At 40.0% G+C, this 72,089-nt stretch overlaps 1 protein-coding gene, 1 non-coding gene and 1 pseudogene across 2 annotated transcripts; 1 reads left to right on the forward strand and 2 right to left on the reverse strand.

Moving 5' to 3' along the window:
- Positions 1-22,424: 22,424 nt before the first annotated feature.
- Positions 22,425-32,015, reverse strand: LOC130747893 (UDP-D-apiose/UDP-D-xylose synthase 2-like; annotated as a pseudogene).
- On the forward strand, positions 29,410-29,516 carry LOC130734812 (small nucleolar RNA R71). Its single transcript, XR_009018153.1, has one exon. It is a non-coding gene; the product is annotated as a small nucleolar RNA R71 (small nucleolar RNA).
- A 31,856-nt stretch (positions 32,016-63,871) lies between the features above and the next one.
- On the reverse strand, positions 63,872-69,027 carry LOC130747902 (uncharacterized). The gene is made up of 3 exons (XM_057600960.1): positions 67,884-69,027; positions 66,447-67,726; positions 63,872-66,355 (listed from the first exon to the last, which is right to left on the reverse strand). Exons 1-3 carry the CDS (start codon positions 69,025-69,027, stop codon positions 63,872-63,874), a joined length of 4,908 nt encoding a protein of 1,635 aa, XP_057456943.1.
- Positions 69,028-72,089: the final 3,062 nt, after the last annotated feature.

The raw sequence follows: 72,089 nt of genomic DNA on the forward strand, positions 1-72,089 counted from the left end.
GAGCTACAGATATCGGATTTACACGAAACCACATCGAGAATTTTCTTAACTTAAAGGGCTACAACTCTCATGAAGGAAGTTTTCCCAAAGAAGTCGTTAAGACCCTCTAAAAATTCGCACAAGTTGACAGTTCTAATCTGCCAGTTATCAAACATTAGCTAAAACTTCAATTTTATTCAAACTTCCATAAAATTGTTCCAAATTGAACTTAGGGCCTTACACATAGTTTTATAGGGACCTTTCATGCATTTTGAGTAAGTTTAGGACTTGCATATCTTTTCTACTTGAATTGAGGGTCTTTTGTGCTAATAAACTCTTGGAAATCCTAGATATTTTCCTTGCTTTGTTCTCAAGCAGCTAGGTCTGAAAAATGATGAAGAAAGAAGGTCAAAAGGCTTGGAAAATTGAAGGTAGGCTTAAAGGGGAGTTAAGAAGAAAGTCAAGAGGCTTTCTAGCATGTAGAGAGCGCTCAGGCGCTCGTGTTGAGCGCTTGAGCGCCAATTGATTCGATGTTTACATGATGCTAGAAAGGAATTGGCGCCTGAGCGCTCCTGATTGAGCGCCTGAGCGCCAATTACCTCCAGAGAGCTTGTTTTGGCTTGGAATTGGCGCTCAGGCGTGCTTAATTGGCGCCTGAGCGCCCAGACTCGACCTGTTTGCCTATAAATAGGCTTTATGTCATTTCTTTTGTAACTTTTGTCATTTCTATACATTCCTAAATAAGTTAGAAGTAGGGTTAGGCTCTGGAGCTTGAGGAGAAGCATTCTCCAAGTCCATGTTCCAGGTTTTATCCTTCTTTTCTTGTATGGATTCTATAGCCATGCTTGGCTAAAACCCCTTTTGTTTTGGGTTCTTTGTAAGACTTTGGATGTTTTAGCTTTCATTCCTTTTCTATTCATGTTGTTCTGAGTAAACCCTTGAATCTCACTCCTATGCTTTATCTCTCAAGCTTGAATGCATGCTAGCTTTTTACTTTTCTATAATCATAACGATAGTTTGTTATAGAATTGGGACTTGTTGTGAGATTACCTCTTCTATACATGCTGCTAGGAATAGAGGAAGGGTTGAGGTTTGTTGGCCTGAATTGCATGCTTAGTGCTTCTAACAAATGTTTAGGTTATCAAGGAATTGAGTCTATCTTTTGATTAGAAAGGGTTTTCTTTACGAGGCATCGATAGATGACTATCTAGGCTAGAACATCAAGGAGAGACTCAGGATTAATTGAATAGGAAGGTTTGCTAAAACTGAATTTGTTGAGCAAGAACCCAAGGCAATCTCATTTCTGAATTTCAATCGCTTTATTACTTGACCACTTGTCTTTTTACAAACTCAAGAAACAACCAATCATTAAAACTGAATTTTACTCGCTTTCTTACCGTGAACTCAAGGCTTAAACTGAATTCACATTCCAATTCCCTGTGGTTCGATAAATTAAAACCGGGTAGATTCTGTACACTTGCAGAAGAACCAACAAACAACGATACGGGAGACTCTACATGGGAATTGGAAGACAAGATCAAGGAACTGTATCCCGGACTTTTCGCAGAACTCTGAGTTTCGAGGACGAAACTTTCTTTTTGGAGGGGAGTATTGTAAGACCTGAATTTACAGAACAAGTTTAATTTCCGACTCACGCGTAGAATCAGTGTAAGCGTGATAGGAGTTCGCTGTTCGAGAAAGTTTAATGAAGAAGAAAGTTCAGGAATTGCTTGAGGAATGTTTCATAGTTGTTTTAGGAGTTAGTGCGAGTCGTCTGCACACTTGCCTTATGGCGAGAGTGTCCAGAATAGGCTAATTTCTCTTTTAAAGCAACGTTTAAGTGAGATTTCAAATCCTTGGGAAAATAAAAAGTTCTCTTTATTTTTCCTTCGACCAGTGTTTCATTTCGGAACCCTGGACTGTACGCACGATAGTATTCACTTCTCGGAAGTCCGACGACGCTAATTTCTTTGCTTCGACTTTTTCTATTCGGAGCTTTTAACGAAATTTCCGTCCGTGCTGCCAGATTTGTTTCGATGTTTCCAATCTTTCTTCAGAACGAAGTTTTGTCGTCTGACCTTCACAGCAAAAAGTAGTTTTTCGGGACAGATTAACTTACACCGCTTTTGGGATTTTAGGGATCGTTTTTCCCAAATGTTAGAGATTTGTTTCGAGTTCTGGAAGTCTGTCGCCAGAATCTCTCTTAGAATTCATCGATGAACGTGCTGCAAAAATCGGAATTGCAAAATTTTCATTTTCCCGCGATTTCACCTTCCTATAAATAGTTGAAAAATTCAAAAATATCTGACAAAACCCACCAAGAGGCCGCGAGTTGAGGAGAGAAAGGAGGAGAGGAGATTTTCGCCGAAACTCGACCGATCTTCGAGCTGTTCGTTCCTACTTCAAGGTATCGAGCTAACTAGCTTAATTCTTACCTCTGATCATCGTTTCTACTGCGTTTCTTTAGCTGTTTCTGTGCTCAAAGTTTCGAGCTTTTTGTAAAACTACTATCCGTTTTTCTTGATTTTTCGCTTGGGATATCTTCTATACTTGCCCAAGAGCCTAGAACACTCGCCGATATTCGCCGATTTTGATCGAGTTGTCAAGGATCTGAAAAACTGATTCAAAACCCTTTTTGCGCACATTTCGAAACTTTAATGTTGAAAAGTCGCAATCTGACTTCATGCCTTTAGGATTAGTTGTTACAAATGTCGTTAGGAACATCGCTGTCAAATTTGTTTTTCGAAGTTTTAACTTTGAGGTTTTGAGCTTTTATTTTGGACCAAAACGCCCCTGAATAGCCGTAATTCGATCCGATCGTCCGAAAATTTTTCCGACAGTTTCTTTGCCTTAGTTTTACCCTAAAACAACCTTGTAATCAGATTAGATCGAAGAAAAAGAGCCGGAGCTCTTTTCCCCGTTTGGCCGAGAGCATGTTAGTGTGGGGGGGGGGAGTTTTTCGTTTTCGAAAACTTGTCTTTTCGTACCCGATTGTTGTATTCTGAAGCTTCGATGCTTTGTCTATCGTTAATGAGTTGTATTGTGATCGAGCTAATCGATTTTGTTTGGATTTCTGCTTTTTTTCTCCGAGGTTCGGTTGAAGGAACTTTGGGTTTCTCAGAGAAATTGTGTGAAGGAAACTTAGACCACGAGGCTGGAGCAACTCGAGGTTAGGGCAACTTACCTATTAGCTAAGACTGCATGATAGGCGTCGATAAATTCGACTTATGCTTTACTTTGATATTGATTATGATGATGAATTAATGTTTTGATGTTTTCCATAACTTATGATATAGAGATATTCTTGAATTGTGCGTTTTGACGCGACTTCGGAGTGGAGAATCATTGAACAGGTTATCTTCGATATTTCGGGTTGGGGAAACAACCCTAGGCAAGTTCAAACGTGGGGTTTGAGACTTAGCCATTTGTTGTATACTTAGACTTTCCCCGAGATTTACATTTGGTGGGTTTTTTTGGAAAAGGTAGAAAGGAAATAGAATTTCGAAAACTAGAGACTTTGGGAAACTTAGACTTCGAGAAATAAACTCATAACTTGACTAATTCGATTCGGAACATTTTTATTAACGAATAAAACATAGGAAAACTAAAGGGGAAAAATAATTGCGAAAGACGGGGAAAAGTCGACTTTTGTTGTGGGTTCTGGAGAATTGCTGGACACTAGGGGGGTGAGCCACGGTGATGATTGAAAGTCACCGAGTACTTTAGTACTCTTGTTGTTGGAGTTGTGTTGTATTGACCGAAACTAAACTCTGGGTTTGAGATTGGGTTTTGAGCTAAACACTTGCGTTGGGAGGACGATTCGATGTTTGGCTAACCATATTGCATCATGCATCATTCGGGGTTGTACGATCGAAAGATTGGGCCTCGGTGAAGAACGGGAATGCTTCACGAATGGTGAAGAACGGGAATGCTTCACGAATGGTGAAGAACGGGAATGCTTCACGAAGGTTGGGGATTGCCTTCAACGAAGAACACCTGGGTGTATCTTCGGCATAGCGGGCAGAGTGGCACGACCTAGGGTGGTTGGGGCTGATCCGACTATGCTTGGGTTTGTAAGTGACACCCGAGCGGAAATGGTTAAACACTAGGCCGGTGTTTGGACTGACTCGATGGTGCCCATCCCACTTGAACTATCCGGATCATATTGAATTGCATTTCACGCATACATTCACTCTGACTGGAATTGTATGCTATTTGAGTTACTGAAGCATTGTTAGAGCCAATAACATGCTAGGATTATTTATATATATATATATATATATATCAACATATATATCTATACCCCAATCACATGTTGAGTGTATAATTACTTTATTCCGTGAGTTGACCCTAGCGCTTTGGCTTTGATTTCATGTTTGTGTTTGGGCGGTCGGCCTGCTGCGAGATGTCGATGGCGGACTGGTTTTCGATGGTCTCTCCCTCGGGGGGGATCAGGTATGAGTTGGTGGACCGTCATGCCCCCACCGCTTGGGTGATCGATGTTGCGGGCCACCGAGCGACGTACCGGGGAAGGGTCATGGAGGACCGGACAGACGAGCGTGGACGTTTGACGAGGGGAGTGCTACGACGTATGGAGCTGAGCTTTGACTTGCCGCCTTCAGTTCGCTGTGGACCAGGTTGAAGGTGCGAAAAACACTAGAAAGGGGGGGTTTGAATAGAGTTTTTGTATCTCGGGTAAACTTTTGGCCTTTTTCAAAACTCAAAGATAAAAACTAAGTGCTGAATGATAGGAAGTAAAGCACACGAGTATTTTATCCTGGTTCACTTGAGATAAAAGCTCAAGCTAATCCAGTCCACCTGTGAAGGTGATTTCTTCCTTCTTCTGATGAAGGCAATCCACTAAAATCAATGAGTGTTACAACTGCACTTTGCAACCTGCTAAGTGACTAACAGTACACTGATTTTCTCACTAGTATCCTCTTAAGAAGCTGATCTACCGATCCTCTTAAGACTAGCTAAATACTGAATCAGCCTTGATTCAGTCCTCTCAAGATCCGACCAACCTTGGTTTCTTGATGAACTTTACAATATGATGTAAACGGTTTCGGGTTTACAATGAGTGCTTCTAACAAGCGAATAGTAAACTCAGATGTTTAAGAACAGTGAAGAAATAATGCTAAGAGAATGGTTCGTATATGTTGAATATTTTCAGCACGGTTTCTTCTTCTCTTTCTTCTTCCTTCAGCCTTTATATACTCCAAGGCTTGTGATGTAGCCGTTGCTAGGGTTTTATCCGTTGGAGTGGCAATTCTGTAATATCAGACTGCTAGGCTGTACAAGGTAGGTGGCGGACAGACTGAGACTTGTACGACGTTGTACTGTGATAGCGACCTGTCCTTTCACCAGTTGACTTGAGATGAAGGAGCTTCAGATGAACGTTGATGAAGCTTCTGATCATCGTCAGATAGAAGCTTGGATTCTTCTGACCTTGCAACTTCTGCTACTGAACGAGTTCCTCAGAACTTCTGATCGTCAGAGCTAGAATAGCTTGGGCCTTCAGAACCAACTTCTTGTAAATCTTCAGAACTTGAGTCTTCTGCTTCTGGACCGTTCCACTGGAACATCTGGTCTTCAGAACTTCTGACTTGAGTTCTTCAGATCTTCTTGAGAGCTTCCATCTTCAGAGCTTCTGAGGTATTTGCCACTGTTCAGAACGAACATGGTAGGTTAATGAGCTCTCTTTTTAGTAGCCCTTGGTTCTTCTTCTTCTGAACGAATAGGCTTGGGTCAGATTCAGAACCTGTTTGTCACAACTTAAAAAGACAAACGTTAGGGTACCACAATTGTTCATCATCACAAACCTTAATTGTAATCATCAAAACATAGAGATGCAACCACTGATCAAACCTTGATCTTACAATCTCCCCCTTTTTGATGATGACAAAACAAGTATTTTGATGAACAATTTTTACACAATAAACTGAATACACAGGAAAGGAAGGATCAGAGATTAAACTTATCCTTGTGTAACGGTTTGCAATGCTCTTTCTGAATCTGAGTTAACACCGTATTCTGAGCAAGGGTCTCCCCCTGACTCCCCCTGAATCTATGACTTGATGAATTTGTGAGGAATCTAGATTCGGAGTCTGGTTATATGATCCGAATTTACGCTTGAATGGATGTATACTCATCAGAAGTGATGGTTCAGAACTTAGCGTATATCACATAATAACATAGAGTTGTCTAGATATAATTGGAATAAGACGTCAGAAGCAAGATTAGTTCAAAATGTATTCCTTATCTGAGACGCTTGACAATATCTATGTGCTATAAGTATTGATACTTGTTCTCCTCTACTGGTTTTAGGTAATATAAAAATTTTTCAAAAACCAATTTACGTACTCCCCCTTTTTGTCATAATCAAAAAGAGTGAAAAACGCAAACAACAATAACAATAACAGAGAAGTGATGCAAATAAGATAGGTTATTATTATTGAATGGAGAAGAAGTACCAGGGATCGAGAGGAAGGAAGAAGACTAAGCCTAGACAAACAGGAAAGCTCGAGAATTCTTCATGGAGAGAAGTTGAAGGTGGAGAGGACGAATGTCCTTATCAATTGAGGCTAACTGAGTAGCCAGGTCCTCCTTGAGGGCAACATTCTCCTGGACTGTAACACCCCGATTTCGGTGGCGTCACTTTAGTAACCAAAATAAACTTAATGCGGAAAAACGTGAATATTTTTTTTTTTGATAATAACTAAGACAAGACTGAATTAAATAAAACTCAAAAGCTAAAAGGTAATAAAACTAATATACCATATATAAACAGCCCCCGCTGTAAGTAACAACCTCGTCACGAGTAACCTCCAGTGACGGAAAGAAAAGTGCAACGCCCGTAGGCAATATATACAAACCAAATGAAAAGGGTGAAGTGCCCGCAACACCATCCCTCAAAACTGAGAATCAGCTGACCCAATGGCATGAAAATAAGACCTCCTAAGTCCAACCAACTCTCTGTGATTCCCGTAAGGAAACCACACAAAAAGCTATAGGCGGATCTACCCTGTCCCCTAAGTAACAAATGAAGCAAGACTGTCAGAGCTAAAACTCTACTCCTACACTAATCCTAACTTGAGGAGCTCATACCAACACTCAAGACTATGTGCTAGCATGATCGTCGTCTGAATCAGAATCCAGAACGACCAAGTCTACTAACCCTATCCGTCCTCCCCTCGCAACCGCAGTACGCTCCGATGCTGGACTCACGGGCTTAGGGCCCGAATCCTGATCATCTATGATCGCAACAGAGGGTGCACTAGACCCTGCCGAAGGCACTCCCACTGGAATCTCCTCTGAGGGATCCTCCTCCTCTGAAGATGACGGTGGCGGCGGTGGTCCTCCGAATCCTGGTCCGCAGTGAACGCCCGGTGGCAAGTTGAAGCTGATAGAGCATCGCCTCAACACTCCTGACCTCAAGAGTCCTCCACTGTCCACGTGGTCCTCCATGATGCGCCCCGAATACGTCGCTCGATGGCTCGCGGGGTCAACCACCCACGACCCAGGGTCGTCCTGATCGATCATCTCATACCTAATCCCCCCCGAAGGGTGGACCATGGTGAACCAATCCGCAATATTCATCTGACAAAAGGCGTTGTCCGCCAAAACACACACAGAAGACGCGAGGGTCAACTCTAAAGAACTATGTAGATAATAAACCCAATAGGTACAAATAATAATTAGCCACTTAGGCTTATAACTAGAGATGTCATTCCTAGGGTTGCATGTTCCATATCGAACGTAAATGACAACAATAACAAATAGCATGTTCCAAATAGGATTGACAAATAACAATCACACTCGACAACTAAATTAGTATGTATGTTGCATGATATGCAATGCAGGTTAACCCAGTCAACCAATATGCATTCCGGAACGGATGGACATCATCGGATCAGCCCTTCACCAGCCACGGTGGTGCCATTTCGGCCCGTGATGCCTCTTACTCCAACATCATCATGTAGTCAGATCAGCATAAAACCCGAAGGCCTGCCATTTCGGTCTGCTACTAAGAGTCACCTAGTAGCGCTCTTACGCGGAAATCCTGGTCTTATAACCAATTTTGGAATCCGCCGTGGTCCGGTATCTCGCCGTGTTTAAACCACTTAATGAGTGCATGCAATGCAGTGATTAGCCAAACAACGTCTCCGACCTCACTCGACACGTCGCCACGTGTTCTAGCTAAATTAATGTCTCTAAAAGCTTACCCTAAGGTAAAGTCGATTCTGCGACAAAATACAATAATCATTAAACGAGTGCAACCACTCATGATGACTCTTCGGGTCATCAATACTCTCACGAAGTCTCACGCTTCAGTGAAGTTTCATGCTCTCACAAGGTCTCACGCCTCAGTGGAGTTCCATGCTTTCCACAAGGTCTCACGCCTCAGTGGAGTATCCCGCATTCACAAGGTCTCACGCCTCAGTGAAGCTTCTCGGCTCATCCCTTGGATGGCTAACAAACTGCTCAACGAGCGAAGGAGTACCAACATACTCAGAACTTACCAAACTCCTCAACACTTGGATCCGACGACACTCCTCGTTTTCCCAAAACTATGATTTGACTTCCAATGCCTTCCATCGAGGTTGTTATCATTACTTAAAGATTTTGAGGTTATTTAAGGTCTTATGAATTTTCTTTATAAAATAGATTCCATTTTGTCTTATCGCAAGTCTTATACATTTGCAGGATCTCCCAATCCCAAGTCGCTTCCAGAGGATGTCTCGATCCACTAAACAAAATTAAGGCCCGAACCTCGTTCGTCCTATCAAACTTTCTCAAAACTCTCAAAATAAAATCGGCATGACCTGCCCGCTATTCTCACCATTCAGAATCTCAGATTCCAGTACAGAGCATATTTAAATCATCACAATCAACAACATGTCATATATCAATAAATCGCATCATAAACACTTAGCACTTAGCATATAAAGCATGCACCACACATCCTAGATTACCCACATAGCACATAGCATGTAAGACAATCTCAAAAACATTCAGTAGATGAATCATCTACATTGTCAGCCGAAGCCTCAGAAAACATTTTCCAATCACACACAATTCCAGTGCATAAACAGTAAACAATGTCGAAACATCGACCCTAAGCATTAACTAGAGATTCAGTGAGAAGCCCTCACCTGAAGGTTTTCCAGAATGATCGTCTAACGCTTCCTCACCAACAAAGCCTTGTTCCTCAGGGATTTCCTCAAAATCACCTTTAGAGCAAAACCACAGAAATACTATCAGAATCTATCGGAAACTAAACTATCAATACTTACTAAGGTTACTCGAAGTAATCTGTACTCTAAGGTACGATAATCTAGCACGAAAGACAAGTTTTCGGAAAAGGAAATTTTCCTCCTCCTCCCCTATAGGGCTCGGCCACTTTTGGTAATTGTGGGGCTCGATTTTTCTTCGATCAAACTTGGTTCCTATGCTTTCATAAGCCGTAACTAAGGGTATTCTGAACTCGGAAAAATTATCGGATCAAAAACTGTCGCAGGGGTATTTTGGTCATGATTTTTAACTTAGAATTTTCAAAACTGAAATCCCAAAAATAAAATTTTGCAGGGACGTCACCAACGACTTTTATGACAACTAATCCTACTAGCACTAAGCTAAAGGTTGAAGCTTTACACCAAAAACTCCAAAAATGGGTATTTTAGGTTCAAATTGATTCCGACGGAATTCCGGCGACATAACGGAAAATCTAACCCGGCAGAAGTGATCTTGGGCACATATAGAAGAGGTTTAGAATCAGAAATGAAAGATTCAGGATAGTTTTGCAAAAACCCATAAACTATCCGCTCAGAAAACTCTACAGAAAAGCTATGGAAAAAGCGATCGGAGGTAAGGATTAGCGACTATACCTCGAAGCCTTGAAGTAGCAACTGATTGATCGACGATCAAGCAAGGATTGAACAAAATCTCTTCTCCTCCTCTCCTTAGCAAACTCGCGGCCTCCTTGGGAAGAAATGGGTAAGATATTTGTTTTTTCTCATTTTTTTGCTATATATAGAAGGTGGAAATTCGCGGGAAAATGAAAGTTTCGCGAATCTGATTTTTCCGGCGTCATTCTCCGTGAATTAATAGATATGTTTTGGCAAAAGAATTCCAAAACTATAAAGAGGTCTCTTTGTATATTTGGCAACTAAAGCATAGTCGGTATAAAACTATTTTACCCGATAAGTTGTTTTTTGCATCGAATGTCAGAATGGAAAACTTCCTTCGGAAGAAAGATTGAAATCATCAAGAGAAATGGGTGTACGCGTGTAGAATATTCATTTGAAGCTCTGAATAGAAAAAGTCTTCATTGTCGAGAAATTCTAGGGTTTTGAAATACCAGGGATTCGGTTTCGGCAAACTTCCGATGATTGGAATCGGACGTTCGTAGATCCTAGAGTTTCGCCTCGAAATGATGGTGATATATGGAAAAAGAGAAGTTCTAACATTTCTCTGAAGATTTTTGGAATTAACTGCCAGCGTGCCTAAAAGTGAAAATTAGCTATATACTAGGGTTTCTGACCTAGGTTTAAGCGTAAAACGTTCGTGCTATAACTTTTATCGATCCTAATGCAATCCTTGAACTTTTCCTGAACTTTCTCCTTCATAAATATATTTCATTTAATAAACTTTCGTTCAGGTTTCCCTTCACATTACATCAACCCTAATCGTGAATAAGAAGTTTATTCACTTAGCATAAACTTAAAAACTCGGGCCTTACATGGACAGCCTCTTGATCCGCTTCATGGTGATCTTCCTCGTATTCCAGAAGCATGCAAATGCCCTGGAGCTGAGCTTCGATGTCCTCCTGACGATTGGTCAGGCAGAGAAGATCATTCAGAACTTCTTGAAGGTTCTGAAGACAGTGAGTCTGATGAGAAGTGAGCCAACAGGTCAGAAGATGCTCAATCTTCTCAAGAGCTTGAGAGATCTGAGAGGAAGAGAGATTAACACTCCATGGAAAGACTTGGTCAAATACCAAAGTCTTGAGTTCAGAAATTAAGTCGACAGAAGTCATTCTTGAACAAGAAGGAATGAAACAGAGAGAAGAGGAAGTGAATTGCGTTGTGATGGAGAAGAAGGATTGCGGAGATTATAAGGAGAAAAGGTAACAGAAAATCATGCATAAAACTTATCAAATCATAAAGACATGTGAGTTACTAAATGGACGGTGCATTGAATCAGATAAGAATAATTAGGCATAGTCAGCATAAAATAAATGCAGTCATAACAATTAAATGTATGCATGATAGAGATGAGGGATTCAAGGCTTGGAGGTGGAAGGAAGATTGTCCATAAGATACTTCATGATGGCTTCCATTTTGCTTGAGGACTCTGCAATCTGCTTGCTTTGCTCAGTCTGAACTTGTCCTTGTTTCTCAACCATCTGAAACAATCTCTGCTGATCATTCTGAATTCTGTCAATTCGAGCAGCAAGAACTTCAACTTCTGGAGCTGGATCAGATGTAGGAACTTCTGGAGCTGGATCCGATGTAGGAACTTCTGGAGCCTGAACATGAAGAGCATCTTCAGCCTCGGATGACATTGCAATGTCGACTTGAATTGGCCCTTGCTGCTGAACTTCATCAGCACCTGCATCTTCCAGAATGACTATACCATCAGTGCTTTCTTCTTCTTCCTCTGCTGAGAGCATCACAGCATCTTCTGAGGTACATTCGGAGACAACACATGGTCTTTCAGCCATTGCTTTTCTCAAAGATTCACAAACCTTGTGTAGCACTCTCTGCCTCTGCTCATAGGCCCTTTCGGATGCATCATGAACTCTTAGTCTTTTCTCCCTGCTAAGTTGCTTCTGAAGTTCATGACCTTTGCCTTCTGACCATTTCTCAAATGCAGACCATAGACTATCAACAAGGGAAGCATCAAGCTGATCATCAGTTAACTGATACAGCCAGTTCACCCTTCTGATTGCTTCTGCAGAAAACTCCTGAATCACATTCTGGATGATCTCATGGTCATCCTGCTCATCTTCCTCTTCCTCAAGAATAATTTTGCGTCTCTTAGCCAGAGGCCTGTCTTCATCTTCAGTCTCCTCACTTAAGGAATCTTCCCATGTGTCTTCTGAGCTTTCAGAATCAGACATTTGTTGTTGTTGAGTTGAGGTTCTCTTCAGAGACCTTTCAGAAGATGGTTCCCTGATGATCACATTCTTGGAAGCAGCCTTCTTCTTTGCAGGTTCCTCTATCAGAATTCCTTTGCCCTTAGGATCTGAGGGCTTGCTGCTTGTTGCTCTCCTGGATTTCCTGGTAGCCAGATTAGGAGGACTTTCAGGAAGAGTGTTAACAAATTCTGTAAGGGTGATAGGATCTCCTTGTCTTCTGAGCATCCTTACATATTCCAGAATGCATGCTGGATTGTCCTTCTTGGACCAAATGGGGAAGTCATCAATGGGGTAATTCCTCCGACGAACTTCATCAGAAGTGTCTTCTTTGGGAGTAACTTTGATCTTCTCAATGATCTGCATTTTCTTCAACTTTGTGCCATTGAGGGTATCACCAACTGTCATGGCCAGATCTTCGTGAAGTTCAAGATCTGATAGAGTCTTAACAAGCTTGTTTTGGACGAAGATGTCTGACAGTAGCCTTCCATACGGAATGTAGGAGATGAATCTCTTGTTCTCACAACCAGTTGTGGTCCTTGATTTCTCAACACACTCCTTCAGATAATTGAAAAGAAGGAATGGCAGACATATAAGCTCACCAGTTGAAATGTAGTACATGATTACCTTCTGAGTTGCATTCAGGTAATCAGTTCCTCCAGTTCTAGGGTGAATGCAGTGCATGAAGATCTTTTGCCAAATCTTTATCTCAGACTTCAAGTCCTTAAAGCTGTACTTGGTTTTCTCGTAAGACCAGTTATCATAGAGCGCCTTGTTGACAACGATCCTCATTCCAGTAACATTTGCTTCAACATTCTTGATCCTTTTTCCCTCCTGGAACTTCATACCTAGCAGCTTTGCAATAGATTCTTCAGAGATCACAATTTTCTTGCCCAGTACATGGGAGACGACGTAGTAGTCATTGCAAACTGCATTCTTCCAGAACTCGACAACCAATTTGTGATAGATTGGACCAACGAGCCTGTTGAAATACCCAGACCATCCTTGCAACTTGACTTGGTTCCTGATATCAAACCCATGTTGAGCAAGATTATCAAAATCAACTCTCGCTTCGCAGCACACATTCAGTTCTTCCACTTTCTTTGCACAGGTGACTACATTTGGTGCATTCAGAATCTTCTGAGCTTCCTCGAATCTTTGCTTCTCCTGATCTTTGGCAGTTTGTGTGGTAGAAGTAGACACATTCGCCTTAGGTTTCCTCGATTTGCCCATGATATTCAGAGGATGAGGTTTTAGGGTTCAGAGAGAAAGGGGAAATGTTGGAGGGAGAAGTATGAATGAATGCAATGCACACGGGTAGTTTCAAAACCGCAAGTGTAAGTGAGTGGGAGATCGTGTGTGACAGTGCATATAGTGGGTTTAATGGTAACCGTTGACAGTTTTTCTAAGAAATTAAAGGCAAAATCAACGGTTATAAAGTATATAGTCTAAAAATAGCATAGTAGAGGAGAGTAGACATCATCATTATAGCAGATATACCACGCGACACAAGGAACTATGTCACAAATGAAGTGACATGTGTATTGTTGTCTACCACAGAAGTTTAACCAGTGGGTTAAGTGCTTCTGATCGAGTAACTTCTGAAAGAGGTAACATCTGATGACTTCAGAGGTACCATGGTCAGAAGTTCTGAAGAAAACCTTACTCTGGACAAAAATCCATGTTCAGGTTTTCAAGAATAAATAAAAACCTATCTTCTGCTAAGGGCTTAGTGAAAATATCTGCCCACTGATGGTCAGTATCAACATACTCTAGTGATAGAGTGCCCTTCTGAACATGATCACGAATATAATGATATTTTACCTCTATATGCTTTGCTCTTGAGTGTAGAATGGGGTTCTTGCTGAGTGAGATAGCAGCTGTGTTGTCGCAATAAATAGGAATCTTCTTCAGAGACAACCCATAATCTTCTAGATGATTCTTCATCCATATGGTTTGTGTACATCATGTGGCAGCTGAGACATATTCTGCTTCAGCAGTTGATAGAGCAATTGTGTTCTGTCTTTTGCTTGACCACGTGACAAGATTAGATCCAAGGAAATGGCAGCTTCCAGAAGTGCTTTTCCTTTCCACTCTATCTCCAGCAAAGTCAGCATCACAAAAACCTGAAAGTGTATACTCTGATGTTTTTCTATACATCAAGCCAAGGTTAGTGGTTCCTTTCAGATATTTGAGGATCCTCTTAACAGCAGTTAAGTGAGTCTCTCTAGGATCTGATTGGAATCTAGCACAGAGATGCACACTAAACAATATATCAGGTCTAGATGCAGTTAAGTAAAGAAGAGAGCCTATCATTCCACGATAGAGCTTCTGACAAACCTTAGAGGAAACTTCCTCTTTCTTCAGAAGTTCCAGGGTGTATTTCTTCTAATGGATATAGGTGACTCCTGGTCTTTGATCTATTTGAATTCCCAGGAAGTATTTAAGTTCTCCCATCATGCTCATTTCAAATTCAGCCTGCATTAACTTAGAAAATTCCTTGCACAAGGAGGGATTAGCAGAACCAAAAATGATATCATCAACATAAATCTGAACTATAAGAATGTCATTCTTATAGGTTCTGCAGAAGAGAGTATTGTCACCTTTACCCCTTACAAACTCATTCTGTAGAAGAAAGGAGCTGAGCCTTTCGTACCACGCTCTGGGAGCTTGTTTCAATCCATAGAGTGACTTCTTAAGCTTGTAGACATGCTCTGGGTGTTTGTCATCTTCAAATCCAGGAGGTTGCTTGACATACACTTCTTCTGAAATGTAGCCATTGAGGAAGGCACTCTTGACGTCCATCTGGTGAAGAATGATGTTGTGATTTACTGAGAAGGAAATCAGTAGCCTTATAGCTTCAAGCCTTGCTACTGGAGCAAAGGTCTCAGTGTAATCAATTCCCTCTTGTTGACTGTAGCCTTGAGCCACCAGTCTTGCCTTGTTTCTTGTTACTTCTCCTCTTTCATTTAGCTTGTTTCTGAACACCCACTTGGTTCCTATGACATGGAAACCTTTAGGTTTAGGCATTAAGGTCCATACATCGTTCTTGGTGAACTGATCTAGCTCTTCTTGCATTGCTTGAATCCAGCCTTTGTCTTCAAGAGCTTCATCAACTGATTTTGGCTCAATGAGAGACACAAATCCCTTCAGACTCAGAAGAGTCTCTTCTGAAGGTTTGAACATAGACCTGGTTCTGAAGGGAGCATCTTTGTTGCCAATGATCAGTTCTTCTGGATGAGAAGCAACTATTCTTTTCTTCTTTTGAAGTTGATCAGAAGTTGTTGGAACATCTTCAGATGCTTCTGCCTCTGAAGCAACATCCTCTGGGCTTTTCATTTGTTGATTTGCTTCTGAACAATCAATGCTTAATTCTGCAAATCTTTCAAACAGCTTTGACTTTTCTGAACCAAGCTTATCATCAAATCTAATTTGAATAGATTCCTCAACAGTTTGATGAATAATATTATAAATTCTAAAACCTTTAGATCTTTCAGAATAACCAAGAAAATAACATTTTAAAGCTTTAGAATCGAATTTACCCAAATGCTCCTTGGTGTTGAGCATGTAGCAGCAGGTTCCAAAAGGATGGAAGTAAGAAATATCCGGTTGCCTTCCTTTGCATAGTTCATAAGGAGTTTTCTCCAGAATTGGTCTAATGGATATTCTGTTCTGGATGTAGCATGCAGTGTTGATTGCTTCTGCCCAGAAGTGCTTGGCCATACTTGATTCTTGCATCATGGTGCGAGCCATCTCCTGAAGAGTTCTATTCTTTCTTTCAACTACTCTATTTTGTTGAGGAGTGCGAGGACAAGAGAAGTTGTGAGAGATTCCTTGAGAATTGAATAAATCTTCAAAAGCTTTGTTCTCAAATTCTCCACCATGGTCACTTCTGACAGTGATCACGGAAGATTGAAACTCCTTCTGAACTTGGGTAATGAAGTTGGTAAACACAGTATGTGTTTCATCTTTGTGCCTTAGGAACTTTACCCATGTCCACCTGCTATAATCATCTACAATGACTAACCCATACTTCTTTCCTCCAATGGATTCAGTTTTCACTGGTCCAAAGAGATCAATGTGAAGTAGCTCAAGGGGCCTTGTTGTAGATACTACATTCTTTGCTTTAAAAGGCTTCTTGGTGAATTTTCCCTTCTGACAAGCTTCACACAGAGCCTCTGATGAGTACTTCAGATGAGGCAATCCTCTGACGAGATTTAGCTTGCTAAGTTGAGAGATTTTTCTGAGACTTGCATGTCCTAGACGTCTGTGCCAGATCCATTGCTCTTCATTAACTGACATGAGACACTTGACCTTCTGAGATAGCAGGTCAGAGGATCTGATTTTGTAAATATCATTTTTCCTCTTCCCAGAGAACAAAACAGATCCATCTGTTTGACTAACAGCTTTGCATCCAGTTTGATTGAAGATCACATCGTAACCTTTGTCAGCAATTTGGCTTATGGAGAGCAAGTTGTGAAATAATCCTTCCACCAGAAGTACATCATTGATAACTGGAGTTTTTCCATCTCCTATGGAACCTTTTCCAATAATTTTTCCCTTCTGGTTTCCTCCAAAGCCAACGTCTCCTCCTAACTTAAGCGGTGTCAGTTCTTGGAATATAGACCTTGTGCCCGTCATGTGTCGCGAGCATCCACTGTCCAGGTACCATGACAGGTGTCTTAACTGAGCTGCATAAGATGTCTGCAACAGGAATAATTTTTGTTTTAGGTACCCATATCTTGGGTCCTTTCTTGTTAGTTTTCCCAGAAGTTCTTGGAACTTTGGGTGCAACAGGAGGATAATGCATAGGAACCTGAGTATAGTATCTAGACATGTCAAGTTTGAACTTTCCCTTTGGTTTCACCATCTTTGGTTTAACCTTCTCTGGAATGACCGTGCCAGCGGGAACGAAATGCTTATGCAATGGTTCGCGTTTGGGCTCAGATGACTTATCTTCCATGGATTGAAAGTAGCCAAGGCCATTGTTCCCATTTCTGCTCATGCCATAGATCATTGAAGCCATAAGACTTCTGTCTATGCCCTTTGCAAGGAACTTTTGAAACGCTTTCTCATATTTTGTCTCATACTTAACATCAGATGATGCAAGTTGATCTTCTAGCACATCATTTTTAGCACGAAGAACAGCATTGTCATTAACAAGAATATAGTTTTCATCCATGAGTTCAGAGACTGACTTCTCATGAACTTCTATAGAACTGGTTTTAGCAGCATATTTCTTTGTGAGTTCTTTATGCTTATTTAGCAGAATATCATGTTTCTTCATTATTTCAGATAAGGCAGTTCTTAGCTCAGATAGAGAAAAGTTAGAGAATACCTCATCATCATCCTCAGAGTCTGAATCATCTTCTGAAGCTCCAGCACCTTTGCTAGTGGTAGCCATTAGAGCCTCCACAGCTTCATCTTCTTCTGACTCAGCTTCATCAGAATCAGTTGCATCAAAGGTTATGAGAGCTTTCTTCTTGAAGACTTTTCTTGGTCTGTTATCCTTCTTGAGCTTGGGACAGTCACTCTTGTAGTGCCCAGATTCCTTGCACTCGAAGCAAGTGACTTCCTTTCCAGATGACTTCTTATGACCTGATGAAGATTCATATCTTCCTGAACTTTTCTTTGGTCCTTTTCCCTTGATATTTCTGTTCTTCCAGAGTTTGCTTAACCTCTTTGTGAAAAGAGACAGCTCTTCATCATCAGACACATCTGATAGCTCTTCAGATGAATTTTCCTCTTCTGCCTGATAGGCTTTTGCTTTGTCAGACTTTGACTTAAGAGCAATGGACTTGTCTTTCTTCTGAGGCTTGTCTCCTTTGAGTTCAATCTCATGGCTGCTGAGATGACTCACGAGCTCTTCTAACTTCAGAGAGTTCAAATTTCTGGAGAGTTTCAGTGCAGTGACAAAAGCTCTCCACTCCTTAGGCAAACTTCTGATAATCTTCTTGACATGATCACCAGTAGAGTAGCCCTTGTTTAGCACTCTGATTCCAGCAATCAGAGTTTGAAATCTTGAGTACATCTCCTCAACGGTTTCACCAGATTCCATCTTAAACTGCTCATATTGTTGTATGAGAGCAAGAGCCTTGGTTTCCTTGACCTCTTCATTTTCTTCATGCGTCATGACCAAGGAGTCAAAGATGGATTTAGCAGTTTCTTTGTCAGAGATCTTCTCATACTCAATATATGATATTGAGCTGAATAGCATGGACTTCGCCTTGTGATGATCCTTGAAACGCTTCTTCTGAGCGTCAGTCATTTCAGAACGAGGGATCTTCACACCTGAAGCATCTACTGGATCAGTATAGCCTTCAATGACCATATCTCAGAGATCTGGGTCAGTACCAAGGAAATAACATTCTATTCTATCTTTCCAGTACTCAAACTTTTCACCATCAAAGATTGGTGCTCTGAGTTGATTGTTGTTGTTGTTGTTGTTGTCAGCGGAAGTATTGGCTTGGGCCATTGTTTGTTTTTCACACAAGGTTCTGGATCACTGAACACTGTTAGGTGTTAAAATCAGAATCGGAGCTCTGATGCCAATTGAAGGTGCGAAAAACACTAGAAAGGGGGGGTTTGAATAGAGTTTTTGTATCTCGGGTAAACTTTTGGCCTTTTTCAAAACTCAAAGATAAAAACTAAGTGCTGAATGATAGGAAGTAAAGCACACGAGTATTTTATCCTGGTTCACTTGAGATAAAAGCTCAAGCTAATCCAGTCCACCTGTGAAGGTGATTTCTTCCTTCTTCTGATGAAGGCAATCCACTAAAATCAATGAGTGTTACAACTGCACTTTGCAACCTGCTAAGTGACTAACAGTACACTGATTTTCTCACTAGTATCCTCTTAAGAAGCTGATCTACCGATCCTCTTAAGACTAGCTAAATACTGAATCGGCCTTGATTCAGTCCTCTCAAGATCCGACCAACCTTGGTTTCTTGATGAACTTTACAATATGATGTAAACGGTTTCGGGTTTACAATGAGTGCTTCTAACAAGCGAATAGTAAACTCAGATGTTTAAGAACAGTGAAGAAATAATGCTAAGAGAATGGTTCGTATATGTTGAATATTTTCAGCACGGTTTCTTCTTCTCTTTCTTGTTCCTTCAGCCTTTATATACTCCAAGGCTTGTGATGTAGCCGTTGCTAGGGTTTTATCCGTTGGAGTGGCAATTCTGTAATATCAGACTGCTAGGCTGTACCAGGTAGGTGGCGGACAGACTGAGACTTGTACGACGTTGTACTGTGATAGCGACCTGTCCTTTCACCAGTTGACTTGAGATGAAGGAGCTTCAGATGAACGTTGATGAAGCTTCTGATCATCGTCAGATAGAAGCTTGGATTCTTCTGACCTTGCAACTTCTGCTACTGAACGAGTTCCTCAGAACTTCTGATCGTCAGAGCTAGAATAGCTTGGGCCTTCAGAACCAACTTCTTGTAAATCTTCAGAACTTGAGTCTTCTGCTTCTGGACCGTTCCACTGGAACATCTGGTCTTCAGAACTTCTGACTTGAGTTCTTCAGATCTTCTTGAGAGCTTCCATCTTCAGAGCTTCTGAGGTATTTGCCACTGTTCAGAACGAACATGGTAGGTTAATGAGCTCTCTTTTTAGTAGCCCTTGGTTCTTCTTCTTCTGAACGAATAGGCTTGGGTCAGATTCAGAACCTGTTTGTCACAACTTAAAAAGACAAACGTTAGGGTACCACAATTGTTCATCATCACAAACCTTAATTGTAATCATCAAAACATAGAGATGCAACCACTGATCAAACCTTGATCTTACACAGGTACTGGTCGAGGACCACCTGCACCACCTCCGACTTCATCTTCTTCCGATGACGAGGACCCAGCTGAGATCGAGGTTGATGTTACTACACCTGTTGCGCCACCTCCTGCTACTGCCATCGATCCTACCGACGTGGCGTCGTCCTCGAGGCTCGTGGAGCCGAAGAGGGAGTCTGTTGTTCCATTTGCCTCACGTCGCTTTCCTTTTACTCCACCGCGCGGCTACCGTGTGGATCCCCTGGTTCGGGTGGTGGAGGAGGATGTTCTTACTTGAGAGGTGGATGTTAAGACGGGCTTGACTAGGACGGTGCGCAAGACAGTTATGAGGGAGGTCGTGGATTTGGACACCGAGATGATCACGGTGGATTCCAACTCGGACTTCGACAGCAGTGGGGACAGTTACTCGCCGAGCGACAAGGGAGAGGAGGAGGAGCTATGAGCAGTGCTGGGAGGGTAGGTTAGGCAGCGTCATTTTTTGTGTAGAGCTTTGATTCGTCTTACTTTTGGAACAGGGTAGGTTCCCGATGCTTGGCTTTTCTTGTGGTTCTTTTGATGAGGAATCACAGAGAGTCTGTCGGATTATAGGGGTCTGTTGTTTAGGCCATTTTGGAGCCGACTTTCTCTTGGATGACTGTACTTATGATCTTTTACTGACACTACTGGTTGTGTACATATTTGCCTACGGGCATACTACTTTGGGATCACTGCGAGTGCGCGTGACGTTGACGTGCAGCTGAGGCTGTACATGTATATATGTTTGTACATCGGTTAGTTTAGTTGCTGGGTTATGTCTTTATTTTCTATCGCTTTAATTAAAAGGAATCGAACGAAAAAAAAATACCTGTTTTCCGCGTAAAGTTTATTTTTAGTTACTAAAGTGACACCTGGAAATCGGGGTGTTACAGTATATAAAAGGATAAAGACCAAAAGCTTGAAGATGACTGAAGCTAGTAGAGAGAGATCAAGTGTTTTAGGGTTGTTCATTGTTCTTTGTCCTTGATTCTTGTGAACAAACTTTGCTCCCTGTTTCTATCAAGCAAAGTTGTGTTCTGTGTTCTTTGATTCTTCAAACTCTGATTATTGATTTTTTGTCACCAATCACTTTGGCTGTGATTGAGAGAAAGAAAGAGGGGCTCTCATACTTAGGTTGAGATACTAAGGATAAATACACTGGGTAGATTAGGAAGTGAACTATGAACTGTGGTGTTCATGAGTGTCTGTAATTCCTGAATCTTGAGATAGTGGATTTCCTTTCTTTGAGTGCAAACCCTCCAGACGTAGGTGAAAGTTTTTCACTGAACTGGGTTACCAATCCTCTGTGTTCTTCTTTATTATTTTTCTGGTTTTGTTACTGTTAGTCAGTTGTCGAACCGGTTGTCCCAGCATCGCCTAGAACATCTGTCCTGTGCGAGAACCGTAATTACAATCTTTAATCTATTGTGTCCTTTGTTTCTTAGAATGTCTTTAAGTCGTGGGAGTGCACCGACGTTCAGAACATGCTGCAAAGAAAACTATGGAAGTACCAAATTTCATCATTCATATATACATTGTACCATCACAAAATATACTGAAGTCAACAAGCACTTTGTTCTAATACAATTGCTGATGCTAGATAGGTTATGTCTAGCAACAAAGTCAACTAAACATCATTAGGTTGAGAGGTCATTCTAGGGATGAAAAATATTTTTCAACTAGTATGGATGTTGGGCCTTTACTTCTCTGTGTCAACTCCTTCTTTTCAATTATCAATACATTAATTCGTCAGGTCAAGAAGAAAATTAAACAGTTCAATTCAACATGAATGAACCCAACATATTTTCTATAAAACATGATTTGAGGGCATGATTTTTGGATCCCCCAAATGCAACTAGAAAGTCCTTATCTTGGTGCTGTGTAAGTACTAGCTAAGCTGAAACTCCGGTAATTCATTAGATCTTATGAACACGATTTTATATCATCGAGAATAAATCATGGTCATGCATATCAAATATGTTTCATCTAGAAATAATTATAATTTTTTCTTTACATCGGGATTGATCCTTAGACCTTCCCACCCAATCCAAATGTCTCCTAGTTCTTACCACTTGAGCTATCATTCGAGTAAAAAAATAATTTTAGTTAGGTGCTCTTAATAATTAATTAATTTTAAAAACCCAAAGTTTGAAATGCCCAACTAAGCATCTTCAATGCTAGTTCATAGAGCATCTCCAATGCTAGTTCTTAGAGGTGAGTTCTTAAGTTAAGAATTAAGAACCAGGTTCTTAAGCATTGGAGATGTCTAACGTGGAGTTCTTAGTTCTTTTTTTGAGAGTCTAATTAAATTTTCAAGATGTATAATATTCAAAAAAGTCAAACTATCATGCTACACATGAAAATCAACCAAAGTTTAATAGCAGAAAAAGAAACAAAATTTGTGTGTTTGAAAGTTAAATACTTAAAGCACATCGAACATAAATTATTTGCAACATCTTGAGTGTGAGAAAATCACTCATTTTGCCCCGCTATGACCTCCTAGGAACAGTTTATCAGTATGTCATGGTAATGATGCATCAATATGGTCTCCAGCATCTGGTAGACGGGTGTCTTAGGGCTCCAACAAAGCAGTCCATGAATATTGGTAATGTCAGGAAGTCCTTTGTCACAATCATCATATCCCTTACTGTAAATTGTTTCAAAGCTCACAACGATTGTAGGAACCTCCAAAACTTCTTCTTGACTAATGTAAGAATAAACCTGAATCATCAGTTGAACAAGTTGCCGAATTGTAACCTCAGTTCTTGGGTTACCAACATTAAAAATATGACCATTAGCCCTGACAAGATTGTCAGTCATCAACAAGATAGCTTCAATGGCATCTGTTGGTCGATTCGCAAGTGTACGAATACCTCCGGTTTTAAAATATCGAACCACAGGGATTGTGAGTGAGAATTGTTGATTTAAGCCTAAAGTTTGCAAGTTCTTAAAACAAGAAATTTCAAAGATTGGTTTTGGTTGATTGTGACAAAAGTTTTGCAAAAGAGCAATGATGAATAAGTTGTGAAAAACAAATGATGGAAAATTGCCTTGGGTTTTTGATCATCTAATCCATTTTAGTCCACCTATCCTATGCATGTGAAACCTTGATTCAACTCTTGTTGTAAAAGCCTATGTACTTACTAGTTGATTCCCACAAAAGTAATTCTCTCAAATTGAAAGTTAAGCCCAATTCCTTGTGTACTTAAACATTCATAAGAGGTATAATATCATGTATAATCAGGCCAACAAAACCCTACCCTCACTCTATTCCTAGAAGCAAGTATAGAAGGACCTATTCCAATTCATGTCCCTAAATCATAACAAATTTCCTTTTGATTATAATCTAGCCTATAGCAAAGGTGCACCAAAGCTAAACATGCAATAAGGAATTGAAATACAAGATTGAATCAAGACTCATGCATAGAGATAGGATTTAACAAACTAAAATTTCATAGAATCTCTTAACCCAAAGCAAAAAGAGAACTAGCCACTCATGGCTAGTGAATTCATGAAGAAAATGTAAATAAAACCTGAGAAAAAGTACAAGTTGGAAGCCTCCCTTGACCTCAAAGTTCTCCTCAGCTCTCAAACTTGATCAAAAATGAGTAAAATGTCAAAATTGTATCAAAGAAATTGGCCTAAGCCTTATTTATAGGCAAATTACACGAAGTTGGGCGCTCAGGCGCCAATTCAGAGTGCTTAAGCGCCAATTGCATGTTGAAAAACATGCCTCTGGACCCTATTGGCGCCTAGGCGCCCACTCCCAGCGCCTAGGCGCTTAAGCACGCCTGAAAAGGACTTTTTGGCTTCTGAAACTCCTCTTTTCAATCCTCTTTAAGTTCTTCATCAATTCCATGCTTCTTGGCCTTCTTTCTCCTTCAGTTTCTGCACTCCGAACCTAACCAACAAGACAAGGAAGATTCTAGAAGCTCCAAGAGCTCATTAGCACAAGAAGTCCTTCATAAAACACAACAAAACCATGCAAGTCCTAAACTTTACTTAAAATGCAAGAAAACTACCTATAAAACTACTAAATTACCAAAACAAAATAAAGACTAAGGAAAAGAATAAAAATGCATGAGAATGCATGAAACACTACATGAGACTCAACAAAAAGACTCAAAACAAACAAAGAAATGACCCTAAAAACACTACTAAAACAGGGTCATCACACCACTATACTCAACGACAGCTCGCCTTCGAGCGTAAATAACACTCGCTTGCCCTCAAGCGCAAGAAATGCTCCCACACAAGTGCTCTCAACAAGGAATACTTCACAAAAACAGGGGGACAAAGTAATCACAACTAGTTCCAAGAGAAAGACCCAACAACCTACTTCATGCATCTTTTGAAAAGAGAAGAGTGTAGAGTCCGTTCATGAGAAGCATTTAGATCTACAAATCCTAGGATGAGATGTTCATTTAGTGCACTGAGCACACAAGCAAGTTCATAGGTCCTGAATGTCATTCACTCAATAGCAACAAAGATTAAGCATGCAAATATTCAAAGAGACTTTTAAAAGGGTTGAAACATTGGCTTGGCGAAACATGATGGTGGTTGGTCCCTAAGGGAATTCTAGGCTTTCAAGCACATTGAGTGTGGTCCTCTTCTAATAACCCCGGAGCTTGCAACACACTTTTTTTACAAGTCTCTTGCACCCATCTTTTCAAACTTTTTTCCTTTTTTCCAACTCCAACTTTTGGTTAGGAGTTCTTTTTCTTTCCCTTTTTTGTCACTGATTTTTCTTTTTGGGGCAAGAGACTATTTCTCATTTTTCCAGCTCCATACAACACAACAAGGACCATCACTCCCCACTATTCCAACCAAACATCCGTCCCAAAAACTTGGCTACAACAAATTCTCCAATAAGGCTCAAATGGGACAACTAAGGACAATGTTCAAACAACAAATTCAGAATCTCAAGAAATCCTACAAGTCTCAAGAATAAAGCAAGAATCACTAAGCATGCTATGAGTGAAATCAACGCAGAACCAAGAATTGCAAGTGAGTCAGGATCCTCCAGAGAATTTTTATGGTGAAGGGTCAAAGATAGACCCTTAATGGACTCACACTGACTCCTTTCTCAAGAGACACTCGGAAGACCGAAGTCTCCTCCTCTCTTCCCCAACATGTAATCACTCATCCCCAAAAACAACAACAAGTATTCACAAAAGCATTTTCAAAAACAGCACAAGTAGGGAAGCAAATCTTTAGCTAAAAGCATGTGAGTATAGGGAAGTAAAGACCCAAAAATAAAAACAAAACCAGCTAAAACAATGCATGATCAAAAGAAAACAAAATCTACAAATTGAAAATATGCTAAAAATGCATGACCTAAACTAAGAGTAGAGATACCTCAACATAGTCACTCCATGGGGTCATGGTCACCCCTTCCATCGCCATAATCCGGATGAACACCGGCATCATGCATCAAGCTCAAGTCTATCATCCCCTGCTCCAAGGTATTAAAATCCAAGGGCCCATTGTACCTGGGGTCTGATGTGCTACCTCCCCTCCAATGGAGGTCAAGATCCCTGTGTAGGCGATCTTGCCTCAAAAACATCCGCCCGAAAGCGGCCTCCATCCAAGCAGGAGAAGGGTCAGCACGTGGTGGAGTAACCACCTCATTCACCACCTCAACATTTTCTTCTTCCTCCTCTTCTTCTTCCTCTTCTTCATCTTCTTCCGCTGGCTCCTCAGGATCCTCTTCCTCTTCATCCTCTTGAGGCATCCTCGCCGTCCATTCTTTATAAAGCTGAGCGATCCTCTCCTTACTGAGCAGAGGTGCCACTGGCAACCTCTTCTCAATAACATGGACTGGCCTCCTAGCTCTGTCCCTCACCGCATGAATCAAAGAGCAAATCAAGTGAGGAAAGATAGGTCGATGCTTGTCTTTACTCCTGTTGTAGAGAGAATAAATCCGACCAGCAATGATGGTGGCCACGTCCATAGGATGACCTCTCACGATGCAGTAGATGGCAACCAATGTAACCTCTCTAACTTCAGATTTGTTAGAGCTAGGAATGAGGGAATCCTGCAAAAATTCAGCCCAAACTCTAGCCAGCGGTGTCATATCCTTCATTCTCACAAAAATGATCTCATCTTCAACTGCTTCCCAGTCCCGCCCAGGCCTAACAATCACTGCCTTCATGTCCTCCAAGATCTCCGGTGACTTCTCCTCTAAGAGCTCATGATAAGTGGCCTTCTCAGGGAAAAGCTCCTTCTCTTGGTCCTCCGTGAGGAGACCAAGATGCCTGCGAATGACTACTGGATTGTAATCAATCACATCTCCCCTGAACCAAGATGAGTTCACCGGTGGCCTGGACCTGTCCTCTTGATTGTCACAGTAGGTGTTCGCGTAGAACTCCCTAACCATGACCTCACAAGCAAACGGAATGGGGTTGACCCAATTCTTCCACCTCCTAATTTCCATGGCTTCCTGCATGCCCAAGAGGTCTCTCCTTCCCTCCCGATACAAAACTCCCCGCTCCTTCACACACTCCTTGTGTGCTAGGTGAGCTCGGTAAAACTCCTCCTTAATCGCTGATAGGAAGCGGGAGCGGTCAAAACTCCAGGAGGTGGAGGAAGAAGCTGCAGCTCTTGTGTTGGTTCTTGCTCTTTTTACAGGCATCTGCAAAATTGTTAGCCCATACACAAGCCACAAATGTTAGAAATGTTAGTTCGAAAAAAAAAAGAAAAAAAAAAGAAGAAACTTTGTACAAAAACAAAAATAGAACAACCTAAGAGCACCCAACAAGTTCCTTAGTGATTTTGGCAAAGAGAGAAAAACTACCACAAGCACTTGCCAAAAATCGACTAAGAGAACCCATTGAGGCATTCTATGAAACACCTTATAAGCAAAAGCTAAACCAAACTAATCCACAAAATCCTAACTACCCATTCCTCACAAATTCACTACCCCTTTCTAATTAAGCACAAAATCAACCCATAATGAACATATGCAACCCAAACCCAACTTGCACTAACACAAAATCACTCACCCTTACCCAAAAGAAGCATGCATTGCAAAACTCATGAACCATGATGAAGGGAAGTGGAAAATGGAACTTACCTTGACTTGAGAGTGAGTGGGTGCAAGTGGAATAGACTTGATGCAATGCAGAACTTTGAAGCAAAAGGAAGAGATAATGTGTGTGCAAGTGAGAAATGAGAAGTAGCAATGAGGTATGAAGAGAGTGGGGTGCGTTTTTATGAGAGAAGTGAGAGTTAAGAGTGGGAAAATGAAAGGTTGGGGTTTTAAAACCCAAAATCTGGCAGAAAAAACGTATAAGAGCGCTCGAGCGCTCATAGGGAACGCTCAGGCGCTCATGCCAGATACAGAGGCAGTGCCTCTGCCACTAATTGGCTGGGCGCCTAGGCGCTCAACCCAGTTTTTTCACAAAAAAATTTCTCTTTTTTTTTTTTTGAAATTAAATACTAAAATGCTACAAAATTAAAAGATAGAAAATAATAAAATAAAAAGAATGGGTTGTCTCCCATTTAGCCCTAGGTTATAGTCCTAGGTGGACTCTCCTTCCGATGGTGTTAGGAAGGAAATTCCTTTCCATTGATTAACTTACCACAAGTGCAAGGAAGAAACCTTGCACAAAACCTCTGGAGTAAATCCTCCCATGAGGCTATGTCCTCTTGCTCATCAAACCAAGCTCTAGCCTCCCTCGTCAAAGAATGAGGGAAGAGTTTAATCTTCACTTCATCACTTGAAACACCCTCAATCTTAGCAAGGGTGCTAGCTTGGGTAAACTTCACCATATGAGCATGCAAGTTCTCGTACTTGGACCCCCCATACTTGTTACCATTAACAAGCTTGATGAGAGCCGGATGGAACTCATCAATTTGGGCATTAACTTTGGGGATCTCTTCCGAAACCTTCGACCTGCTTCTAATCACATCACAGACAAAGTCATCGTCATGGTTAGTCTCAATCATAGGATTAAAAACAGAAAACCGTACCTTTTCCTTACCAACACGGAGAATGAGGTGACCCTTGTCAACATCAATCTTAGCTCTCCCAGTAGCTAAGAAAGGTCGACCAAGAATGAGAGGAATCTTCTCATCCTCCTCCATATCCAGCACAACAAAGTCTACGGGGAACACATACTTGTCCACCCGCACCATTACATCCTCCACAATCCCATATGGAGTCTTAAGGGATCGATCCGCCATTTGCAAGGAGAGCATGGTTGGGGTAACCTCTCCTAGGTTAAGCCTCTCAAACATGGTGAGCGGCATCAAATTGATACTCGCTCCAAGGTCACACAAGGCCTCCACATCCGCCATGCCTTCAATTTCCACCGGAATAGTGAAACTTCCGGGGTCCCTTCTCTTCTTTGGCATCTTCCGCTGCAAAATGGCACTACATTCCTCCGTCATCAACACCGTCTCATCTACTCCCTTCAATCTTCTTCTCTTATGCAGAATATCCTTCATAAACTTAGCATATATAGGCATTTGTTCCAAAGCATCGGCAAAAGGAATACTAATATGGAGCTTTTTGAAAACTTCAACAAATTTTGAAAACTTTTTATCTAAGCTCTTCTTAGCCAATGCTTTAGGGAACGGAACCTTGCTAGTTTCAGGAGTAAGATCAACTTCCTCTCTCACCTTAATAGGCACAACTACTTCTCCTTCCCCTCTATCCTCTCTCTTTTCTCCCTCTGTTTTTTTCTTCAATTCATTCATCACTCTCCCACTTCTAGTGGCTACAACAGAGGCATTTTCTTGCTTAGGATTGGGGATAGTGTCGGAAGGAAATTTACCTTGAGGTCTCTCGGCTATTTGCTTGGCCAGCTGGCCAAATTGATTCTCAAGATTCTTGATAGCCGCCTCTTGATTCTTGTAATTATTCTCTGTCCGGTTGATGAAAGTTTCCACCAACTCTTCTAAGCTCTTCTTGGAACCACTACCTTCACCTTCTCCTCGCTCTTGAGGTTGTCTTGAGCTTTGGCCTTGGAATCCTTGGCTAGGAAATTGTCTTTGAAAACCATTTCCTTGCCCACTACCACCTTGCCTCCAAGAAAAATTAGGGTGATTCCTCCATCCTAGATTGTAAGTATTTGAAAATGGGTCATTCCGAGCTTGACCCATAGCCTTCACTTCCTCCTCCGGTCTAGTCTCTGTGCATTCTTCGCTGTCATGTGGCCCTCCACAAGTCACACACTCCACTTTGGCAACTCGACCACCAATCTTGGTAGTCTTCATTTGATTTTGAATCTCATTCATTTGCTTGGAAAGTTGCTTGTTGGAGGCCATAAGTTGATCATAAGCTTCAACCTCAAGGACTCCTCTTCGGGCTTGGCGATCATTACTAGAGTTCATGGCTCTTATAGCCATTTTTTCAATCAACTCATACCCCACTTGTGGAAGTAAGGCATCGAACTCTCCACTTGAAGCCGCATCCAAACCAAACCTCGAAGAATATTGGAGACCATCATAGAACTTTGCTACTTGTTCAGCTTGAGTAAGGTTATGTTGAGGACACCTCCTCAAGAGCTTCTTGAACCTCTCCCAAGCTTCATAGAGATTCTCATCGGTGGATTGAGCAAAAGTCATGATGTCATTCTTGAGCTTCCTCAAGAGGGCTCTCGGAACAAACCTTGTGGTGAACTTCTCAGCCAAGTCTTCCCAAGATGTAATGCTACCTTGGGGCTGTGAATTCAACCACTCTTCAGCAGTATCCCTCAATGAAAAAGGGAATAAACTCAAGCGGATGGTGTCCGCTGAAACATTCTGAACTCTGTAGGTGTTGCAATTGCGGATAAACCGCTCCATGTGTGCATGAGGATCTTCAAGAGCACCTCCACCATACTGATTTTGGTTCACCAAGTTGATGAATGCCGGCCTCAGCTCAAAGTTTCCCGTGCCATCGGGGGAAACTATGCTGCCCGGATAATCGTAGCTCATAGCAGCCGAGGTGAGGTCTCTAAGAGAACAATTAGCATTCTCCAATTCTTGCTCTTGAAGTCTTTGAGCAAGAGCCTCATTCACTCTTTCTTCAATGTGGGCATGCATCTCCTCCTCCGTCATATGGGCAGCCATGGCGGCTAACTCAGCAGCTCTTTGTTGAGCTCGTCGACGATGGAGGGTGCGTTCTGGCTCCGGATCAAACAGCAGTGGATCCGTGCCAAGACTACCGTGCATAAACTGAAATCACAAAACAGAGAAAAGGTTAGTAGCACCTATTCAATGCAATGCTTAGTAACACAAACAAACAAACTCTTTAACTTAAATCGAAAACCACAAACAATCCCCGGCAACGGCGCCAAAAACTTGTTGGTCGATTCGCAAGTGTACGAATACCTCCGGGTTTTAAAATATCGAACCACAGGGATTGTGAGTGAGAATTGTTGATTTAAGCCTAAGGTTTGCAAGTTCTTAAAACAGTAAATTTCAAAGATTGGTTTTGGTTGATTGTGACAAAAGTTTTGCAAAAGAGAAATGATGAATAAGTTGTGAAAAACAAATGATGGAAAATTGCCTTGGGTTTTTGATCATCTAATCCATTTTAGTCCACATATCCTATGCATGTGAAACCTTGATTCAACTCTTGTTGTAAAAGCCTATGTACTTACTAGTTGATTCCTCACAAAAGTAATTCTCTCAAATTGAAAGTTAAGCCCAATTCCTTGTGTACTTAAACATTCATAAGAGGTTTAATATCATGTATAATCAGGCCAACAAAACCCTACCCTCACTCTATTCCTAGAAGCAAGTATAGAAGGACCTATTCCAATTCATGTCCCTAAATCATAACAAATTTCCATTTGATTATAATCTAGCCTATTGCAAAGGTGCACCAAAGCTAAACATGCAATAAGGAATTGAAATACAAGATTGAATCAAGACTCATGCATAGAGATAGGATTTAACAAACTAAAATTTCATAGAATCTCTTAACCCAAAGCAAAAAGAGAACTAGCCACTCATGGCTAGTGAATTCATGAAGAAAATGTAAATAAAACCTGAGAAAAAGTACAAGTTGGAAGCCTCCCTTGGCCCCAAAGTTCTCCTCAGCTCTCAAACTTGATCAAAAATGAGTAAAATGTCAAAATTGTATCAAAGAAATTGGCCTAAGCCTTATTTATAGGCAAATTACACGAAGTTGGGCGCTCAGGCGCCAATTCAGAGCGCCTGAGCGCCAATTGCATGTTGAAAAACATGCCTCTGGACCCTATTGGCGCCTAGGCGCCCACTCCCAGCGCCTAGGCACTTAAGCTCGCCTGAAAAGGACTTTTTGGCTTCTGAAACTCCTCTTTTCAATCCTCTTTAAGTTCTTCATCTTTTCCATGCTTCTTGGCCTTCTTTCTCCTTCTGTTTCGGCACTCCAAACCTAACCAACAAGACAAGGAAGATTCTAGAAGCTCCAAGAGCTCATTAGCACAAGAGGTCCTTCATAAAACACAACAAAACCATGCAAGTCCTAAACTTTACTTAAAATGCAAGAAAACTACCTATAAAACTACTAAATTACCAAAACAAAATAAAGACTAAGGAAAAGAATAGAAATGCATGAGAATGCATGAAACACTACATGAGACTCAACAAAAAGACTCAAAACAAACAAAGAAATGACCCTAAAAATACTACTAAAACAGGGTCATCAGCATCCTCAATAAAAGTGAAAGTTCCATGCGAGTGGCCGCCATCCACAAGTTTTAAGGGCTCTCGGCGGAGGAGGCTAATGGTAAAACTTGATAAGACCCTCGGAACAACATGAGTTGGACCGTCAATTTCAGGATTCAAATCCATTTTAGGTCCAATCCAGTTAAAAGGTCTCACGATGGAGAATTCCAAGCCATTTTCTGCACCCTCAACATGAATCAACCTCTCAATCAACTGTTTGGCACAAGAATAAGACCATCTTTACTTTTCAATAGAACCAACAACACAAGGGGACACATCCTCGTTTAGAACATAATATGCAGCATGCTGACGAAGAGGGTTGTCCTCATGGAGAAAACTTCCAATAGTCTTTCCATCCAATTCACTGCTAGAAAAATGGATCAAACGCGTCTTGCACGAGCTTAAATGAAATTGACGGTTGCCAGCAAATAAAGTGGATGGATTCATTCTGCGTGATTCATTTATGGTTTCATTCTTTTATCGAAAAAAATAAATTACACCCGTCAAAGATTGATTTCTTGACCTCTCCTTCTCAACTCATATATCATCCAGCTCTTACCACTTGAGTTATTATACAGGGACAAATCGTTCGAAATACTTACCAAATGTTACAAATCATATATTTTTGAAATTAAAACATTACTTTTTTTTAATGAAACATTAGTTATTTATGCGTTAATTTTATCCCATTTTCAATGTTAGTTATATCATTTAAATCATTGTTTTATGATAATTTATTTGCGTTTATGATAAATTGATTTTTTATATTTCTTTTTATCAAGAATCATTGTTCCATTGAAGAGTAATAGATACATGAGGCAAGTTAGACCGGTCACGAACGGGTCGGCCCGAACCGAAACCGGCCCAAACCGACGTTTTTTTGTCCACTCGGTCAGGCCAGGTCGGTTCTCGGGTGTAAAAAACGGTCCTAGATTGTTTGGTTCGTTCGAGTTCGGTTTAGGCACTGGTCCGACCGAACCAGAGATATAAATACAAAAAATTAACCCTGCCATTATTTTCTCTTTTTTTCCAACCCTTCACCTCTGTGCCTCCATCACCTTTGCGCCTCCTCCTTCTTCTTCTTGCACTTCCAACCTTCTTCATGCGCTTCCACCCTCACCCACCTCCTTCTTCTTCACTCGATGCAGCCCTCGCCTCTCCTACCGCCCAATCTTCATCCGAAGCCGCCATCGTTGAAGAAGGAAGCGCACGAAGCGCGCTTGCTTGGAGCAGATGATGGATTGTGTTTGGTTGCAACGACGCGCATGTTCTAGGAGGCGACGGAGGGGTTACGTCGCCACCATACAACGCCATCTCACCACCAACTTCAGGTCTTAGCTCACTGGCTCTACCTCACTAGATCAGGTCTCTCTCACACGATCTGGCTCGATCTCCAGAAGATGGTGAAGAGAATACCGTTCATGGCCTCTCTTAATCTAGTTCATTTGATGATGGTTTAATTTTAGTGTAAAAATTAGGTCTTCTTCCTTCTTCTCTCTTTTTTCTGTGACAAAATTTTGATTTTTGGGTTTTATTATGTCCAAAGTTTGGATTTATGTAATATGTATTATGGGAATTGATTGCATTATTTAGGAAATTTTCTATCTTTGCTTTGAGGATTGGGGTTTCTGTCTTGGATCTTCTTCTGTTTTTGGGATTGTTTTATCAAGAACCGACAACACCGACTTATTCGGCTGTAATCCGACAAACCCGATGCTACTAGACAGTCGGCGGCGGGCCTGATGGTTGAGTGGTTTTCACCCGCCGTAACCGACGTCGTCGGCCCGAATCCGACCGTACCCGACCTATGGACAGCCCTAAGGCAAGTCAATAACAAGTTGTGATTCAATGTGTGCTTGAGACTTGTGGTCTATCTCTGAAAAAATATTTCCAACAATTACATATGAGAATAACATTGCATGTATTGCTAAACACAGAAAGGATGCGTCAAAAGGATAAAACATAACACATATCACCAAAACTCTTCTTTTAGAGCATCTTCAATGCTAGTTCTTATTTCTTAGTTCTTAGCACTATTCATGTGCGCTCGTATTGCCACATGTGTTTAAGCAACTCTAAAGCAATTTTGCTCCAACCATGAGTTCTTAGTTCTTAGTTCTTACCACTATTCATTTGGTCCCATCAGCCACATTATTTATACTTTTTATTTTCATAAAGTAATAAAACAAAACTCATAAAGTAATAAAGTAATTTGGATGAGAGAGAAATAATTAATATTTTAAGCTAAGAACTCAAAAAGCAAAACTTTTAATATAAGAACTGAGTTCTTATTTTTAAGAATTAAGGAGTCCATGTCAGCACCTCCAATGGTAAAGTTCTTAGTTCTTAGTTCTTATAAAATAAGAACTAAGAACCTTGCATTGGAGATGCTCTTAGTGTACACATATCTTGGTTGTAACTTTTCTATTGTTGTTTTTGTTGTTGTTTTTTTCTTTTCATCTTTTTGTACTCGGTTGAAGTACCCCTTGTACTTTTGGATCAATACTATTTCGCTTATCCAAAAAAAAACCAAAACTATTCTTCCTCATGTCTTACAAAAGAAAGGTGACATTAACCTTCAACAAATTTATTTAAGTGATAATTCGGCGGAAGTATTTTCCAAAGTCTTTTAGCTACATTATTGAAAAACTTATTGAATATCGGATTATTCTGCCTCAAATATCTCAACTAAATTGCATTGTACTTAGTTGTTTTCTTACCCATCCCATTGAGTTTTTTTACTTAATGATTTTATCGCATTAATTAATTAATAATAACCCATAAAGTCGTAAAATTGAATTCAATGAATTGATTGCACGCATTAATTTTTATTTTGAATTTAATTGACTAATTACCACATTAATATTTATTTAAAGAATTACCTCATTAATATCGTAAAAAGTTATTTGTTTCTTAACAAAGTGGTAAAAACAATCTTATCCAAGGTATCACAACAGCTGGTAGGAGTAAGACTAATACATTGCCTCATCATCAGTGAACTAAGCAGTAGACGCTGACAAATGAGTGAGAAAGAGAGAGAGAGAGAGAGAGAGTGAAAGGGAGAGGGAGAGAGAGAATGACAGTGAGAGAGAGAGAGAGATAGAGAAAGAGAGAGGGAGGGAGGGAGTGAGTGAGAATGAGAGTGAGAGTGAGACTCTAAGAGAGTGTGAGAGAGAGAGAGAGAAATAAATGGACATTGTCGCATTAATTAATTAATAATAACCCATATAGTCGTAGAATTGAATTCAATGAATTGGTTGCACGCATTAATTTTTATTTTGAATTGAATTGACTAATTACCACATTAATATTTATTTAAAGAAATACCTCATTAATATGGTAAGGCGTTATTTTTTTAACAAAATGCTAAAAACAATCTTATCCAAGGTATCACTACGGTTGGTAGGTGTAAGACTAATACATTGCCTCATCATTAGTGAACTAAGCAGTAGAGCCTGACAAATGAGAGAGAGAGAGAGAGATAGAGAGAGAGAGAGAATGAGAGTGAGAGTTAGAGAGAGAGAATTAAATGGACATTATCGCATTAATTAATTAATTAATTAATTAATTATAACCCATAAATTCGTAGATTTGAATTCAATGAATTGATTGCACGCATTAATTTTTATGGGTTAATACATCAGAAGGCCCCTGTAATTGTAAAGGGAATCAAATCCAGGGCCTAGAAAATTTTTGCATCAAATTGGGTCCCTAGAAATTTTTTTTTAATTCAATTAAGGCCAAAGTGTGTCAGCCTTCAATTTTATACCAGTCATCAATTCCATGTGTCATTTTGATTTTTTTTAATTGAAAAAATTGAATACTTAATTTTTTTTAATTCCAAGTCATAAATTAAAAACAAAAACTTAATAAAATCTTAATACAAAATCTAAACTAATCACTAATAATCTCTAATCTAATCTAAAAACCTAATCTAACCTATTCAGCTGTGATACAACCAGTACCCATCACAACCTAGTAGTGAAGGAAAATAATCCCAACAAATCTTCAAGATGAACATTACAGCCCCAATTACAAGTAAATTAACCAAACAATATAATAAACAAATTTGGTTGTTCACCATCAGCAAGATACCCAACGTTGATTTAACAAAGGGACCATTCACCACCATCAACAATATAACAGAGTAATAGACTGATGGGTCTTCCAAGTGCAGAGAAGAACGAGTAAAAAATGAAGAGAAACATGTGAAAGAACCCAGACCGGAGAAGCAGAGAAGCATGAGAGAAACCCAAATCAAGAGAAAAATTAAAATCCCTAACCTAATGAAAAAAACCCAAGATCTGTAACCAAAAGAAGAAAAAAAAAACCCTCATCTGATTCATCATCTTCTTCCGCTTCCATCAACACCAACTTTCCCGCTCCCAAAATCTCACCTCCATGCCTGAGCCCTCAGTAAAGCAGACGCTCGATTCGAAGATTGAGTTTGCAGAAGACGTCGACATCGTCGAAGGCCGCAACAGCGATTGGGAGATCGTGGAGCTCGATGTGGAGGAAGGCGACACTGGTGGAGGAAGGCGGCACTAGTGGAGGTTGGGCCTTAGACAGAAGAGGTTGGCTATGCTTTCCACCAGTCAAGAAGAAGGAAGATTAGGTTAGGTTTATTTTCTGGTTAGGTTTATTTTCAGATTAGGTTAGATTTTTTTTTTAGATTAGATTAGGTTTTTTTTAAATAGTATGAGTTGGTTTTTTATTAAGTTTTTAATTTTTTTTCTGATTAAATTATTGAGTTGGAATTAAAAATAATTTTTTATTATTTTTTAAATTAAAAAAAGCCACGTGGAATTGATGACTGGAATAAAATTGAGAGCTGGCACACTTTGGCCTTAATTGAATTAAAAAAAAATTTCTAGGGACCCAATTTGATGCAAAAATTTTCTAGGCCTTGGATTTGATTCCCTTTACAATTACAGGGGTCTTCTGATGTATTAAGCCAATTTTTATTTTGAATTGAATTGACTAACTAGTCATTTTCACCCGCGCGTTGCACGACGATTACGTTTATTGTGTAGATATATTTGTAGAATATCAAATAACAAAGAATATGTTCAAACATGTATGTGAATAGACCAACTTAAAAATGTTAAATAGAATTCGTTGTATGACCTACCGAAGTCAACGCATGAACAATATTATAAATCCATGTTTTTACGGAATGCGTTGCAAAAACAAACAAATTAAAAAATCACAAAAATGTCAATAGCATGATCGCTTAGTAGAACTTGTTGTCCATGTTCAGTGATAATGACTTTAGACTTGAAGTTGAATTTTGCTACCAATTCAATATTTGAGCAACATAACCTACAGTGGAAAAAGTAGATATCAGAGTAATAATTAGTAAGCAATACAAAGATGAACTTGATATATCATTTGAAAATTAAAAACAAACTTTATAGCAACGGAATTATCCTTCAAGTTAGATGACCAATAAGCTGCTTGACATTTATTTATACCGTCAACAATTAAAACAAAGGCATATCAGATTTGGTATTTAAAAAAATATAAACCCAATAAAATTGTAGTAAAAAAAAACACATACATATCAAATATTTTCAAAGACTTCTTGATAGACAACGTTGCGGGTAGTGTTAGAAACTACTCCTTGGTCATCTAGGATTAGTATCTTCAAACATTTTCTAGATTTAACTCTTGATAGTGCAACATATAATTGCACATGAGTAAAGACAGACCTTGACAAATACAGTCCAACATGAGTTGAAGATTGTTTCTGACTTTTATTTATAGTCATTGCAAAACATAAAATAACAGGGAATTATCTGCGCTAGAATTTGAATGGAATGTCAGCATTAGATGGAGTTAAGCTCATCCTTGGAATAAAGGTTGTTTCTCTCATCGTGTTTCCGTTTAGAACAGTAGCAACAATTATATATTTAGTCAAAGCGCTGACTATCATTCGAGTGCCATTACACAACCCTGCAGCTTGGTCAATATTTCGAATGAGCATGATAGGGACACCGACTTTTAGTTTAATTTGATGGTTTGGAATTCTGGAGCATTTGTAATCATTTAAGAATTCAGATGTAAACCATTCCGCATTGACACCCGAATCTTCATCGGACTTGCATGGAGTATCACAACTCAAATACTCTGTTTCCTCACCAAGAATCATAGCTAACATAAAGTTGTTGATTTCCTCTACACTTTCAACTGTTGGTGCAAGGATTGCTCTTTCCTGGAAGAATGAATTTTTTTCCAAATTAAACAAAAGTTTCGGATATGAAAAATTTACTATTTCAAGTAAGGGATCCTTACACGGTTCAATAAGAAGATTTGGAGAAATCTCAATGAGTGATTCGGCTTCATCAATGGTTGTAATTGTTCCGTCTCCCACTTGAAGCAACCAATCAGCAAACTCTTTTCTTTCTACTGATGAAGAAGATGAGTTACCATTTTGCAATCTCATATTAACAGTCAATTTCATTACCTTGCAATGCTTCCATAGATATGAAGAATTGATAGCAGAATCCACAATCTCCGAACGGCTTCCTTTGGAAATAACTGGGAGTATTTGTCTAAAGTCGCCTCCTAGTACCACAACTTTCCCTACGAATGGAATGTCATAACCATAAGTAGATCTAGTCTTCATAATGTCATTTAGAGATTTGTCCAAAGCTTCAAAGCAATGTTTGTTCAACATAGGTGCCTCAAAGAAAAAATGTGTCTTTTATAAGTACCCATGTTCCTGAATAGTTCACTAATAGGAATGTCCTCACGAAATCCATCTTCTCCATAAGGAAAAAGTAAAGGGTACTGCAGTGGGATGAATGCAGTATGCGTCTCGTGGATTTTTGTCAAGAAACCATCTCTCAATTTAACAACAACATCCCTACCAAATTACATATCATCAAAGTCACCAACGATCAAAGCTGCAACCCCATCAGCCGTAGGCATATTATAGGTTCTGGGATCCTTTCCCCTTGCTCGAAAAAGCCGCACAGAAAGTTGAGAAGTATCATCAGAAGATAGATGATCACGAACCTGCCGAAAAACTCTAGCTAGCACATTGGTCTGGTCAATCAAGTTTTTTCAATCAAATAATTACAAATAAAGATATACATGGCGTAATATCTAATGACAATACGTATAATATTAAACTTTTGTGTTACCTAAGAATTTTCATCCGATTTTTTGTTTCGTTCTATGTATCGTATATATACAATTGAGGAAATTTTGGGGGTTGACCTACTTGCGGAATTAAGCTTCCTATTCGATGATAGTTTTGACCGCATAGGACAAATTGTGGAGGCCCGCCTCCGTCATTAATAGAAGTTTGAACCTTACCACCCATAGAGGTAAATGCGAACATGCTGTTATATGCTCTGATATTTTCCTTAAAATTCTTAGCTCTAGGATCTTTGTCTGTCCATAAATCCAGTAATAAAGATGGCGGGTTGCGTAGATAAGGAAGGGTAACTTTTCCTTTTAAACAACACAATGAAAATGCAGCTTGTCCGGAGGATTTTATTTTCCCAGTTTTCTCATCATGCCACATTAGAGCATTACAATAGAAACAAATAGACGTAGGATCACCCAAGTCAAGTATTTCTGCAAATTTTTTAAAATGTGTTTTTAATAAATTATAAATACAATTATATATTAAAACCTTTTTCAAATAAATTAATTTAAATAAATGAAATAGTGAACCTGTATCTTCAGCCTTTTTAAGCAAAACAATAATGTTTGGAGGGATCTTTGGGATGGGCTCTTCTATTGGGTCATTGTCTTCAGATTCAGCGTTTTCTGCATCTGCATTTTTTGTCATGCAACCAAAGGTTAAATATAAGAGTTATAATGGTATATAAACCAAAATAATAACCATGGTAGATATTGGGAAAAATATGGAATGCTAAAGGAAAAGATATTTAAAATAACCTGACATATCATCATCGCTGCTTAGTGTTCTGTCACCACTTATTGAATTTACGGGGACGACATTATTGCCCATTTTAGTTACTTGACTTGTTTCAATCACTTGACTCAAATACTCAAACCTTCATGATTAGACAGATACTCATTAATATTGCCCTCGGTCTGAATCGGCCTTGCAGATTTATTACCCCATTTATGCTGCGAGAGAACATATTTTCTCTTTGCTTTGGCTTCTTTTGAAGTAAATGGGGTACTGTAGTTGGAATTTTGCACTGATAGGGGGGCACTGCTATAGATGAATACCCTAATGAAGTTTTGTCAATAATGCTTGATCCTACAACAAAAAATTATAAAATTAAATGATTCACACTGGAATGTATACCAAAGATAGCGATTATAACCACTCTAAAAAAAAAAACAAAAAACCATATACATTACCAATGATTGGAGAATTTTCATCGTTTGAAAGGGGCTTACGTGCTTTAGCCATGGGTTTTTTTGCACTGCTATTGATAACTTGTTGGGACTGATTTTTCAAAGAGCTCTTTGCAGGAGTTGAGAATAATTTTCTTGAAATTGTAGCAGGTGTGTGTAGAGCTTGAGTATTGATATCTAAGGTAGAACAATTGGGTTGGATGAACTTGATGAGACAGCACAATTTCTTCTATTTGATAATAATGCCTTTCTCTTTGCCCTGGCCTCACCAGAACCTCCCTTCTTGCTTGGTTCCATGGAGTAGGTGAATGCAGACTGATGCTTACCACCGTGCATTATATATATTTTTTGGGATGAAATTTCTAGGTCCTTACGTAATTGATTCCAAACGCATTAGCTTTTATTTGTTTCAAAAAAAAAACTAATAAAACGTTAATTATGGAGTAAATTATGTCACACTAATTGTGGCTGTAACTTTTAAGGGTTTAAAATATGAACTTATTGACCTTTAAAATTGTTTACAAATTAAAATTATTAATGAAAGATTTGAAACAACAGTATTATTTCCTATAGGTATTAATTTTTCCTTAAATATTGACCTTGATTATTTCATTTTTAGTTTTTATTAAAATATACAATTAAGAGCATTTATAATTTCCTGAGGAAATATCTATTTTTAAAACACCCTTCCGGTTTTTTTTAAAAAAAATTTGAAACAAATCAAGCAGAGATCATATTTTGACAAAAAAAATGCTTTAATTCAATTTTTATTTTATTTTTTTATTTTTTGAAAACGAAATGAATATTATTAAGGACAAGCTTGAACTAACATTGCTCAAGACAAGAGCAAGGTACAATCTGAAGAGTTGCAGAAAAAACTATGTGCAAAACAGTGCACCAAACCCACCACCAACCCGCAAGATGGCTTGAAACGTATTCCCAAGAAGGAGCCTCGTTAAAACCTTACTGAGAAAAACCCATTGGGAAAAAACCCAGCAAGGAAAAAGAGTACCACCAACTTGGGAAAGCCACCCTGCCACTAGAAAGCATGAAAATTAGCTCAAAACAAAGCTGAAATTTGTATACAGTAAAAACAGCACCATTCTAAGTTTTCTGTAACACATAAGCAACAACCAGAAACAACATCCAAGCAAAACAGCGACCAAAAAACAGCATCCAGACCAAACAGCAGCAACAACATTCAACAAAACAGACAACAGAACCCACAGCAGCATCAGCAGCGACAGCACAACAGGAAACAGCAGCAACAGCGATAGCAGCACCAGAAAACAGCAAACAGCACCAGCATAAAACATCAAACAGCAACCAGTAAAACAGCATCCAACAAGCTCAAAACAGCAAATAACAGCCAGCAAAAACAACTTCTTACTTTGACTAACAATTTCAATAGCCCCCCTGCAAAAACAATTAGTGGTCAACAAAAGCCAAAAATGTTATTTCATCCTTGTTGCCCATCATAGTGCCAAATTGGCACCTCACGAAAGCATCCCTCCTTTGCAAGTTCATCCGCTTCCATGTTCCCCTCCCGTAATATATGAGAGACTCCGCAACACGCCACCAATGCAGATAAATAATCAATCATATTCAACTCATTAGTTAAATTCCAAGGTCTGTTTTTATCCCTCTCACCCAATCCACAGCAAGACTTGAATCACTCTCAATTTCAACCGAGCATATCATAAACTGCTGACAAAATAATAAAGCATACAAGATTGCCAAAACCTCCGCCTCGTCCGCTCGTTTTACCTCCACCTTTCTAGAAAATTTCCCAATCACCTTCGTCGCATTGTTCCTCAAAATCCCTCCAATGCCTGCTGTTCCTGTTTGAAAAGAACCATCCACATTGAATTTCAAGGTCGTCCCTTGAGGTGGTTTCCAAGGTATGACAGGCCGCACACTACCCTTGGCATGTAAATCAATTTTTGTGAAGCCCCTCTCAAACTGATTTGCATCATAAGGACAATCTTGCCACCAAGCTCTTATCCACGTAAATAGTAAAAAGACATGAGACTCCCAAATGGCTTCTACATCAAAGAGTTTATCATGGAAAATCACATCATTCCGAGCCATCCATATTTCCCAACATAGAGCATAAGGAATCAAATCCCACAAAATTCTTGAAGTAGTTTTGCGTAATAGACTCCATTCAGCCAGCAAAGTCGAAACTGATTCTGGAACAGTCCACATAATGCCCTCCCTCTGAAACACAAGTGTCCAAAGCATCCAAATCCGGGGGCAATGCAAAAAAAGATGAGTCGTTGTCTCTGTTGTAGATAAGCAAAAATTGCAAGACGCACCATTCTCCAAAACTACCCCCCTTTGTTCCAGGTTATCCTTTGAAGCAATTCTGTTTTTCTGCACCTGCCACAAAAATAATGCAACTTTTGAAGGTAAAATAGGCCTCAAGAATTGAGGGACAAACCATCCCTCCTCAGTAAACCACCGGGCTTCCACTACTGCACACATAGACTTAACACTGTATAGTCCCATATTATCATGTTTCCAAATGAGGGAATCTGTATCCGCCCTCTCCCCCTGTTTGGGAACCAAGGTCTGAAGAAGAGCCTGCAATTCATGATACTGTTGTCTCTCCCACCCCAGAAAATCACGCATAAAATCAATATTCCATACCCACTGAGGGCCTACAACCGTGCCACACTCCCACACCAAGGCCCTCTTATTCACTGCCAAAGCAAACACCCGAGGGAAAGCCACTCTAAGAGGCACATTTCCTACCCACAGATCCAACCAGAAAAAAACACCCCTCCCCCTCCCTACCTGACAAGCTATCCCCTCCCTGAAAATATTGCCCACTATCCCACTATCACGCCAAACGCCATACACATCTGCCAGAGGCTTAGATAATTTTTTCACATCAGCAGGATCAACATTAAAAGATATCAGCTAGAGTGGTAAACCATATTTTTTACAAACCACCTCCCTCCATAGAGCATCTCTCTCCCTACCAAACCGCCACACCCACTTCAAAAGCATCGCCTTATTTTTCCATTCAAGGAAACCCACTCCTAACCCTCCAAACCGGGTACGCTTACACAAGTCTTCCCATGCTACCCACATGATTTTATTGTCGCCAGAAGGGCCCCCCAAAAGGAAACGACGCATAATCTTCTCTATCCGCTAGATTATCCCCTTTGGAGCTTTGTAGAGAGCCATATAATACAATGGAATAGCATTCAGAACAGATTTGATCAATACTAGTCTCCCACTTAAAGTCAGAAAGCGGGAGCTCCATATGCCCAATTTTGCAGTCATATTTTCCAGTACCGGATTCCAGAAAGACAATCTTCTAGGATTGCCACCCATCGGAGACCCAAGATAAATGAAAGGCAGTGTACCTATTCTAAAGTTCCACCAAGATGCAGCTTGTTGTACCAAAGAAGGATTGGCATTCACCCCATACACCGCTGATTTATTAAAATTTACTTTCAAACCTGAACTGTATAAGTAAGCTTCAATTGCCATAGCCAAAGTCTGGAACTGAAGCTCATCACAATCAGTAAACAACAAAGAATCATATGCAAACTGTAAATGATTCAAACGAAACCCCGCCGCCAATTCCACGCCACATGGTGCGTCCCCTTCTAGTAGCTGATTAAGCATGCAAGACATTCCTTTTGCCACAATATTGAATAGTAAAGGTGAGAGAGGGTCACCCTGACGCAGTCCCTTCTGAATATTGAAGAAATCAGAAGGCGAGCCATTAACCAGAACCGCCAAAGAAGCTGTTGAAACACACACCTACATCCAACTAATCCATTTTTCCCCAAAACCCATTTCCTGCAGAAGCTCCAGCATAAAATCCCATTCAACATTATCATAAGCTTTTGCAAAATCAATTTTAAACAACAAAACTCCTTCTGGCCTTGAAGCCATGGTGTGGACAATTTCATTAGCAATTAAAGAGCAATCTGCAATCTGGCGGCCTGCTGTGAAAGCGAATTGATTCTGACTCAACAAAACTGGCAGCATCGAACTCAGACACACAGAAAGGACTTTTGACAGCAATTTATAAATACTTCCAATTAAGTTGATTGGTCTGTAGTCTGAAATTTGCTCTTGTTCATCCCCTTTAGGAATAAGAGCTATAAAAGTAGAGTTTAGACCCCTCACCAGCCGTCCAGGACCTCATCAGACACCAACCAGCGATCCAAGCGACTCCAAATCCCGTCATTCCGGCTGGAAAACCAAGTATATTCACCATTATTCAATGGCAGATCCATTAAATTGCTATCTTGTACAAACTGTTGAAAGGATGAGTCACCCACATCAAGGACACGCCCTGAAGATCGTTCAGAAGCCAATAAAACCGCATTAAAATTACCCCCTATACACACCAGACCGCCATGACGCAAAACCCGTTGCTTGAGAGCTTCAAAACAAAGGCTGCGATCGGTCACAGAATGAGGACCATAGACATTTCCAATCAGCACTGTGTTATCAATATTGGGCAACTTAACCGTCAGCAGGATAAACCAAGTTTCTATAGCCACTGTCAGGACCTGCAAAGAACTCTCCCTCCATAAACACATCAAACCCCCAGCTGTTCCAACAGAAATAGATTCAGCATGCTGCATACTCAAACTTTTAGTCCAGGAAATTACTGTACGCTCCCGAAGTTCATTCAGTTTGGTTTCCTGTAACAGAACCAATTCTGGTCTCAAATGTAAAATTTCTTTTTTCACTGCTTCCCGCTTCATTGTTCCTCCTAACCCGCGAACGTTCCATGTCAGCCAAGGTCCTGACATATTAATTAAGGTGTGGATGATTTTGGGTTTCTAAGCCACGGAGCATCAAAGCCTCTGATCCTCGCGGTTTCAAACCCAGACGTTTGGCAAGTAACCATGTTCTCTGAGCTCTAGTTGACACTCCATCCTCCCCAGGCACCGGCTCAAGAAAATCAATTGGAAGGGGCTTCGGTTTGTTCTTACTTCCCTTTGGACGTCCCCGCTGTGAAGACTTCTTGGATGAATTGGTGTTTGGTATGATCTCTTGTGCCTGAACCACAGAATCAGCAGCTGCAGCAGGCGAAACAGGACCAAGAACAGCAAAGGAAGATGAAAGAATAGAACGTGGAAGGGTTGTTGATGGAGGAGAAGTCAGGCGCACTGTTGCCTCTAGACTTGCACGCTGACGGATAATTTGGTGAGGGGAGGTATGCACAAACACGTCTGTAATTCCTCTTGTCTCTGAAACTTGCAAATTTGCAACCGATGCAGCAAAATCCAAAAAGCTATTTTTCTGATTTTTTACCGTAGGCAAACACGCACTATCTTGTGGTTTATTTGTTGGTAGCTGTGGGTCCCGGTTCAAAACATTATTTGGCCAACAAATATTATCTTTTTGATTCAAATCTTCAGCATTGAAAGAGTAACCAGTAACAGCAAATCCCCTTCCTTGATTTTGAATATATTTATCAAATATATGTTTTCCATTTAAACTGATATCCTCATATTATAAATTCTCTTGCCACACCTTAATTTCCTCAAACGTATAACCTGAGTTTATTAGATCCTCCAACTGTTCCTTTTGTTTCTCTCCAGAGTTAAGTGGCTTCAAATTTTGAAAGCTTTCTGTAACGTGCGTGACTTCAGCCTTTTCTGTTTGCAGGCGTTCAACACATTCGACGGCCACCCTCTCCATCACCGGCGCCGCCACTTTTGCCGGCGAAACCGTTGACGCTTTCACGCACACATCCCCCAGCGCATCAGTGGAAACCGGTTCACTCCTAGTCTGCAAACCTTCCGCCTTTCCGTCCCGATATACCTCAATCTCTTCATCCAAATCAGCATCAACCTGTGATTCATCATCTCTCCCGTTTCCCCCGATGCTTTCATCATTGTTGCTCAAGTCTTCATTAGAATTGTAAGCCTTTACTGGTGTTGATGGCTTCACCTGTACAGCCCCATAATCATAAGCTGTTGGATCCTTTTCAACCAAGACAATACAGGATGTACCACTCACATCAACGGCCATGGTAAAACTGTGAAGGATTGGATGATGCGTACGAACCAAAATACGAGCAAAATCTGCTCTGTGCCTCAACAAAGTAGCAGAATCAGATTGAACATAGGTTCCCAACCTATTTCTGACGTAGGAAAAAAATGTTTCACTCCACAAGCCCAACAGTACCTGCCACAGTCGAATCCAAACAAGATGAGCCATACCAAAAGAAAGGATTGTACAGGGCCTTATTTCATATAGTTTCTGTTCTAAGAAGAAGTTGCACTCTGTAATTGTTTCCTCCATCTCATCCTTCGTTTCAAACTCCAGTATCACCTCATCCGCTCCCAGGGGAATTAAGCGAAAGTTGAATAGCCCAATCTGGCTGAATTGATCCTGTAAAATTAGCACCCGCATGGACAGTAATGTGCGTGCCCGGGCACATCTCAGCACCCAATCTTCATCTAAGGTAGTCCCAACCAGACGTAGCTGACATACTTCTGGTTTAGCAGCTTCACCTTGCGTCCCTAAATTCATTACTGATGCTGGAGATGGTTCTTTATTTTTCCCCAGCTGTTGTGCTTTTGGTCTCCACACCTTTCGTTGATCATTTTTTCCGGGTTGAGGAGCCACTGGAGTGCGCAATGGTCGCTGAATATTCGCTCTTTGGACAACCAGGTATGTGCCGTCAAGCCTCAAGCCATGGAACATGCGTATCGCTTCCCAGGCCTCATCATCTCGATGAAAACGAAGGAATCCAAAGCGGAAACGTCGATGATACTTTTTCTTCTGCTGGATGAAAACACTTCGCAGACGTCCTGCCTTTTCAAAAATTGAGCGTAATTTCTGAGCTGTCATTCTATCGCCTAATCCGTCTACAAAAACTGAGAATGATTCAGTTTGAGATTTGTTCTTTTGTGATCCATTACTTCTTGATTGGTTTTTTTGTCGCTGTTGATGCATAGTAGCTGCCGGTTGGTTGGAACATGATGGCTGCCGGTTCAGTTGTTGATCAGTTTGTCTCCAGATTCCTCCATGAGCAGGAAATCTACCATCTCTTTCAGGTTGCAATCCATACTGGTTATTTTCTGTACGAAGAAACCCATAACTTTGGTGATATTGTTGTTGTTGCCCTCCTCGAGACCCCTTGTAGGAGTTGTGATGCCGCCGTTGAGGATGCTCCCCCCACCTCCGAGCAAAGTTAACCTCCGGTTGTCTCCATGGCCGGCGCCACCGCGCCGGAGGCCTCCGGTCATAGCCTCTCTCATCAAAGTAATATTGATGTTGCTAAGGTTACATCTTAATTAATTCAATTTTTATTATAGATATTAAAAAAAACGAAAATTTATGCCAAATCAAATTATTAAAACATAGAAATAAACACTAAATGTGTTTAAGGTGACATTTTGTACCAATTTATTTTTTTCAACTTTAACACATTGATTTTCCTGATTGAAGCTATATTTTTAAGAATTTTTCCGTTTTTTTTTTTAATTTGAAACAAATAAAGCAGGGATCAGATTTTGAAAAAAAAATGGTTTAATTCAAGTTTTTTATAAAATATTAAAAAAACAAAAATTTATGCCCACTGAATTTATTAAAACATAGAACTAAACACTCCATACAAAACTCATTTACTCTAATTTCCTTAATTGATTCCTTTTGTCGTGTATTTATTTGTTTCCACAAAAAAAACTAATAAAACGTTAATTATGGAATAAATTTTGTTTCACTAATTGTGGATATAACTTTTAATGGTTTAAAATCTGTACTTAATGACTTCTAAAATTGTTTCCAAATTAATATTATTAATGAAAGATTTGAAACAACAATATATTTCCTGGTCGTATTAATTTTTCCTTAAATATTGACCTTGATGATTTCATTTTTAGTTTTTATTAAAATATACAATTAAGAGCATATGTAATTTCTTGAGTGAATATCTATTTTTAAAACACCCTTCCGGTTTTTTTTTTAAATTTGAAACAAATCAAGCAGATATCATATTTTGACAAAAAAAATGCTTTAATACAATGTTTATATTAAATATAAAAAAAATGAAAATCTATGTCAAATCAATTTATTAAAACATAGAAATAAACACTAAATGTGTTTAACGTGATATTTTGTACCAATTTATTTTTTTTAACTTTAACACATTGATTTTCCTGATTGAAGCTATTTTTTATAGAATTTGTCCGTTTTTTTTTAATTTGAAAAAAATCAAGCACGGATCAGATTTTGGAAAAAGAAAATGTTTTAATTCAATTTTTTATAAAATAATAAAAAAACGAAAAATTATGCCAACTGAATTTATTAAACATAGAAATAAACACTCCAGAATAAGTCTCTGTATTTAATTATTTATCTTCCAATACTTTTCAGAAAATGTGATTAGTTTTCCTAATATGTCCGTTTGCGAAATTGAAGGCATACGTTGTAAATGCATTGACCAATTCCCACTCAGCCACAATTTTTCATTTTATTTTTCCAATTATGAGCCTTTTAAGTTTTAATTGTGTCATCGTTGTGGGCTTTTGGTTGGTTCGGCAACTCCTTTATAATGAGTTGTGCATGAATTCTATTTTGGAGAGGTTCATGGCTCCTTTATAATTTTTGCATTTAATAGGGGACAAAGAATCAAAATTATAGGGAAATCAATTTGTAAAATTAATTTGTGAAAGTCTTTCTGGCTGTGACACTTGTCAGCCAGAGAGAGGGGTGGGAGAAAACTCAATCTTGAAATGTCATGTGTTAATTTCTTGTGGATAATGATTTTCTTTTAATAAGTATATAGATTACCACATTAATATTTATTTAAATAATTACCTCATTAATATTGTAAGACGTTTTTGTTTTTTAACACAGTGGTAAATGGACATTGTCGCAAATGAGAGAGAGAGAGAGAGAGAGTGAGAGAGTGAGAGTGAGAGAGAGAGTGAGAGAGAATTAAATGGACATTGTCGCATTAATTAATTAATAATAAATCATAAAGTCGTAGAATTGAATTCAATGAATTGATTGCACGCATTAATTTTTATTTTGAATTATATTGACTAATTACCACGTTAATATTTATCTAAGGAATTACCTCATTAATATGGTTAGGCGTTATTTGTTTTTTTAACAAAGTGGTAAAAACAATCTTATCCAAGGTATCACTACAACTGGTAGGTGTAAGACTAATACATTGCCTCGTCATCAGTGAACTAAGCAGTAGAGGCTGACAAATGAGTGAAAGAGAGAAAGAGAGAGAGAGAGAGATAGAGAGAGTGAGTGAGAATGAGAGTGAGAGTGAGAGTGAGAGTGAGTGTGAGAGAGAGAGAGACAGAGAGGGAGATAGGGAGTGAGAGTGAGAGAGAGTGTGAGAGAAAGAGAGAGGGGAGTGAGTGAGTGAGTGAGATTTAGAGTGAGAGTGAGAGAGAGAGGGAGATAGAGAATTAAATGGACATTGTCGCATTAATTAATTAATTAATAATAACCCATAAAGTCGTAGAATTGAATTCAATGAATTGATTGCACGCATTAATTTTTATTTTGAATTGAATTGACTAATTACCACATTAATATTTATTTAATGAATTGCCTCATTAATATGGTAAGGCGTTATTTGTTTTTTACAAAGTGGTAAAAACATTCTTATCTAAGGTATCACTACAGCTGGTAGATGTAAGACTAATACATTGCCTCATCATCAGTGAACTAAGCAGTATAGGCTGACAAGAGAGAGAGGGAGAGAGAGAGAGAGAGAGTGAGAGAGAGAGTGAGAGAGAATTAAATGGACATTGTTGTAAGATCAAGATTTGGTCATGTGGTACAACTCTATGTTTTGATGATAACAAGTATTTATTTGTGAATGAACAATTATGATACTCTAACGTTTGTCTTGAGTGTTTTGACAAACAAGTTCTGATTCTGACACCAGAAGATATATTCATCAGAAGATCAGAAGATCAGAAGTTCTGAAGATCAGAAGATCTGAAGACCAGAAGATCTGATGATCAGAAGATCTGAAGACCAGAAGCTCTGAAGGTCCAGAAGTTCTGAAGGACCAGAAGCTCTGAAGGACCAGAGGCTCTGAAGGTCCAGAAGCTCTGAAGGTCCAGAAGCTCTAAAGCGTCGTCAGATCAGAAGTCAATGGTTAAAGGCAAATGTCACTATCAAGAAGTACAAGAGCAGTGTAATATTATGACAAGCCTACCTACCAAGGTTCATCCACAGCAGGTTCTGGAAGTTCCAGAAATGCCCTCCAACGGTCACATTCTCTCAACAGAAATATCCTTTGCACCTTGGACTATTTAAGGCTGAAGAAAAGAAGAAAGCTAAGAGAGAGAAACCAAGAGCTGCAATACAAGAAAAGATTCAAGCCTCCACTTTCTTCATCTGTTCTTATTTGGTTTACACTAAGCTTATTAAGAAGCAAACCTTTGTAAACACCAACCTCAAACAGTTGTTTGATTTTCCTTAAGGGACCGGGTAGGTCAGTATCCTTAAGAAGACTAGGATCTGTGTATCTTAGTGGTTATTCCTTAAGGGACCAGTTAGGTCAGTATCCTAGAGAAGACTAAGAGAGTGAATCTTAGTGTTTACTAGTTCATTGTATTGTTAGTCACTGAGCAGGTTGCTAGTGCAGTTGTAACAAACTTTGAATAGTGGATTGCCTTCATTCTAAGAAGGAATAAATCACCTTAACGGGTGGACTGGATTAGCTTGAGGGATTTATCAAGTGAACCAGGATAAAATACTTGTGTGCTTCGCTCTTCTCTCAATCTTTATCCGCTGCACCATCTATCTCAGATAAACCGAAAAGATTTACTTTAAATCTTAAGGGGAAAGTTTTTAAACTCAAAACTCTATTCAACCCCCCCCCCCTTCTAGTCGTTTTTCACACCTTCAATTGTGGCATTAATTAATAAATAATAACTCATAAAGTCGTAGAATTGAATTCAATGAATTGATTGCACGCATTAATTTTTATTTTGAATTATATTGACTAATTACCACGTTAATATTTATTTAAGGAATTACCTCATTAATATGGTTAGGCGTTATTTGTTTTTTTAACAAAGTGGTAAAAACAATCTTATCCAAGGTATAACTACAACTGCTAGGTGTAAGACTAATACATTGCCTCGTTATCAGTGAACTAAGCAGTATAGACTGACAAATGAGTGAGAGAGAGAAAAAGAGAGAGAGGGAGAGAGATAGAGATGAAGGTATGAAAAACGGTAGAAAGGGGGGGGGTTTGAATAACGTTTTCAGTATAAAACTTCCACCTTAAAGATTTTGACAAATCTTTCGAGAACTTAAGTGCAAAAGATAAGAGATAGAAAAGCACACAAGGATTTTATCCTGGTTCACTTGATAAATCACTCAAGCTACTCCAGTCCACCCGTTAAGGTGATTTCTTCCTTCTTAGAATGAAGGCAATCCACTAATCAGGTAAGAGTTACAACTGCACTTGAAACCTACAAGTGACTAACAATTACACTGACTTAGCTCACACTAAGATTCACTCTCTTAGTCTTCTCTAGGATCCGATCAGCCTTGATCTCCTAAAGGAACTAAACAAACTGTTTATCAAAGAATTGTTTACAAGAAATTTGCTTCTAAAAAGCTAATAGTAAACTCAATGAATTTCAGATGAAAGAAAGCTTAGAAGAATTTTAAGATTGTCTTGCGCGTATGTGAATGCTTCTAGCCGTTTCTTTCAGTCTTCAGCCTCTTTATATACTCCAAGGATTAGGGTTGAGCGTTGCATGGGAAATGCTACCGTTGGAGGGCAGTTCTGGAAAATCCAGCTTCTGCTGTGTCTGAGACTGTTAGGTAGGTCGTCAGGAAGGTACAGTTGCTTTTGTACTTGGATAGCGACGCGACCTTTAAACCTAGGAGACTTCTGATCAGGGGAATGCTTCATATTGGAACTGGTGAAGCCGGCTGATCAGAGTCAGAGGGAAAGCACAGATCCTCTGACCATTGTATCTTCTGATTCTGAACTCAGAGGGAAGAACATGGCCTTCAGAGTTTCTTGCTTCCGGACTTCAGAGTTTCCACTATTCAGCTTCTGCAACTTCAGAGTCTTCTACACCATCAGAACATCTGAACCTTCAGTGTTTCTTGGTTATCAGAACTTCTGGATCTTCAGAGCTTCTAGTGACTGAGTCCACATCAGAGTTTGTATAAGTTCAGAACTTCTGAAGCTTTTCCACTGTTCATACTGAACATGGTGAATGCGAAAGCGTTGCTTGGGTTGCTCTTTATGCACAGTGCTTCTGATTTGTGTGAGATTGAGTTGAGGTCAGAGCCTGCAAATAGTACACTCAGAAAAACACGTTAGAGTACCACAATTGTTCATATCAAAAGGTTAATTTGTAATCATCAAAACATAGAGTTGTACTACTAGATCAAAACTTGATCTTACAATCTCCCCCTTTTTGATGAACAATTCTTAAACATTAAACTGAATTCACTCAGAGTTTAGAGATATAGAATAAGACTTATCCTGATGTGAATAGTTTATCTTGCTCATTCTGAATTCAAGTCACTGCTTGATTCTGAGCTTAGCTCCCCCTGAATCTAATACTTGATGAAAACGTTAGTAAAGTCTAGATTCTGAGCTAAATGATATAAGAGTTCAGAGTGAAAAACTTATGACATAGATGAAAATCGAGTAATCAGAGCGCATAAGTAATCAGAGTCATGGACAAGGTATCAAAGTCTTGGGTATCAGAGTCAACTTAGAATCACTTCAGAAGAAGTGAAATGTATTCCTTGTATTTGCCCAGTGACACATCTATGGTCATGAAGGTGGAACTCTTAAATTCTCCAAAAGAAAAAATAAATCACACTAACACATCTTACACATCAAAAACTGGGTTTACTCCCCCTTTATGTCATAAGCAAAAAGCTTGGGGTGTGAAAAACTTAGCTTGAAGTACAAGGTACTCCCCCTTAGAGAAGGTCTAAGTTGAAAGGAAATGAAAACGATGCAAGAATCAGAGTTAGGCGAAAGAAATAGAAGAGTTAATGCAAGAGAAGAACGTTTACCACCGGTCAAGTGAGTAAAGAGAAGGGTCATTTACCAAGAACTTAACCTCGAGAAACCGTAGGAGCATTAACTTTCAGAGAGAAAGTGAAGCCTATATAAAGCGTTGGAGAGAAAGGTAAGCTTCACACCTCGAACAATTTTTAGGAAAAGAAAATGGCGTCATACATCGTAGCACTAGAAGAGCTGAGGAAGAAGGCCTTTGAGGAGGACTTGCTCCTGAACATCAGGCATCCAGAGGGTACAACGACCATCGCGGAGCTGACACAGACACTGCTGGAAGAGGACCTGCGTCCAGAGATGAAGAGAGACCTGAGGGAATTTCTTGCCTTCGTGGAGGAGGTGCAAGAACTCAGCCGGCTTGAACTCAAGCTGCTGGAAGAAAAAGAGAGTTTGGAAGAGAAGCTCAATACCGCAGAAGAGATTCTGGAGAGGGATGAGCTAAAGGACAGGCTCAACAACATCCAGCATGCACTGGAGCGTCTGGAGAAGGATAGGTCAGAGCAGCGCCAGGAGTGCAGAAGAATGAGGAGGGATCCTCCATTCTAGACTTTAGGGAAAGAAAGTATGATGTAAACATAAAGATATGATGAATAAAAAGATTTTTGCAAACATATGTGACACAAATATATATGCATAGATAATCACAAACGAACAAAGTAGAATAAGTAAATAAAAAGAAACAGAGTTGAACAAAAAGAAAACAACGTTAAAGAAAAAGAAAAATGAAGAGATCCTAAAACTAAGGTTTATCAGTTCGTCGCAGAAGTTCCATCATCATGTGCTTCATTTCAATTAGCATGGATTCATGAATGTCAAGACGCTGTTTCATGATGTCGAGTCTGGATGAGCTTGACTGAGCAGAACCGGAAGGAACATTCTGAGCAGCTTGAGGATCTGGAATGGAAGCAGAAGCAGCAGGAGTAAACACTACTGGTGCAAGTGCTTGGCATCTAAGAGCTTCAGCCTCAGCTTCAAGTCGTTCTGCCTCTAATCGGGCTTGTTCAGCTTGAGCTGCTGCTTGACGTGCAGCTTCTTCTGCTTGAGCTTTCTTTCTCTTGGCTTCTTCAATAGCTTCAAGAAGCTTGTGTCTCTGTTCTTGTTCATGAAGAGCCACCCTTCGAGCAAACCTTTGCTTTGCAGCCTCAATGTTCTGACTTCCCTCTGCATGCAGGAGCTGCATCATAATTGGAACTTGAGCCACTAGCCAAGTGCCCAGATTGTTCCACTCATCAGCCACTCGTTCAGCATTCTCACTGAGGTCAGTCTGACCGTGCACATTGCGTACATCAAAGAAGCTTCATGATAGAAAGTATTGATGCACTCAGAGAGAGATGTGGGTCGGAGGTGAGTGTAAGGAATTATGGAGAGGTTGGTTTCAGGAGAGGCTGGGTGATTGCTGCTGTGGGCTTCAGAGGCACCTTGTGGAGAACCAATGTTAAACGTTTGAGCATTGGGTTCAGAGGTTCCAAGGTGAGGTTCGGAAGTTTCAACCAGAGGATGGGGTGATCTAACCGAGGATTGGTTAGACACTGATTGTTCGGGTTCAGGTTCTGGTTGAATAGGCTCTTGTTGGTCAGGGGCAGGGTGAGCTTGTTGAGCCAAAGGGTCTGCCTCTTGTAAAGGATTGGCCAAGATAGGTTCATCTGGGTCAACTAGACGTTCAGGTCTAGGGCCAGGATATCTCCTAGGGCTTGGACAAGTGAGGTAATGCTCTTCTAAGGTAGACACCTTTTCTTTTCTGACCTCCATGAATTTTCTAAGGGATTCAGAGTTATTGGAGGGAGAAGAATCAGCAACATTGGTTGGGAAGGATACAGGTGTAAAGGCTGTGGAAGAGTCTGTATCCGTGGTTTTGGCAGCAGGACGTGCTGATGCTCTGGGAACAGAGTGATCAGACGTTCTGGGTTGTGGTTCTGTTTGGTTGGGCTCTGGTTGTTCATGGATGATGGGTTCAGAAGATAATGGGTTGTACTGAATGGTAATGGGAGAGGTTGGTTCTTCTGACCTAGAGGGTTGGTTCTGAAGCAAATTCCAGAGAGGTGCTTCAGTAGGGGAAGGTTGAAAGAATGAAGATCTTGGGGAATGTGGTGGAGAGGTGGTTTGTGCAGCTGGTTGGGATTCAGGAATAGGAGTGAGGGGATTTGAGGAGTGTTTGAGCATGGCAGATATAGGGAGTGCATCAAATAAATTCAAATCATCATCAGAAGCAAGTGCAGACTTACTTGAATGTGCTGATGATCTAGTCACTCTGGCAGGAGGTTCAGTCCTTCTGATCACTTCAGCAGCTGGTTCCACCCGAGTAGGCTTCACCACAATTCTGACCTGCTTCTTCTTCTTCTTAGGAGGACCATCCTCATTATCACTATCATCACCATCATCAGGCTTTCTCTTCTTCTTTTTGACCAGAGGGACATCTGATTCCTCAGAAGATTCTTCTAGGATCATCTTCCTCTGAGCTTTCTTCTTGGGAGGAGAAGGAAACTCAGGAGTTGGCGGCAGTCTGCTGAAGAAATTATCGAGATCAATTTCGAATCCTTGAGCCCTTAGGTCTTCAACATAGCACCTAATGGCGTCAGGATTGTCTGCCTGTGTCCACAGAGGGTAGTCATTCAGAGGCATCCTTCGACTTCTGATCTCAGAAGATGTGTCTTCACGAGCAGGGGCAATTTTCTTCTGGACCAAACCCATCTTCTTCAGAGAATTTGCAGTGAAGACATCACTGACAATGGTGGTCAGATCCTCTACACATCCAGCATGGACCAGATCTTGCACCAGGTTGCTTTCAATGAGAAAGTCTGAGAGCAGTCTCCCAAAGGGAATATACTTGATTGCTGACTTGATGGAGGCAGTGGTACGAGACTTCCGGATACATTCCTTCAAGTAGGAGAACAGGAAGTAGGGAAGGCAGATCTTCTTCTGGTCTTGGATGAAGAACAACATCACCTTCTGGTTGAAGTTGATGTAGTCTGGAGAACTGCCCTTTGGTCTCTGGTTTATGCAGTGAAGCAAAATTTTGTGCCAGATCCTGAGCTTGGGATGAAGGTCCATCACCTTGTAATTCGTCTTGCCCGGTTTGTAATTGGTGTACAGGGCCTGGTTGATTGTATCCTTGGTGCTGGGTTTCAGCTTCGATTTCGTGAGTTGGAAACGATACCCAAAAGCAGTGTCTGCACCCAGCAAATTCACGAAAGACTTCTCAGTGATGATGATCTTTCTTCCGAGAATGTGAGATACCACCTGAGTATCATCGCAGTCGGCGTGCTTCCAGAATTCCTTGACCAATCTATCATACACCGGTCCTCGAAGTCTGTTGAAGTAATTTCCCCAACCTTGAACTTGGACTTCAGGACGAAGATCATACCCATTTGTAGCCAGGTTGTCGAGGTCGAATCTCCATTCTGCCAGGACTTGAAGTTCCTCAGGAGCATATACACAGTGAACGGCACAGCCCCGTTCTGCAATTGGAACAATCTGCTCTTGAGCTTGACCTTGATCTTGTGTCGGATTCTCAGGGCCCCTTTGACCCGTTGCTAGACCAACTACCATGTGAGGGAACTGAGGTGCATCTGCAGTAGATCTTCTGGTTTGACTCACCATTTTTGAAGCGGTTGAAGGTTTGAGGTAGAAAATGAAGGTTGAAAGATGAAGAGAGATCGAGAGAGAAAACGAGGATAAGCGGTTTCGAAAAAGCACAGAGAGCGAGAGTAAAAACCGGAAGTGAAAGATCGTGTGTGTATAGTGGGTTTTGACAAATAACCGTTGTTGATTCAAAAAGCAATTTAAGATCAACGGTTGAAAATTAAAGATAGATAGTAACAGTAAATACACAAATCACACACAGGAGAGAAGCACATCTACACGCAATCATAACAGACTGTCACACGGGCACAAGGAACTATGCATCAGAAATACTGACACACGTGTTGCTGTCTCAGCTTCAGAGTCAGTACCAGTGGGTACACACACTCTGATTGAGTTACCTTCTGGACTAGACATCTTCTGATCAAGAAGTATCATAGTCAGAGGTTCTGATCCATCTTTACTCTGGACAAAAGTCCATGTTTAGATTTTTCAGAATAAAATTAAATCTATCCTCTGCTAAGGGCTTTGTAAAGATATCTGCCCATTGATGGTCAGTATCAACAAACTTCAGAAGAAGTACGCCCTTCTGTACATAATCTCTAATAAAGTGATACTTTACCTCAATGTGCTTTGCCCTTGAATGCAAGATAGGATTCTTACTCAATGAGATTGCAGCAGTGTTATCACAATAGATTGGAATATTGCTCTCAAAGATCTGATAATCCTCCAGCTGATGTTTCATCCAGAGCATCTGAGTGCTGCATATTGCTGCTGAGATATATTCTGCCTCTGCAGTTGATAGTGCAATGGTTGATTGCCTCTTGCTTGCCCATGAGACTAGATTGCTTCCCAGAAATTGACAATTTCCAGAAGTACTTTTTCTCTCTGTTCTATCTCCAGCATAATCAGCATCACAGTAACCTGAAAGCTTATACTCTGATGTTTTCTTATACATCAAGCCAAGGTTAGTGGTGCCTTTCAGATACCTTAGGATCCTCTTAACAGCAGTTAAGTGGGTTTCCCTTGGATCTGATTGGAAACGAGCACATAAATGAACACTAAATAGTATGTCTGGCCTAGATGCAGTTAAGTATAGAAGTGAACCTATCATGCCACGATAGAGCTTCTGACATACTTTACCACTTTTATCTTCTTTCTCCAGAATGCATGTAGGATGCATTGGAGTCTTGGCCACTGTAGATTCCAGCATATTGAACTTCTTCAGAAGTTCTTTAGTGTACTTGCTCTGATGGATATATGTTCCTTCTGGTGTTTGATCAACTTGTATTCCCAGAAAGTACTTTAATTCTCCCATCATACTCATCTCAAATTCAGCCTGCATCATCTCAGAAAATTCTTTGCATAGGGATTGATTAGCAGAACCAAATATAATATCATCAACATAAATTTGCACAATTAAGATATCATCTTTATAAGTCTTGCAAAAAAGAGTTGTATCTACTTTACCCCTTACAAACTTATTCTCCAGAAGGAATGAGCTAAGTCTCTCATACCATGCTCTGGGAGCTTGCTTCAGACCGTAGAGTGATTTCTTCAATTTGAACACATGGTCTGGTTTCTTCTCATCTTCAAAACCTGGGGGTTGATGAACGTAGACTTCCTCTGAGATATAACCATTTAGGAAGGCACTCTTTACGTCCATCTGATGTAGAACTATGTTGTGATTTACTGAGAAGGAGATCAACAGTCTGATTGCCTCCAGTCTTGCTACTGGAGCAAATGTTTCAGTGTAGTCTATTCCTTCCTGCTGGCTGTAGCCTTGCCTTGTTTCTGACTACATCTCCTTTCTCATTCAGCTTGTTTCTGAATACCCATTTCGTTCCAATGACATGGACACTCTCAGGCTTCTTCACTAAGCTCCAAACATCGTTCTTGGAAAATTGATTCAATTCTTCTTCCATGGCCAGAATCCAATCCTTGTCCTGAAGAGCTTCATCTATGGACTTGGGTTCAATTAAGGACACCAATCCTTTCAGACTGAGCAAGGTCTCTTCAGAGAGTCTGAAGGCAGATCTGGTTCTGACTGGTTCGTCTTTGTTGCCCAGAATCAATTCCTTAGGGTGAGCTGCAGTGATTCTGCTTTTCTTCAGAGTTTGTGAGTTAGTGGGACCAGCTTCTTCCTCTGGTTCATCTTCCTCTGGCTCAGCTTCCTCTGGAGCTTTGCCTTTGTCAGAAACATTAATGCTTAAATCTGCAAACTTTTCAACTAGCTTTGACTGGTCAGAGTCAAGCTTATCGTCAAATCTAACATGAATAGATTCTTCAATAGTCTTAGCATCAGTATTATAAAATCTAAAACCTTTAGATCTCTCAGAATAACCGAGTAAAAGACACTTAGAAGACTTAGCATCAAATTTATGCAATCTATCCTTAGTATTGAGAACATAACAAACACAGCCAAAAGGATGAAAATAAGAAATGTTGGGTTTTATGTTCTTCCACAATTCATAAGGAGTCTTATTCAGAATTGGTCTCACAGAGATTCTGTTCTGAATGTAACATGCTGTATTTACTGCCTCTGCCCAAAAGTGCTTAGCCATGCCAGTTTCTTGGAGCATGGTTCTAGCCATCTCCTGAAGAGTTCTGTTCTTCCTCTCAACAACACCGTTTTGTTGAGGAGTTCTGGGACAAGAGAAATCATGTGCAATTCCATAGGAATCAAACAGACTCTCAAACTTGTCACTCTCAAACTCTCCACCATGGTCACTTCTGACACGCACAATCCTACAAGCCTTCTCGTTTTGCACTTGAGCAATGAAGGTAGAGAACACAGCATGAGACTCATCCTTGCGGGTTAGAAATTTTACCCATGTTCAGCGGCTATAGTCATCAACGATAACCATCCCATATCTCTTGCCACCTATAGACTCAGTTTTCACTGGTCCAAAAAGGTCGATATGCAGAAGTTCTAACGGCCTTGAGGTTGAGACAACATTCTTTGCCTTGAAAGGGACTTTTGTGAATTTGCCTTTCTGACATGCTTCACAAAGAGCGTCTGAAGCGAACTTCAGATTGGGTAAGCCCCTGACAAGGTTTAGCTTGCTCAGCTGAGAAATCTTTCTCATACTGGCATGCCCTAACCGTCTATGCCATACCCACTGCTCTTCATTAACAGACAGAAGGCACTTCACATTCTGAGCCTCCAACTCAGATAATCTGATCTTATAAATGTTGTTCTTCCTCTTGCTGTTAAACAGAACAGAGCCATCGATTTGACTTACAGCCCGGCAGGACTTTTGATTGAATATAACATCATAACCCTTGTCAGCTAATTGACTTATAGACAATAAGTTATGTGTTAAGCCATCTACCAATAACACATTATCAATGCATGGACTACTATCTACACAAATAGTACCAGTACCAACAATTTTACCCTTTTCATTTCCTCCAAAGCCAACTTCGCCTCCAGGCTTAAGTTTCAGCTCTCGGAACATACGCCTTTCTCCCGTCATGTGACGCGAGCATCCACTGTCCAGATACCATGATTGGTGTTTCAGTGGAGCTATCAAGGATATCTGCAACATAGATAATCTTGTCCTTAGGTACCCACTTTCTGGGTCCTTTCTTGTTAGTTACCCCAGAGGTTCTGATCACCTTGGGTGTCTCAACATGATATTTTAAAGGAATATTTGCATGATATTTAGTCATAGAGAAGGATCCCTTTTTAAGAGGGTTTTTAGCAACTTTAGCAGGTACAGGATCAGGCAATATGGTACCAGAGGGAAAAAAGCATTCATACAAGGATTTAGCTTTAGACACGGAGGGCTCATTTCTAATTGGTTTAGAATAGCCAATGCCATGCATTCCATTTCTGCTTACGCCATAGATCATTGAAGCCATTAAGCTTCTATCCACGCTTTTAGCTAGGAATCTTTGAAAAGACTTTTCATACTTAGATTCATTTCTACAATCAGAGGCATCACAGGCAACAATTTCTTCTAACTTAGCAATCTGGTTCTTAAGCACAGAGTTAGAATTGATCAAGGCATGATTATCATTTTTCAAATCAGAAATAATTTTCTCATGTTCAGAAGGAGTCTTGGAAACAGCAGATAAGTTCTTTTTCAGCTTCTTATGCTTAGACAATAAGGAGTTATACTTATCCATAATATCAGACAATGCATGTTTCAGTTCAAAGGTAGAGAAAGAAGCGAATACCTCATTTTCATCGTCTGAGTTAGGATTTCCTTCTGATTCTGAGTCAGAGTCAACAACTCTCTTTGACTCTGCTTCCTTGTCTTTGACAATAGCCATGAGTCCTTGGACTTCACCATCAGAGTCAACATCCTCTGACTCTGATTCATCAAATGTCACCATCAGACTCTTCTTCGTCTTGAAGTGCTTCTTTGGCTTCTTGTCCTTCTTCAACTTTGGACAATCACTTTTGTAGTGCCCTGATTCTTTGCACTCAAAACATGTGACTTCCTTGATTGATGATTTCTTCTGGCCTGAGGACTCATACTTTCCTTTTGCTTTCCCAGAGCCTTTGTACTTGCTCTGCCTGTGCTTCCAGATGCGGTTGAGTCTCTTGGAGATCAGAGTCAGCTCATCTTCATCAGAATCTTCTGATGCTTCTTCAGATTCCTCTTCTTCAGCTTGAAGAGCTTTTGACTTCTCAACCTTAGCCTTTTCAGATTTGGATTTCAAGGCTATGGACTTTTTCCTCAGATCTTGCATCTCTGAGCACTTCAGCTCATGGCATTTCAAAATGCTGATGAGTTCTTCTAAACTCATATTCTCAACGTCTCTCGTGAGCTCTATTGAAGTCACTAAAGGCATCCAACTTTCAGGAAGACACCTGATGACCCTTATGACATGATCTTTTGTTGTGTAGCTCTTGTTGAGAGGTCGTATGCCAGCTACAAGCAACTGAAATCTGGAGAACATTTCTTCAATGGACTCATTTGGCTCCATGATGAAGGATTCATACTTTTGGATCAAAGACAATGCCTTTGATTCTTTGACTTTCTTGTTTCCTTCATGAGACATCTTCAGAGATTCGAAAATGCCTTTCGCAAACTCACGATCTGTAATCTTCTGGTACTCTTCATAGGAAATAGCACTTAGAAGAATTGCTCTTGCTTTGTGATGTTGTGAGTACAGCTTCTTTTGATCTGCAGTCATCTCTGACCTTGGGATCTTCTTGCCATCTGCATCAACTGGACGCTCATAGCCATCCACAATAATATCCCAGAGATCTGCATCGAAACCCAGAAAGAAACTTTCCAGTCTATCTTTCCAATATTCGAACCTTTGACCGTCGAACATAGGAGGCTTTGCATTGTCACCATCTCTTTGAGTTTCACTGGTGGTGGCAGCCATTGTTTTTCACACCGGCCCGGATCACTGAACACTGTTAGGTGTGGTAATCAGAACTTGCGCTCTGATACCAATTGAAGGTATGAAAAACGGTAGAAAGGGGGGGTTTGAATAACGTTTTCAGTATAAAACTTCCACCTTAAAGATTTTGACAAATCTTTCGAGAACTTAAGTGCTAAAGATAAGAGATAGAAAAGCACACAAGGATTTTATCCTGGTTCACTTGATAAATCACTCAAGCTACTCCAGTCCACCCGTTAAGGTGATTTCTTCCTTCTTAGAATGAAGGCAATCCACTAATCAGGTAAGAGTTACAACTGCACTTGAAACCTACAAGTGACTAACAATTACACTGACTTAGCTCACACTAAGATTCACTCTCTTAGTCTTCTCTAGGATCCGATCAGCCTTGATCTCCTAAAGGAACTAAACAAACTGTTTATCAAAGAATTGTTTACAAGAAATTTGCTTCTAAAAAGCTAATAGTAAACTCAATGAATTTCAGATGAAAGAAAGCTTAGAAGAATTTTAAGATTGTCTTGCGCGTATGTGAATGCTTCTAGCCGTTTCTTTCAGTCTTCATCCTCTTTATATACTCCAAGGATTAGGGTTGAGCGTTGCATGGGAAATGCTACCGTTGGAGGGCAGTTCTGGAAAATCCAGCTTCTGCTGTGTCTGAGACTGTTAGGTAGGTCGTCAGGAAGGTACAGTTGCTTTTGTACTTGGATAGCGACGCGACCTTTAAACCTAGGAGACTTCTGATCAGGGGAATGCTTCATATTGGAACTGGTGAAGCCGGCTGATCAGAGTCAGAGGGAAAGCACAGATCCTCTGACCATTGTATCTTCTGATTCTGAACTCAGAGGGAAGAACATGGCCTTCAGAGTTTCTTGCTTCCGGACTTCAGAGTTTCCACTATTCAGCTTCTGCAACTTCAGAGTCTTCTACACCATCAGAACATCTGAACCTTCAGTGTTTCTTGGTTATCAGAACTTCTGGATCTTCAGAGCTTCTAGTGACTGAGTCCACATCAGAGTTTGTATAAGTTCAGAACTTCTGAAGCTTTTCCACTGTTCATACTGAACATGGTGAATGCGAAAGCGTTGCTTGGGTTGCTCTTTATGCACAGTGCTTCTGATTTGTGTGAGATTGAGTTGAGGTCAGAGCCTGCAAATAGTACACTCAGAAAAACACGTTAGAGTACCACAATTGTTCATATCAAAAGGTTAATTTGTAATCATCAAAACATAGAGTTGTACTACTAGATCAAAACTTGATCTTACAAGAGAGAGTGAGTGAGAATGAGAGTGAGAGTGAGAGTGAGTGTGAGGGAGGGAGATAGGGAGTGAGAGTGGAGAGAGTGTGAGAGAAAGAGAGAGAGGAGTGAGTGAGTGAGTGAGATTTAGAGTGAGAGTGAGAGAAAGAGGGAGATAGAGAATTAAATGGACATTGTCGCATTAATTAATTAATTAATAATAACCCATAAAGTCGTAGAATTGAATTCAATGAATTGATTGCACACATTAATTTTTATTTTGAATTGAATTGACTAATTACCACATTAATATTTATTTAATGAATTACCTCATTAATATGGTAAGGCGTTATTTGTTTCTTTACAAAGTGGTAAAAACATTCTTATCTAAGGTATTTTTTTTTTTGAAAGATCAAAATATAATATATTGAGATAATAGATCCAAATACAGGTCAAGTATCCTAAAAAGCCATGACTTTGGGAGAAACACACAGCCAACCGATACAACAACTAACATAAGATGCCCCAATAAAACAGAAACTGAAATAGAAAAGATGGGCAATCCATAAGGACAGAAACTGAAATGAAAACGGAAGCAGTGTGCCTGCAATCCCTCAAGGAATCTCACGCGCACCCTCCTCTAGCAACTGCCAAATTGGATCAGCATTTTCACAACCCTTGTTTGCTAGTGAGTCTGCCTCTGTGTTGCCTTCTCTGAAAGTATGCCTAATTTCCAAGCAATTCACTTCAGCCATCAAAAAGGTCAATTTTGTTTAACTCATTGATCAACTTCCAAGGTATTTTGTCTCTTGAAACCACCCAACCAATTGCTGTTGTAGAATCACTTTCTAGGACAATATTCCTGAATAGGAACTGCTGGCAAAACATGAGCCCGTGGAGAATTGCCTTCACTTCCGCTTCAAAAGCCCAACCAAAGCCAATACCGATTGCAAAGTACCCCAAAAAAATCCTATTCGAGTCTCTAATCACTCCACCAACTCCACTGATTCCTGGGTTGCCTTTGGAAGCACCGTCAACATTGCATTTTAAAATCCCAGTATCCGGTGGAAGCCATGAAATTTGTCTAGGCACAGTAGAAGGTTTAGGCAATTTAATGCTGCCTAAATTCCTTGAGATATGTAGTGAATCATAGGGGCAAGTGGTCCAATCACATTTGATCCACCAAGCAATTCGAAGCATGTACATGTCCTCAATCTCTTGCATCTGCATACCGTTGCCTCTGAAGGTGCTGTTGTTCCTTTGCAGCCATAATGACCAAACAATGGAATATGGAAATAGATTCCAAATTATCAAATCAGTACCTTTCCTCAAGCTAATCCATTCCTCTTGGACAGCCAGCAAGGAGTTAGAGCATGACCATGATATTCCTTCTCTATTGAGAATACAATACCATAATTCAATAACCCGTGGGCAAGATACAAAGAGATGGTCTACTGTCTCGATGCTTGAACTGCAGAAGCAACATAAGCTGTTCTCAGCTGAGATTACTCCTCTCCTCCACAGATTTATCTTGGTAGCCAACTTATTGTGGCATGCTTGCCAATACAGCAATTTGACCTTAGGTGGAATTAGTTTTGCAATGTGCTCAGGGACAGCAAACTCAGCTTCATCTTGGACATTATCATCAACCCATTGGCATAAACCTCTAACTGTGAAGTAACCGTTTCCGCTTCCACACCATATTAGATGATCTTTCGAATTCGCTGCTGGGATGATTGAATTAATCATATTCATGAATTCAGAATGTATTCCCAATTCCCATCCAAGAAAATTCCTTCTGAAAGGAATATCCCACACCCATTTATTTCTTACGAAAAGGCCAACATCAGCAATGTATGCTGTTTTGTTGGTGCAGATTGCAAAGACGCGGGGGAATTGGCAAGACAAAGGTTTACCTCCAATCCAAGGATCAATCCAAAATCTGGTAGAATTACCATCTCCAATTCCACATATCAGCTGATCTCTAAAGCCCATAGAAAGCAAAGAATCCTCCTTGAGGATAGCACCAATGTCTTTTATTATTGCAGATAAAGATCCTCCCTCATCCAACACTATGTGCAGCATAAGCCTTCTGCTATCCCATTGATATTTACCAGCAATTTGCCTTCTCCATAAGCTGTCCACTTCTACCCCATATCTCCAAGCCCACTTTAGTAATAATGCTTTATTTTTCCATGCTAAATGACCCAAACCCAATCCTCCTTTTGCTTTGGATTTGCATATCATATTCCATGGAATCCACACCATTTTCTTTCCTCTTTCTTCTTTCCCCCATAAGAATGCCCTGAAGATTTTCTCCACTTCCATGATAACCCCCCTTGGTGCTTTGAATAAGCTCATCCAATAAACCGGGATTGAGTTGAGAGCCGCCTTCAAAATAGTCAATCTGCCACTCAAGGAGATATATTTTGAATTGTAGGACCTCCCTTTTTTTCTCAATTTAACTATCATCGGTTCCCAAAAGGAAAGCCTTCTTGGATTGCCACCTAGTGAAGCTCCAAGGTAAGTGATAGGCAAAGAGCCCGCAGACCAGCCATAAATATGAGCCACTCTTGCTACCTCTGCTGGTTCAACATTACAACCGATGAGTTCTGATTTCTCCATATTCAACCTTAGGCCTGAAGCAAAGAGGAAAGCGAATAGAGCATTACATAGAAGCTCTAACTGTGAGTCATCTTGTTCACAAAACAGCAAAGTATCGTCTGCGAACTGAAGGTGGTTTAGTGCATCAGCACTACCCATTCTAACACCGCTGAAGAGGTTGAGGCCAGAGATTCCAAGAAGTTGGTTTAACATGCATGATAGGCCGTTCACACATATGTTAAACAACAAGGGGGAGAGGGGATCCCCCTGTCTCAATCCTTTTTCAATGTCAAAGAAAACAGAAGGTGAGCCATTTATCAGGATAGCCAAAGAGGCAGTAGTTACACAGGTTTTAATCCACGAAATCCACTTTTCGCCGAAGTTCATTTTAGCGAGCAGCTCCAAGAGAAAGTTCCACTCGATGGAATCGTAAGCTTTGGCAAAGTCTAACTTAAGGAGATATCCACCACGTTGATTCTTATTCAGAAAATCAACCACCTCCGAGGCGATTAAGATGCAATCGGCTATTTGACGCCCCGTAGTGAAGGCGAATTGGTTTTCAGAGATTATCTTTGGAATTTTGCAATCGTGCTGCAAGAACCTTTGACACCAGTTTATAGATGCTGCCTATCAGACATATGGGTCTGAAATCAGCAACTTCAACATGGCAAGACTTCTTCGGTATCAAGGAAATGAATGTCGCGTTGAGGCCTCGTACCAGCTTACCATTTGCATGAAATTCCTCGAAGAACTTGAGTATATCACCCTTAATTGTTGCCCAGAAGTGTTTGAAGAAATTGAAGTTAAAACCGTCGGGTCCCGGCGCTTTGTCACCGTCACAGTGCTTAAGGACATCCCATATTTCACTCTCAGAGAAACCCTCCTCTAACCTTCGCCTATCCCCCATGGACAATTTAAGCAAATTGGTACACTTCAGTTTTGGTCTCCTCATCACTTCACGAGTAAAGAAGGATTGGAAATGGGCCCTGATTTCGTCTCTAATTACCGCTGGATCATTCACTTCATTGCCCCTCACATTAAGTTTGTGAATGTGATTTTTTGCTCTCCTAGACTTGCTGACAAAGTGAAAAAATGATGTGTTTTTATCACCCTCCTTCAACCATTTTACCCTCGATTTCTGTCGCCATTTGGACTCTTCAATCCTGTACCCCTCCCACAAGCCACTTAACACCTGACTCCTCTTAGCTCGCAACTCCTCATTCATGCCCACAGATTCCAGTCTTTCCATTACTACTTGAAGTTCACTTTCCAACAATTTAATCTTCTCCTCTGTGTGTGATATGGAGTGGCCCTTCCACCCTTTAATTTTACCTTTCAAGTCTTTCAATTTCGTTTGCAATACATAACCTGACCATCCCTGTACAGCGCAGGTGTTCCACCATTCCTTGATCATTCTGTCAAATTCTTTATCCAATAGCCAGTTGTTATAGAATAAGAAAGGTTTTGGCCCTGAGCTAGGTTGTCCCATAGCTAAGATTACTGCTCTATGGTCTGAGAGTCCCCAATTCTCCACCCGTTGAATGGCTTCATCAAGGGACAACCAAGCTTCTTCGTTTAAAAGCCATCTGTCAATTCTGCTCCAGACTCCTCCGTTTCTTGAACTGAACCAGGTATATTCTGAGTTTTGCAAAGGCAAATCTATCAAATTCCAGTCATTTACAAAACTTGAAAAAGAAACTTCAGTCCCTCCCAGCCTTCCACTTCTGTCTTCAGCATTGAGGGTAGCATTGAAATCACCCCCAAGAATCCAACCACACTCCCGGTTCTGCATCACATTTCCAATCTCTGAGAACAATGCCTCTCTCTCCTCTTCATTGTGTGGCCCATATATATTACCTATCATCAGATTGATGTTGAGATTGTTGTCTTTGACCTCAATAATTAAGTACCTATCTCCATTGTAGACACGGATTAGGGTGAAAGTAGAAGCTTTCCACATCGTTAGGAGACCTCCAGCAGTTCCAGTGGCATTAACAACTACACATTCATAATTAAGAGAATTTGCAAAATTAAGTGCAAACTTCTCTTTCTGTGCTTCTAACTTCGTCTCTTGAAACAGAATCAATTCCGACTGTGCTCTCTTGACCAGCTCTTTGACACTCCTCCGCTTCTCTGCACTGCACAGCCCTCTAACGTTCCAGGAGAGCCAGATCTTCTCCATCACCAAAAGCAGAAGGGGATAAAAAAGCTCCTAAATCTCTTTCAAGAGAAGAGATAGCAGATTCATCGGAACCCTCAAATTCAAGGCCCAACACTTTGCCCAGAAGCCAAACCTTTGAACTCCTAGTTAGATATCTACCAGAAGGCCCTCTCAAAGGTGGGTGCTGCTCCCTCTTATCACAATGTATTTCCCCTGATCCTTGCAGCTTCGGTTTCCTTCCTCTCCGTTTGGGTGTGGATGAAGCAGCTGATGCCTCCTTCACGACCTGATTATCAGAATTAGCTTTTCTGGGTCTGCCCCTTTTCTTCTTTGGAGAAATAATTGCTGACCCCTTATCAACAACATTGCAGGATTGAGATAAGGGAGAGGGAGACTCAGCAAATGGGCTCACATTATTTTCCAGTCCTTCCAGAAGAGGCCCGATGAATGTTTTCTTGAAGGTGATAGATGGGCCAATATCTTTAACGCAGCCCAATGGTAGCGGGTCAAGACATACCCACCTATTATTATATTTTCTTTGGCTTTGACTTTGGCCCCACCCCATCAGCTTATACTTTCCTGCTCCCTTGATGCTCAACTCTAGCACACGTGCTTCCCCAACTGATACCTTAAAACCTGTGACAAAGCTGTTCCATAGTCCTTCAATAGCAGAGTAGCCCACCTTGAATTTGAATTTGTCTCTAAAGCACACTTCTATCTGACCGTTCTCACGGTTATGCCAGTTCACCTTTTGTTTTCTTTGCAAGATTTCAGTAACAAGCCCCATGGTTGACTTCTCTGGAGCCCTTTTTCCCGACACATCAATGTCACTCGTCCTTGTGCCAGCTTTGCCCCCAATATCCTGACAACTTGTACCCGTATCTCCGGGTACCAGCAACTCCGCCTCCGGATGCACCGCCTCTCTCGCCGATTCAGACTCACCCACCACCGTTCCTGTCGACGACCTGTGCGAATCATGAGTTGCAGAGCATGAACTTTCCGGTGCCCAGTACACCTGATGCAGTTGGTTTTCAGTGATACCCATGCCTTCACCTTCCATTACCACCGTTATGATTTGATCCTCACACTTTATGTCCACCTTCCTTCTCTCAATAGTGGGTGTGTATGAAGATACCATTACTCTGGCGAAGTCGTACCTTCGACGGTTTTCAGTCTCATCGTCGGTTTGAATGAATTCTCCCACATGCCCAGCTAAGGTATCACTACAGCTGATAGATGTAAGACTAATACATTGTCTCATCATCAGTGAACTAAGCAGTATAAGCTGACAAAAGAGAGAGAGAGAGAGAGAGAGAGAGAGAGAGAGAGAGAATTCAATGGACATTATCGCATTAATTAATTAATTAATTAATAATAACCCATAAAGTCGTAGAATTGAATTCAATGAATTGATTAGATACATTAATTTTTATTTTGAATAGAATTGACTAATTACAACATTAATATATATATTTAAAGAATTACCTCAATAATATGGTAAGGCGTTATTTGTTTTTTTACAAAGTGGTAAAAACAATCATATCCAAGGTATCACTACTGCTGGTAGGTGTAAGACTAATACATTGCCTCATCATGAGTGAACTAAGCAGTAGAGAATGACAAATGAGAGAGAGAGAGAGAGAAAGAGAGAGGGTGAGAGTGAGAGTGAGAGAGAGAGAGTGAGAGAGAATTAAATGGACATTGTCGCATTAATTAATTAATAATAACTAATAAAGTCGTATAATTGAATTCAATGAATTAATTGCACACATTAATTTTTATTTTGAATTATATTGACTAATTACCACGTTAATATTTATTTAAGGAACTATCTCATTAATATGGTTAGGCGTTATTTGTTTTTTTACAAAGTGGTAAAAACATTCTTATCTAAGGTATCACTACAGCTGATAGATGTAAGACTAATACATTGTCTCATCATCAGTGAACTAAGCAGTATAGGCTGACAAGAGAGAGAGAGAGAGAGAGAGTGAGAATGACAGTGAGAGTGAGAGTGAGAGAGAGAGAGAGAGAGGGAGGGAGATAGGGAGTGAGAGTGAGAGAGAGTGTGAGAGAAAGAGAGAGAGGAGTGAGTGAGTGAGTGAGTGAGATTTAGAGTGAGAGTGAGAGAGAGAGGGAGATAGAGAATTAAATACACATTGTCGCATTAATTAATTAATTAATAATAACTCATAAAGTCGTAGAATTGAATTCAATGAATTGATTGCACGCATTAATTTTTATTTTGAATTGAATTCACTAATTACCACATTAATATTTATTTAATGAATTACCTCATTAATATGGTAAGGCGTTATTTGTTTTTTTTAACAAAGTGGTAAAAACAATCTTATCCAAGGTATCACTACAACTGGTAGGTGTTAGACTAATACATTGCCTCGTCATTAGTGAACTAAGCAGTAGAGGCTGACAAATGAGAGAGAGAGAGAGAGAGAGAGAGAGAGAGTGAGTGAGAATGAGAGTGAGAGTGAGAGTGAGAGTGAGTGTGAGAAGGGAGAGTGAGAGTGAGAGAGAGTGTGAGAGAAAGAGAGAGAGGAGTGAGTGAGTGAGTGAGATTTAGAGTGAGAGTGAGAGAGAGAGGGAGATAGAGAATTAAATGGACATTGACGCATTAATTAATTAATTAATAATAACCCATAATGTCGTAGAATTGAATTCAATGAATTGATTGCACACATTAATTTTTATTTTGAATTGAATTGACTAATTACCACATTAATATTTATTTAATGAATTACATCATTAATATGGTAAGGCGTTATTTATTTTTTTACAAAGTGGTAAAAACATTCTTATCTAAGGTATCACTACAGCTAGTAGATGTAAGACTAATACATTGCCTCATCCTCAGTGAACTAAGCAGTATAGGCTGACAAAAGAGAGAGAGAGAGAGAATTAAATGGACATTATCGCATTAATTAATTAATTAATTAATAATAACCCATAAGGTCGTAGAATTGAATTCAATTAATTGATTAGATACATGAATTTTTATTTTGAATTGAATTGAAACATTAATATATATTTAAAGAATTACCTCAATAATATGGTAAGACGTTATTTGTTTTTTTACAAAGTGTTAAAAACTATCATATCCAAGGTATCACTACTGCTGGTAGGTGTAAGACTAATACATTGTCTCATCATGAGTGAACTAAGCAGTAGAGAATGACAAATGAGAGAGAGAGAGAGAGAGAGAGAGAGAGAGAGAGTGAGAGTGAGAGGGAGAGAGAGAGAGTGAGATAAAATTAAATGGACATTGACGCATTAATTAATTAATAATAACTCATAAAGTCATAGAATTGAATTCAATGAATTAATTGCACACATTAATTTTTATTTTGAATTATATTGACTAATTACCACGTTAATATTTATTTAAGGAATTATCTCATTAATATGGTTAGGCGTTATTTGTTTTTTAACAAAGTGGTAAAAACAATCTTATCCAAGGTATCACTACAACTTGTAGGCGTAAAACTAATCCATTGCCTCGTCATCAGTGAACCAAGCAGTAGAGGCTGACAAATGTGTGAGAGAGGGAAAGAGAGAGAGAGAGAGAGAGAGAGAGATAGATAGAGAGAGTGAGTGAGAATGACAGTGAGAGTGAGAGTGAGAGAGAGAGAGAGGGAGGGAGATAGGGAGTGAGAGTGAGAGAGAGTGTGAGAGAAAGAGAGAGAGGAATGAGTGAGTGAGTGAGATTTAGATTGAGAGTGAGAGAGAGAGGGAGATAGAGAATTAAATAGACATTGTCGCATTAATTAATTAATTAATAATAACCCATAAAGTCGTAGAATTGAGTTCAATGAATTGATTGCACGCATTAATTTTTATTTTGAATTGAATTGACTAATTACCACATTAATATTTATTTAATGAATTACCTCTTTAATATGGTAAGGCGTTATTTGTTTTTTTACAAAGTGGTAAAAACATTCTTATCTAAGGTATCACTACAACTGGTAGATGTAAGACTAATACATTGCCTCATCATCAGTGAACTAAGCAGTATAGGCTGACGAGAGAGAGAGAGAGAGAGAGAGAGAGAGAGAGAGTGAGAGTGAGAGTGAGAGTGAGAGAGAGAGAGAGTGAGAGATAATTAAATGGACATTGTCGCATTAATTAATTAATAATAACTCATAAAGTCGTAGAATTGAATTCAATGAATTGATTGCACGC

Source organism: Lotus japonicus, chromosome 1, assembly GCF_012489685.1.
Source record: "Lotus japonicus ecotype B-129 chromosome 1, LjGifu_v1.2".
NCBI classification, from domain to species: domain Eukaryota; kingdom Viridiplantae; phylum Streptophyta; class Magnoliopsida; order Fabales; family Fabaceae; genus Lotus; species Lotus japonicus.

Bases quoted from the DNA above. Each gene is read 5' to 3' on its own strand.
- LOC130747902 (XM_057600960.1), bottom strand. From the start codon at position 69,027: ATGGTATCTTCATACACACCCACTATTGAGAGAAGGAAGGTGGACATA. The intron at 67,727-67,883 runs GTTAGAGGGCTG...ATGAATGTGTAG, and splicing joins AGATCTGGCTCTCCTGGAAC to TTGTTAATGCCACTGGAACT. The intron at 66,356-66,446 runs GTACGAGGCCTC...TATGTCTGATAG, and splicing joins TTCATGCAAATGGTAAGCTG to GCAGCATCTATAAACTGGTG.